Source organism: Triticum aestivum, chromosome 6B (genome assembly GCF_018294505.1).
Source record: "Triticum aestivum cultivar Chinese Spring chromosome 6B, IWGSC CS RefSeq v2.1, whole genome shotgun sequence".
Taxonomy (NCBI): domain Eukaryota; kingdom Viridiplantae; phylum Streptophyta; class Magnoliopsida; order Poales; family Poaceae; genus Triticum; species Triticum aestivum.
In genome coordinates this window covers 511,524,258-511,596,346 of record NC_057810.1, presented here as the reverse complement: position 1 = coordinate 511,596,346, position 72,089 = coordinate 511,524,258, and positions in this window count along the sequence as shown.

Genomic DNA, 72,089 nt, shown 5'->3' with positions numbered 1-72,089 from the left:
AAACTATGTACCTTCGTAATGAACAGCTCATAGTGCCACCAATTGGATATAAAGGTTTGGAAAAATACATGCTCCTAATGTTGAACCAGTTGGACTTTTTGTGCAGCTCCACTAAAATCGAGCATCCTTGTTTGCATAGATATTGAAAGTGTGATTACTATAAAAGTGGCACTAGTTGAAGCATAGACTCACAAATATAAGCATTCCAATTTCTTAATTAGAAAAGGTAGCAAGACTGTTTCTAACCACCTGTTTGAAGGAATAAATAAAGCAACAGCGGCTAATGTCAGGAAGGCATACATAGTTTTTTTCTGAAAAACTGAGCCATTCCTGACCTTTCCTCTTCTTTTAAGAAAATTTTGTGCAGTTCTACTAAAATAAAATGCCATCACCGCCTTGACAATTTAGTGACACTACACAAAAGGAAATGACTTAATATTACATCATGATGTCGGGTATGTAGTCGACAGGCATTAGAGACAAACATACAGACCTCCTCCGATAACATAATGAACATTAATTTTAACAAAGGTGTGACTAGCTTTATTGGGATAATTTGAGTGAACTCTACACCCTCTGTTCCTTAATATAAGACGTTTTCGCGGTTCAATTTAAAGTACCCAAACATCTAGTATTTAGAAAAACAGGTAGTAGTTTTCTTGAGCACATATCTGGGAAAGCTTGCCACACTTTATTTATGTCCATACGCTAATGCAACACCATTCGAATACTACAAATATACACTAATCCAGTGGCTAGTGCAATAGTAGAGTAGTTAGTTTATTACAGGGTACAGTACAATGGTTTTACTGAATAGATTTCAATAAACTCTAGCACTGGAAGGTTTCTATAAGAATTAACAATACAAAATGTAAAGGTAACAAGTTTCAGCATTAGCATACTAGCTGTGCATGAGCATTAAACTAAATACAAAAGTCTGAAGGTAACTAGCATTATTAACTAATGACAATATAAAATTTTTGCAAACCATGTACCTCCAAGGTAAATATCATTTCGAACTCAGGGGGAACTTAAAAATTGCTATCCCAATCTTGATAATCGATCAAACATAAAAACTTGATTGAACGAATCAAGAGAACAGCCGGAGGAGGAGGTGCCCACTCTTGACCTGTCCTCTTGTCTTCATAATTGTCTGTGCAGTTTATCCAAAATAAAATGACATCAGTGCCTTGGCATTTTGGTGACACTGTACAAAATTAACTTATCTCATGAAAGTGAGGTATGTAATCTATAAGCATTAACAGTGCAAAAATTTGAAGGTAGTAACAAGTTTCATCGTTGGTATACTGGCTGTGCAACAGCATTAGAATGACTTAGCTGAAAAATCTTTAATACATCCACAATCAACAGCTAACCCTGAAATGATCCAGTGACATTAAATTGCACTGCTTAAATTTATCTGTGGCATTAGACTGAGAGCGACATTACTTAAATGTGGCCTCACTTTAGCAGTAGCATTGCTTGACTTGACTGCTGGCATTATACTAAAAGAAAAAAAGTGGCAATAAGAGCATGGGAGGCCCATTCGGACAGTGGGCGCACCAGTACGATGTTCCTCCACGGACGCAGAGTGGTGAGGGAGGTATGGTTGCCTAGAGCAACAAATATCCAGGCAGGATATGTTACGTCCCATTTTTGTTCTCCTTAGCCACCTTTTTCCTATGTGAGGACAACAAACCAATCGACCTGGTCATTCTCTATTGCGTTGTCATGCCTTTCTACGCTTCTTCAACCAAGAGACACGAGACTCATTCCTTAGCTACTGATTTTCCCTTTTCAACCTAGATGCGGGTTCGATGCCTACTCTCTTGGACAGTACAGTCTCCCTTCCTTTCCTTATTCAACCCAGACATGCATTAGTCTGCATGAAGTAGGGTTTCCTTTAACAGTGCAAATTATGGTTTTCGTCTGCGTGGCCAGCAGAGCAGAGGATAACAAATTGGGAAGATGGTGGAGTGGAAAAAGATCCACATGCAACGACGTGCCAGATGGGGCAATAGAACAAGGGTATGGTTCGAAAAGAGGTAGCATACCTGAGGGTCGGCGGGAAGTGGCTTCGCACGTGGTCGTCGTGCTCCGCACACACTACGGCAACGAGCTTGGGGACGGAGGCCATCCCGCGTGGGCGCTAGTTCTGAGAGGATGGCCTTGTCGTCAGTGCGTGACCTCGCTCGCCGATGACGAGTGCGTCAACGCTGCACGTCCTTTTCTTCCCCGGCGGATCTATGACCACCGGTGAGGAGGGAGAGAGGGGCTTTCTTTTTTAGATCTAGAGAGAGGGTGGTAGTGTGAGAAGCAAGTGGGCAGCCCTTGTCAAGAAAGCGCTGAAGCTCCAGCCTATATATCTTCTTTATACTACTAGTACTAGAGGTGGAGTAGTGGTAGAGTAGTTTATATTTTCTCTGCGTACAGTACCAGTTAGTCGTGCTTCAAAACTGAATGACACGCCATTAAAAAAATAAAGGTCAATAACTAATGCGACACCTCGGGCCAACTTGGCCAGATCGCATTTTGCACGAGAAATTACACACCATGTTTCGTTGACATATGGTCCCGTTCCACATATCAGTGAGACGACGGCGAGTAGTAGGAGTATTTCCGAACCGACGTGTAGGCCGGGGTGCCCCTTCATGAACCGTGGCAAACTGGCAACCATCCACCGACTCTTCGCCTTTCCCTCTCGATTTGGAACTGCTGTCGCACGCTCTTCTTCTCCCTCCTCCATTTTCCTTCAGCCCTTCACCCTTTCTTCTGCCATTATTCGATCGTCTTCTCCATTGAGGGAACAGGACGGAAACGACTCCGTTATTCTTGCCCCGATCTGAAAGATGACGTGGTGGAGGAAATCATTGATCGGTGCGACGTCATCACCTCAGCTAGCATGGCAGGTTCGTTCAAGCCCATTCTCGACTCAACTAATAACATCATTACAAGGAACCCAAGAGTCAGGGAGCGGTTTGATCTCCCCCATCTTCTTCGCCGTGACCCTGATGACTAGCGCTGTCACGACGGAGGCCTCGCCCTATGCAAGTTGATGCCACTTGATAATGATACGTAGGATGTTAAGATGCCATCGCTTGAGGGCAAGGCTTTGGCAGGCGCAAATGGAGATTGGGTTGTTTACATTGGGTCCAACTATGAGTGGGAACTTGTGAATGTGTACACTCGTGACCGGGTTCCACTTCCAAAAATCTCAGCAGACTGCCCAGAGGTTGAGCACACCGGTATTGTACGCATGTTCAAATACAATCATGGTGACTGTCTTCTACGGAAGATAGCAATTTCTCGAGTCCCCAACCGCTCTTGGAATTACAACAACTATGAAGTTGTTGCTATCTTCGACAAGCTTGATGCCGTCCTCAGTGGTTTGACTGGATGGATATTGCTCAAAAATCAGTTTCTGTACACGGATGAGTACTGTGATGCAATTCAATACAAGGGCCTTGTGTTTTCTGCCACCACTCGTGGGACTGTTTTTGCATGGCATCCTCGTTGTTTCGGTACGTTTGTCTTCCACGGTAATTATAATTGTTTCATCCACATGCATGCGGGTTAGCAAGTTTCCCTTTAGGCTGGTCATAGTGGGAAGTAACTTAGACTAGTAACATGCATATGTTACTAGTTTATGTTACTACCTCTATAGTGCATAGTATCAGATTAGTATCATAGGTGGTCTCATTTATTGCCATGCATGACACATAGTAGCATCACATTTATTATGTTACGGTATCTACCTATGTTACTATAATTAACCATCTCTCTCTTCCTTAATTGCCTGCCACATAAGCTTGTTTGCGAGTCCCAAGTGCATGATACTACTTATGTTACCCCCACTATGGCCAGCCTTACTAATTAACCTTCTTCTTGTGTTTCCAAGGTCCTGTGAACATTCCACCACCTATGCTTGAAGATTTTTATAACCAAGGGGGAGATGATGATGGTGATGATCACGAGCATGAGGACGAGTAGCGCCCATATACTATTTGGCGCTTGGCAACTAATTCCAATGGATCACCTCTTCTCGTGTGTATACAGCCCACTGATGATGTTACTGCTAAGGAAGCAGGTGTAGTCTCCCATGGTCGCACTCTCCGGACCTATTCCAACACCCGTTGCATGGTATTCCGGATGGATACTAGTGTGCTAGCGCCAAGTCCTTCTCCCTGGTACATAATTGATAGTCTTGGAGAAAACTCGCTCTTCCTTGGAGAAAACCATCCAATGATGGTGAAAGGCGATCCAACTGCTGTTGACACAACGTTACTACCATTTATGAGAAGCAACTGTGTCTATACCTCAGACATTTGGGTGGTTCCCTACCCTGGTACTGATATAGTAGGCCGCTTCAGCCTGGATGATCAGTCCTGCGTTCGTCTCCAGATCGACAATGGATGGCCCATCCCAGAGAATCACTTGTGGTTCAAAGCAAGCGTTTCCAACACCGAGGAATGGTTGAGTTGAAGTTCATTTCATTGCTTGTTATTTGTTGTGTGGTGAAAACTTTAGTATTTATAATGTATCCTCGTTGTCGATGTGGGTTGATAACCTGTTGTATGTAATAAAACGATATGCCTGTGATAAACTTACTAAATTTATGAATGGCTTTCGAGTTGCTTCTGTGAGTGAGTGGTGCGACGAGGCAAAAAAAAAATTTCCGCATACATAATTGTACGTGCATTGCAATAGGTTATCGGATGAGGCCAATCAACAATAGTAGTACACTATTTGTACTAGCTTCACATGCTTTGCGCGTCGTGCGGGTGTTTCTAATGTAGCCATACTGTACTACGTAACCGGCACCTCGAATCCTCGATACTAGTAGTACTATATACCAGTAAGTAGTAGGATTAGTAGGGTGGCATGGGCCAGAACAAGCATTCACGTCCAGGAGTACGGCACATGCCACCAACACGACTTCCATCTGACACCATATTTCTTGGAGTCCGTGCTAGAGAAATCTCTTCAACCTCATCGTTTCTCTAACTCAGCCATCACACGACGGGCGAGGTGGGGGTTTGCCGATAGTCGGTTTCCTTAACTGCGGTCCCACTTGTAAGGCCAACTGCAACGCACGACCCCAAACGGACCTCTGTTTTGCACGAACGCCAACGATAATTTTGACTAGAAAAGCAAGACCAAAGAAAACAAGAACCACAAGAATACATTTTACTACTCCTGTAAGTTGGATTAGTGCCTTCTTGATGCATTCATTGTTGATCTGCTGAGGCTCGATCTTGCGTGCTTCTTTCTTCTTCGAGTGTAAAGAAGTAGACGTTGCTTCCTCGCATCTAGTGTCATGTCTAGCCTCTATTCTAGTACTCCCTCCAGTCCATTTTTCTCTGCGTCTAAGCAGCAACACGCATACCAAATAGGAGTATCAACAAGTGCACTAGTCTCATCTATAGCCTCTGTGCTAGCTAAAAGTGATAGAACATCTACTAAATTGCGCTCTATCAATATATGGATGTACTCTTCTTCCCAATACATGCCTTCTATTTGTCAAAATATATATGTATCTAGACATGTTTTAGTATATAGGTACATCCATTTTTGGACAAATGGAAGTCAAGTATTTTGGAACGGAGGGAGTACACAACAAAAATTTTAAGTTAGCACAACTAGTCTAATCCGAGAGCATAACCGAAGATTTGGTCGGGTTCTTCCTCCTTTTGCCGACACATGGGACATTCAACATCCAGGTCGTGTCATGAAAGAATATAGAGTGGTAGTTGAAGCCATGAGATGTGCATCTTGGCTTAAACTGCAAAAAGAATCTTACTACTCTTGAGTAACTCGAAAAGCGGCCACCGAAGATCTTTCTTGGATTTGTTTTTCATCACCAACACGTCGAGGTGAAAGATGTGCAGGTTCAGTGTGTCCGCTTGCATTTTCACTGATATGTGGGACCGCATGTGAGCAAATAGACGATGGGCTACGCACGTCCGCTGGCTGGCTGAGAAGAGAGATAGAGGAGTGCTGAGCACGAACTGCAGGAAATTTGTTCTACGTACCTCGATATAGGATAGATTTAGTGGGGTCGCATGGGCCATAACTAGCATTCACGTCTAGCAGTATGACACACGTCACCCACACAAGTCCCATCCGACACCAATTTTCTTGGAGTCCGTGCTACAGCCATCTCTTCTCCCTCCTGTTTTCTCAGCCATCACGCGATGGGCGGGGTGGGGGTTTGCCGATAGTCAGTTTGCTCAACTGCGGTCCCACTTGTAAGTGAAAATGCAACACCGCATGCATTCCCGCTTGAGCGGCGTGCCGGACCAACCGTGTGGGGGTGCGACGCGAACACGGCAGGCTTTTCCTTTTAAACTCGTAACTTGTAAAATTTGGTTCTGCTCCATGGCGCGATCGATAGATAGAAAATAATGATTTTGCCTAGAGTAATGAGAAGTTTGGTTCTGGCGCCGTTCATGCATGGAGTACATATGAAAATTGTGAAGTTGATGCGAAAGGTAAGATAATTACTGTAGTATCATATACTACTACATGGATTTGACGGAAAGATAAAAATACATACAGATCCATCAACGACATCCTCACGCGCTAGTGCGCCGGGTCACCAACCGACGTGTGAGGAGCAGCGGCGTTGGCGGCGAGCTCAACGTGCTTATGAACAGTGCTGTCCAAGGTTGGCCTGCGGTCCAAGAAGGCCAGCGTACTATCGTCCTCCTCTTGCATGCGTATAGACGTGGGTGATTATGTCGATGGTGTCTTGCTGCGCCAGGCGCTGCGTGGCGAGCGTGACCTCGAGGTGGACATTCTTCGGCGCAACGGCGGGCAGTCGCAGGGCCACCAGTGCATCGAAGAGGTTGTCACCATAGTGGCCATTGAGGGTGGTGGGCATCGCAAAGCCTGGGCGCGTCAGCTGGAGGCTTACGTCAAAGTCGTCCGCGAGCTTCTTGATGACGGTGAACTTGTCGAGGAAACCGACGAGGACCTCATCGAACAAGGAGACGAAGCTGTCGTCCAAGCGGACCCTCGTCCTGCCGGCCTCAAGCAATACTACCTAGAGACGTTCCTCGTTGCCGGGCCGCAGGCCGACGTCGTGGACCATCTGGCACAACCGGCTGATGCTCGCGCTCATCGCCTCTGTGGGTCTAGCTTAGCTTCTACTACCTCCATCCTGGTTTATTGGTCCCCATTGTAATCCGTGTCAAATTTTGACCACAGATTTAACTAACAAAATGTTTACGCATGTTACTAAAAATTATATCACTAAAAACTATGTTCAAATACGAATCCAAAAATATAATTTTTGTTGACATGCATCAATATTTTGTTAGTTAAATCTTTGGTCAAAATTTAGCGCAAATTACAAAGGAGACTAATAAACCAGGACGGAGGTAGCAGTCAACTGATCTTGTGATTCGAGTGATCACTATTGCCCTTGGTTAGCATGCGTAGGTGCATAGGATTTTGTACTACTCCTTGGCCCTCTACTGCACCTGCCTTTGGCTATATGATAGGTGGGCCAGCCACCCCCTGGGCCCACGTGTCATTCACCCAAAGGCAGTTGCCGTAAGTCAATGAAGCTGCGCCCCCCTCCGTGCCGGTGCAGTATAGTCATCTCACCGGACCTCTAGTTGGGGCCAAACGAGAGAAGTTTGATGTTTACTGGTTTATTGGTCCCCTTTGCATTTTGCGCCAAGTTTTGACCTTTGATTTAACTAATAAAATGTTAATGCATGTAAACAAAAATGTTGTGTAAGTCACATTACGAAAACCAAATAATCCCAAAACACTTAGGCATGGTGCATTAACTCCCTCCTTGTTTCTTATTTCGTGACATATCAACCAATGAGAGATGTGGGCCGTGCATGCTTTCAATGACTTGAGACTACCAAACATGACATGCAGTGTTTAGTTCATTGCATGTAATCCTATTAAGACTCTAGTTAGCAAAAACACATTAAGTTCTCTCGCCGATAGGAATAAAACACCATATATTTATATATAGAGGGAGTAGTACATTTTTTGTGACATGCATTACTAGATATTGCTAGTCAAATACTAAAATCCAGATGGACGTGGTAGTACTCCTAAATCCAGACGGTGGTGCTACTAGTACTAGTAGTAGTACTACCAATGTAGTACTCCTAGGAGTACTAGCACTGCGCCAGAGATGACACCTGAGTATAGGCGCCGTGTTCGGCATACCATAGTCAGCCTCACCGTCTGCAGTCACTATCATCATGGCTGTAGAGCTAGCCTGCTTACAACTAGCCCTGTTCGACATAATTTCCCGTGTGTAGATGCCCGTGCATTGCACGGAACACCAAGATTGGGGGTGGATGGCTCCGGCAGCGGCCATCGCGCCAGATTTTTCCACGGCCTTCTAGATGTGGTGGGGAGGAGATAAGGATGATTGTGAGAGATAAGGAGTTGTTTGTAAATAGGGAACAAGTGCGGGCATCTTTTTGCAAAAATGGAGAAGCTTGGTTTGTATGCGTCAGATCTAGATCCGACGACTAGTGGTGAAAGATGGGAGGCACAATGTCATCACCAACTCAGGACCTGTTTGATTCGCAGGATTTTGAAAACGCAGGAATAGGACACGGCAATATTACAAGTTTCAAACTGATATTACAAATGTTAGGAGTAATGCTGCACCTAGGAATAGGGAATTACTAGGAAGTTTACGTAAGAACTTTCGTTACTTTAGGTGGATGCAGCGTTGTCGTACAAACTAAAATCCACCGTCCTGAAAAGTCACTAATGAGCAAATAAGTTTTCGAGTCTCTGGCCACTTGATGTTTCAAAAACAAATTCATCTTCTGCGGAGACTTTGTCATTTAGGCTGAGACGCTTGCGGTGATCAGCACGCCATTCATTGTTGCGCCAGAGAACGCCAAACCTCATTACCTTGAGCACACTTGCCTCCAGAACAAAGAAACTGTCCAATTTAATCTCAGATGTGCTGCCTCGGTAGTCGATCAAATCAATTTCTGTAAGATGGAGATCAAGGCATTCGATGAGATTGTAATAGTGCAACACATTTTCACTTTTGGGTCTTTTTTTATCTGCAAAAGAAGAGAACATATTAGAGCAGCTGGCTGCATAAGATTGTCGTGTCATCAAGAGGTACCAATATCATTTGCTCATACGATAGGGTTGGTTGGCTAGTGATACTTTTTCACTCTCTCTCTCTCTCCCTCCCTCTCTCTCTCTCTCTCTCTCTCTCTCTCTCTTTGTTTCCTCTCATTTAACTAGGAGCACGTGAAGAGCTTGGGCATTTGTTGCCTTCCACTTTGTGGCCGATGCCATATTTCGCAAAAGTATGCCACATAATACGCATCGATGTCAAATCAAAAGATTTTGGCACCGCTCTCGCGATGTGAGAGAGTTGGCACCGCTGTGCACACAGACCCACATGTATAAACAAATCAATCAAACCAACTACACCAGCCTCTCACTCTCCCAAACATGTGTTTTTTTATTGCCTCAGTCCTCTCTCTCTCCCACTCAGTGTTTTTTCATTGCGTGAGTTAATTTGGTACCGGAGCAAAGTAGGTGATCCAGATTGGGGCACCAGGTGAGCAATGGAGGGGCATCGATGCCAAATGCATCACAAGTGAATTTGGCACATGTTTTGGCCTACATAGCCCACTTCTGTACTCCCTCCGTCCCTAAATTCTTGTCTTAAATTTGTCTAAATATGGATGTATCTAGTTACATTTTAGTGTTAGATACATCTGTATCTAAACAAATGTAAGACAAGAATTTTGGGACAGAGGGAATACTACCTCGTATTTAGTATAAATTTTTGACCATAGATTTACCTAAGAAAATGCCAATGCATGTCACTAAAAGTTACACCATTTGTAATTATGTTCAAATACAAATCCAACGATATAGTTCTTAGTGACATGCATTAACATTTTGTCAGTTAAATCTATGGTCAAATTTTGATACTTCAAAATTGGAAGAGTAAACTAGGACGGAGGTAGTACTTGCCCTTAGGGTAACCATAGAGTTACTAGAGTATTCTAAGTTACTTTCCCTTATGACTTGCCTAGGCTACTATAGTAGTACAGCATAAAAATGATGCAGGTGATCACGTGAGAAAAAATACTAAAAACATTTCTTTCGGTGTAGTGCATAGATGTAGTTTTGAACACTACACTTGTCATCGTAATTTGGGAAAATTATGAAAAAATTGAGCTACGTTGTGATTACCGTTTACTAATAGGAAAGAAGTTTCACCTTGATGAGTAGCTTCTCCGTGCATGGAAAGCATGTAAGCAATCTAACAACTTGATCCAGATTGGGGCCAATAGATTTTAGTGCTAAGATCTTCACTGTGCGCATGGACTGGGTCAAGCTTGTGGGAATCATTTTTTGGAAGATGGTCGTAAATACATCAAGAAGAAATTTAAAAATGTGAATTTCAAGAAGACGGAGAAGAAGATGAGTGCTGTACCTGAATGATTACGGATCCAATAAAGAGTTCGGAGAATTTGGCAGACGAGTACACCAACGCTGTCAATTTTGGCGCGTCAATGACCCTGATTTTTGTTGGACCTTCTAGATCCGATACAAGCAATCTCTCAAGGAAAGGCGCATTCTCAGTGACCATAACATGGAACAGCTGGAGTGATCTCTTCCCAATTGATGTCTTGTTGCGGGGCCAACAAGACACATAAATTCATCGGAGATTCGTCGAGGCGATGTGGAGGCTAATGAACCCGTGGATCTGCTCAAGATGAAGTTACTCGAGCGCAGTACAGCTACGGAGCAGGTGCTCCATAGCCTTCTTCGAGATGACAACGTCGAAGAGGTCGAGCTGCTTGAGTTGAGGGAGAAGAAGGGCGGGCACAACATTAATCTGGGGAAGATAGCAGGAGCTGAAGCTGGCGCAGCACAACGTTGGCGTGAGGCGGAGCGGGGATGGCGGCAGAGAGCGACATCGTCTAGCTTCAAACCTGAGCTCCTCGAGCTGATCTAGGGCGGGGGATAAGAACCACTCGTCGAACTTGGGTTGGACCTTGCAGTTGGTACTGAACATGCGGATGTCAAGGCGTCTGGCTGGCCCAGGGTGCGATGAAAGGATCTTGGAGACTGCGGCCATGCGTTTGCAATCCCTGTCGCAGAGGCAGCTGTCAACGGTGAGGTTGAGGGGGACACAGCGCCAGAGGGGGCACCACCTCCGGGAGAGCAGGGCGGTCTGCATGGTAGATTTTGTGGGGAGGAGGCCGATGATGACGAGCAGCATGTCATCGGGGAGGCTGCTGACGAAGTCCAGGCTCGCCAGATGCGGTTTTGGCTCAAGCGGCATCCGCTTGTTGGCTGCCTCATCGTCCATCTCAACCGGCGGTGACGCCGGTGTACACGTGTGCTGGTGTGTGTTGTGTGCTGGGTGTGCACGAGTGCGTCCTTCTGTGCATGCCGTCGCGCAGTGGTGAATTGTGTGCGAGTGCGTCCTTCACGTGCAAGAAGTTTGTCCTCAATGCACCCTAAATTTACTAGCGTGTGGGGTGCTACCCCGAGTGGTTTCAACTTTGTTTCCTTCACCGCGTGTCAGATGGGCCTCTAGTTTACTTATTTTCACCCACTGCCACATGGGCCAGCACACCAAGATACAGAACACGAGCTGACAACGCAGCATGTGGATTGGTTGACCGGTCAACTAAACAATATACGGAGCTATACGCTGACACAATGAGCCTTATAATCCGTCGGTATAGAGAGTTCGAGTGAGAGGGGAGGCCCGTGAGAGATAGCAGAGAGAGAGAGAAAGAGCTACTCCATTCGTTCGATAATGTAGTTACAACATTTTTTTAAGTCAAACTTTTGAAACTTTGATCAAGTTTATAAAGAAATTACTTATATCCGCAATACCAAAGATAAATGATAGTATGAAGTAAGTACATGTTGTGATGAATCTAATGATCGTTCTAGATGTAAATGTTTTTCTCCACATATACCTGGTCAAACTTTTCTGAGGTTTGACTTTTCAAAACATCGATATGCGTATGGACGTGACAGAGTCCCTAACGAGAGAGAGAGAGAGAGAGAGAGAGAGTGAAAAAAGTGTGTGTGTGTGTGTGAAAGAGGCAAGGACAACACACGATAAAAGTGGAGAAAAAGTGTGCATGTCTTATGCAAACATATCACACATGCATCTTCGACAACGGAGGCAAGGTGAGGAGATAGTGTGTGATTGTTTGGATCCAAGAGAGGAAGACCCCTAGCACGTGGCCAAGAGGGGTCTGACAAACAAGGGAGAGAGGTCAAGAGAGACGTACGGAGAAAATGCAGACATGGGGAGGAGAGAGTGTATGTTTGTCATAGAGAGATCCCCTGGAGATCGTGATGGGACTACATGGGTGCGAGATCGAGTGACAAGGTGTGTGCGTGATAGAAGATGCCCCGAGAGATATCGAGATAGACGTATGGATGGAAGGAGACAATACGTGTGTTCCTGATGGCTAGTAAGAGATAATCATACTTAGGAGGGGGGGGGGAGTGCTTGCGCCTATGGCCCTGTTTGGATACTCTAACTCAGTTAGAGGTTAGAGTTAGATTCTAACCCTGAACTAACTCTAAGTAAAGAGGTGTTTGGATGGTAGGGTTAGATGGAGCGAGGATACGGAGAGGCACCTTCACGGGCGGTGCGAGAGGGAGGGAGGGAGAGGACGAGAAGCTTCGAGGAAGTTGGGAGGGATCTGCTGTGGGAGAGCGAGAGAAAAAGTGTTTATTAGTGGTCCCGAGAAGAACTAACCCAAATAAGCACTTCTTGGATGGGTTAGTTTTTTTGGATGGTTTAGATGCATCTAACCTAAACTAACCCTCCTATTTGGATCATTTTGGGTTAGTTGACTCCAAACTAACCCAAACTAACTCTAACCCATGGATCCAAACAGAGCCTATGATGGAGTGAGGGATTGTGGTACTTAGGGGGGTGCGTGTCACATGGAGAGAGAACAAGGGCGGAGAGTGTTGGATGGGTCTATATGTATAGCGCGAGCGAGACATGTGTATGTGTGAACCAGGGAGATATAAGGCCAGTTTGGCTTGCGTTGTGAGCATCTTTTGCATGGCCTGGGGTTGTGGCTGGATTTCATGCACGCTTGTTTGGTTGCTACCCTGTGAAAAAGAAAGCCCGCCTGGGCTGGGTTCCCTTGCACTTTAATTAGCCTGGCTGAACTCTAGACACCGCAAGTAGCCCGGCCCAAGCGACCGATTTCGAACGCCTGGCCGTGCCTGGTTGTGCGGCCACGAGGCTAACAACAACATGGATGGATATTAGCATTAAATAATTGATGCATGGATTGATTGATCGAACGTTGATGCTTTGCCTGGCCCAGGCATGAACCGAACGCTTCAGCACCACACAAGCCTGGCCAGGCAGAAATATTTTACATCTCACATCCACACCAGGTAGTACCGGCCATCAAGGCATGAGGGTCAGGTCACGAACCAAACTGACCAATAAAGTTTGAGAGAGATTGAGGAGCCCCGATAAGGCTGAGTGGTGCGTCAGATAGATGAGAGGGGGAAAGAGATATTCCATCCGCTCGATAATGCAGTGCATGTAAATTTTTTAGAAGTCAAACTTTGTGATGTTTGACTTTTCAATAAATCTATGTGCTATGGACGGAGGTGAGTGCTTCAGTCGAGACAGATCAAGTGTGTGTGAAGGAGAATGAGTAAGTGTGCAAAAAGAGTATGTGTGTGAAAGAGAAAGTGACAACAAACAATAAATTAGAGAGAGTGTGTGTTTTTTCGTTTCTTATGCGAACATATCACGCATGCATCTCTGAGATGGAAAAGCGAGGCGAGGAGATACACGAAGATAGCTAGTGTGTGATTGTTTGCAACGGAGAGATTCACCCCTGAAGCACATGTCCAATAGAGGGACACATGGATGGCATGGACGCATGGGGAGGGAGAGAGGGTGTGTTTGTGATAGAGAGATCCCCTCGAGATCGTGAGGGGACTATATGGGTGGGAGATCAAGGGAGTGTGTGCGCGATAGAAAGATGCCCCGAGAGAAATTGAGATAGACCATGCACATGTTTGTGATGGAGACTAAGATTAGCTAGTCATATACAGATAGGGGGGACTGCGTGTGCCTACAATTGAGTGAGAGACCATCATACTTGGCTAGCTGGGCATGAGATTGTGTGTGTGTGTGCGTGTGAGATGAAGAGAGAACGATGGAGAGAGATAGAGTTTTAGATGGGCCTATCGAGTGCGAGTGAGATATGCATGTGTATGTCTGACCCAGGTGGATGGAGAGTTTGAGAGAGGGGGTAAGAGCTCCGAGACGACATAGTGGTGCGTGAGAGAGTTACGAGCAAAGAGCCAAGGAATTTGTATGCGTACGATGAGTGCACCCAAGATATCTAGCTTGGACTAGCTAGAGTATCATACATAGTGTGCGAGAGAGACCTATAGATGGTGTATATATGAATGCGAACTAGAAAGACCCCCCGACACACACAAAGAGAGAGAGAGAGAGAGAGAGAGAGAGAGAGAGAGAGAGAAAGGGAGAGGGACCAACAAGGTTTTTGTGTTGGATGTGTGCGACAGAATTGAAGATTGTCGGCGAGAGAGTGAGAGAGAGAGAGAGAGAGAGAGAGGGAACAGGAGTTCGGGAGAGGGGGAGGTTGCGTTTTATGCATCAAAGACTAATATAAACCATATTTTGATATAAACTTGCATTCAAATATTTAAATTGGAGAACATGTTGTCTGCAATCCACACATGAACGGATATATGCGTATATCAAACAAGTTCATTAATTTGACTTTCAACATGTTCATGGAGTACTATAATACTGTACAACATACTACTCGTTGAGGTGTTCAATTTTGGATTTAGTTCACTATTTTGACCTACTGAACGAGCTAGTTCAATGCATCGAGATATTTCATTTTGGATTTGATTAGCGTTTTTGAGTGGGTCAACTATTTGTCATATAGTAAATCGCTAGCAACGAGCATGTAAAAACACATTACTCCCGAGCATCGTCTCTCCATCTAAAAAAGAAGTGGCAAGCTAATATTTCAAAATTTGATTCGAATCGACTTGGTAAGGTAGACGTGGATGCTCGTGCTCCCAAAATTTGAACGAACCGTTAAACATCCTCTCTGCTCGGTGGAATTCGCCTGAGCAAATAAATGGGAGACGCGAAATTTCCGTCCTATGTGGGACACGCATCAATTGGCCCGTTGTACATCGAGGGTAGGTTCGTAACTTCATCCAAGCGCGCCTTCTCCTCGGCCGAAATGACATGTGCCGAATAATTCATAAACCATGGTCGGCAAAACACGCTCTCCTCGCCTGAAATTGCTCGCGCCCACTATAGTTCAAAACACGCCCTCCTCGCCCGAAATCGCTCCCGCCCACTATTTGGGGAGAAGCAAAGTTACTCTACTATCCCCGACCCTCAGTAGATAGACCCAAGCCGAGAAGCCTATAGGCAAGGGTAGAACTGTAACTCCCCCTCACATTTCAGACAAATGCGTCCGTAAGACATGGTTCCACTCCCCTCCCAATTCCCCCCCCCCGCCCGCCCCCATTCATACCTTGTGGGGGCCAAATCACCTTTTCCCCGGGAAGCTCCCTTCTTTGGAGCCGCGAAACCTCAGCCCCACCTCCATGGCGCCCCCCACTGCACCAATTTCACATCCGCCCTCCTCCCTAATGCCGGAGACGTTATCCAATTGTCATCGTGCACTGGGCCGTGTGCCTCTTACTCCGTGCTGCTGGTGCTGCCTCGACGACGGCTGCGTGAACTGTACTAGAGCTGATTCACCCCCGCCGTTGTTCACGGCGCCGGAGCGGCTCCAACTTCGGATCCGTCCAGAGTCCTGGCGCTGCTTCCGCGTAGCCGTTGACCGTGGCGACATCCCTTTTCCCTGCCGCCGGTCGCCACCGCAACCGCGCCGGCCTCACCGACTCGGCAGCTGGACCTGCCTACTTCACCATGCCGCCAGATAGGTCACACCCTCATCTGAAATCACTTTATTTAGGCGTCAGTTGTCTGAATTTTTATTCTGGGCCAATCGATTCCCAATGGGAAGCAGCACCCCTCGAGGCGGCGGAGCTCCTAGGCTGTCAGTTGGCTGGTGTCTAACGTAAGGGTGTGGGGCTGCAAGTTCTCTACGGAAGCAGCGCTTAGATGGCTATCTTTTAGAGTTGCGTGGGTTGAAGGTACTGCCGCCGCCGGATCTGGATGATGGGCGTATTTGTGGATTGACCCAGGGGCGGCGCAACCACGGCAGTGCGGTAGGGCGGGGAGCCGGGTTTTGGCCGGGGCCACGGACGGCGGAGGCAGGCTGTTGTGTCGTTGGTCGCTGGCTCTTCGGGGAAGATTCTGAACAGTGTCAGCCGGGAGGCACAAGATGGCCATCAAGCCATCCGTCGTAGATCGGACAGTACCAAAATAAAATAAAATCCTGTGACCCCAATTTAGTCTTCAGTCAACAGACGTGTGACCACTCTCGTACCTTACTGTTGATCTCTTAGTGTATTTCTTCGCATCAAAGAGATATGTCGTTCTTAACATTATGCGTTATCTGCATCTTCAGACACACCATCTTCCGACTCACCGCAGCTGCTCCAACAAGGGAAGCATACACTAGAAGGGATCTATAGTCCCCACTCAACAGTTCCCTGCATCGAATGCGCGTGCCCGACATGGACAGCCACAACAACTGCAGGGCCATCGACAAGTCAGCACATGATGCTCACTCCTATGGATGGCAGCCAGATAGGTTGTACCCTCATCTTACTTGTGTGCAACATTTATGGCTTTGTTATTCATCTAAGCACGGAAAATAGATCATCACATTTCACTGTATATTCATGCTGATCTCTTACGGGTCTTGATCAGGAGTTCATGTTGTTCCATAGTTCAGCTAAGATACTTGTTCTTTAGGTAACATTGTTCCATAGTTATCATCCATCAGCCAATGCTATCCCACAGGCTGGTGATTATAGTATTATACCACTTCTAGTATTACCTATGTTATTCTTTAATACTTTTGTGTGCCATCTAGTCAATCTCGAGTACAAACGATACATATTCTGTAGCTTTCATCTGTGTTCTCCCTTTAGTTTATGAGACCTGTTGCTGCTAGTTAACCCCAGTCCTACTATTTATGTCGTCTCCTACAGGCACTCATTTACACAAATCTAACTACTAGTTGTCTTTCATGCATGTCAGATATAATTGCACACACTGATATATCCACAAGAACCTCACGGAGTAATGTAAAGTCCAATAAACTTGATGTGAATGATACCCAATATGATGGAACATGTAAAGGCAGTTCTTCAGAAGACTTGCAGAAAGATGATGAATCCTCTTCACCCCACTAGGTCCTTGCTCTAACTTGGCCTGTGATATGGGTACAACATGCATATAATGTCCTGGAGTGTATCTACTCTGTTGCAATGCCATGTGCTTGGCATGCTGATCATGCATGTAAATATGTCATGCCTTCCTGTTTTTCAGTACCTACTCCATTCATGATAACATGTTTTCAAATTCAAGTACTGTCATTCTACTCTATCGCAATGCCATCTGCTTAATTTGGACATCATGCTTCTGAATATCTTATGCATTGTTATTCATCAGCATGTACTTCATCTGTCTGCCATACCATGTTTTTTTTACATTGAAGTGTTGTTCTAGTGCTCTGTTGCAATGCCATCTTATTTTCCCAATCATACACGTGTATGTTGCCTTAGTTATTTCTGTACGTATTCCGCTAGCATATAGTTTTACATTCAACTAGTTTTTTTGCTATGTTGTCATGTCGTATCCCTAGCTCTCACACCATACTCCCTCCGTCCAGATTACATGTTGCCAAAATGGATAAAAAATGATGTATCTAGAACTGAAATACGCCTAGACCCATCCATTTTTTTCCGGATGGAGGGAATACATGTCAATATGTCATGCCTTTCTATTCTTCAGTACCTATTCCATCCCTCTGCTGTCGCATGTTTTATAATTAAAGCACCATTCTTCTATACAAGGCATGCAAGGGGAAGACGACTATGTTAGAATCTGAAGGGTTACAAACAAGGCCTTTACAAAAGATCCAAACGCCAGGAGATAATAAACCAACTCCAGTTTTTATAGATACTGCTCCAGCACAGAGAAACTCAACTCCTGCTGATAATAAGCAGATTCCAGTGGCCAAAGAACTAGTCCGCTCTAGTCCACCAAAAATATGTCAACTCAATTCTAAGAAGCGTGTGCGTATCCTTGCATCATGAAATTTTATAGCATGCTTGTCATATTTTCTACATGTTTCTTACCCATCTCTCTTTTAGAAAATAAGCTTAACAGATAGAAGAATTTCTGCAATGGTATCATTTATGAGGAAAGATTCTTGCAGGAATTCTCTGTGCTCCAATGTAGATGTAAGTACCTGTTGTATATCACTATATTTTTAGATCAGCATGTATTTTGTTAATCGGCGTGAATCCAACCTTTATCAGATCTAAATTTACTTGTAGAAAAATGTATGATTAAAGGCCACAATGTTGATTTTTGTAAGGAAAATTGCCTGGTAGTTTTGCATCCTGAGCTACATGAGTGTACTATCTCATATCAATGGGTTTGAATACTTTGGTTCTGCAGTGGGGTTTTCAGTGTTTTTTTTACTGTGTTGTCCTGTCGTATCCCTAGCTCTTACATCATACTCCCTTCGTCCGGATTAAATGTCGCAGAAATGGATAAAACTGGATGTATCTAGAACTGAAATACGCCTAGACCCGTCCATTTATTTCCGGATGGTGGGAATACATGTCAATATGTCATGCCTTTCTATTCTTCAATACATATTCCATCTTTGCTGTAGCATGTTTTATAACTGAATGACCATTCTTCTATATAAGGCATGCAAGGGGAAGACAACTATCTTAGAATATGAAGGGTTACAAACCAGGTCTTTGCAAAAGATCCAAACGCCAAGAGATAATAAACCAACTCCATTTTTCATAGATACTGCTCCAGCACAGAGAAACCCAACTCCCACTGATAATAAGTAGATTCCAGTGGCCAAAGAACTAGTCCGCTCCAGTCCAGCAAAAGAATGTCAACTCCATTCTAAGAAGCGTGTGCATATCCTCGCATCATGAAATTTTATAGCATTCTGATCATATTTTCTACATGTTTCTTACCCATCTCTCTTTTAGAAAATAAGGTTAAACGATAGAACACTTCCTCCATTGGGATCGTATTCGAGGAAAATATCTTGTGGGAATTCCCTGTGCTCCAATGCTGATGTAAGTACCTGTTGTATATCACTATATTTTTACATCAACATGTATTTTGTTAATCGGCGTGAATCTAACCTTTATCTGACCTAAAATTAGTTGTAGAAAAATGTTAAAGGCGCCAATGTTGATTTTTGTAAGGAAAACTGCCTGGTAGTTTTGCATACTTTGGTGCATGAATGTACTATCTCATATCACGCACATTACTGAATTGTAGTGCTTCTCTGGTTGCCCATTCATTCATTGTGTCAATGTTGCTTTCATACTACCTTACCTGACTGATGATAGTTGTGCCATATTCTGTTAATTTGGTGTAGGCTAGTTGCCCAAATGTTCGTTGTGTCAATGTTGCTTTCCTATTATCTAACTTGGCCAATGATAGCAATGCTAGTGTGTTAATTTTGTGCAGGCTGCTAAAGATAAGAAGACAAACTCTGAAAACAGCAAGGCAACCCCATTGTTTCTTTCCAGTAAATCTAGGCCAGGTAATATTGCAATAACTCATGATTAATCTGTTTGGTTCCCGTCCTAATTTATGTTATGATGCAGTGGTCGAGACACTCTCCACTATCAATAATACAAGCCTGCCAAAATCGCCATCTGAATCTGTTCAGTATCCTCTGTCTCGAATTCAATGGAATAAATGTATGTTTGTGAACCAATTAATGGCTGAAGCAATGATGGAAATGGTGGATGAATCAGAGGTGCAGAGTCGTGCGACACAACAACTGATCAATGTTTTCAGAGACAGTGTAGCAAAGCAGAAAGAACTTGCCCACATGCTTATGGGCGTCATCTGTGCTGAGGTTGCAGATTGTGACATTGTAGATGGTTAGGTTCTGCTCATTTATTTGCACTGGCATCAATCTTTGATTGCCCAGTGGATGTAATTTCCTGTAATATATGTTGGATGTGCAACGTTATTCCCTGTATGCCGTACCTTTGTGTGATCCGGTTTGGTCCTGTGCATAATTGCTCGTCATAATGGGCTCAAATTATCTAATTTGGCCTAAAGAAATGTACGAACTTTAGTGGGCCCATTAAGTTAATGGGCTGTTAGTAGGCCGAAAGTTAATGGTCGGCCCTCTTACCTGCCGGGTCGTTAACAGGCCGACATCAAAGGGGGCAACAAGTGGCCCCAGTTTATTTCACGGGCCGTTAACAGGCCATTACTAAGTTTGGGCTACATATGGCCCAACTATACTGTAGGCCTTTAGCAGGCCGAAAGAGACAGCGGGCTTGTACTGGACCATGAAGACCATGGGCCGCTAAGAGGCCAAAAGTCACGTCATATTGTAAATGGCCCAACTGTGTTGTGGGCCTTTAGCAGGCCGAAAGAGAAACCGGGCTGGTATTGGACCATGAAGGGCATGGGCCGTTAAAAGGCCAAAACTAAGGTCCGACTACAAATGGCCCAACTCATTTATGGCCCGTTAACAGGCCGAAAGGCACACAGGGTCGGGAATTGGCCCAACACTTAAATGGGTCACTAAAAGGCCAAAACTCAGGTCCGACTACAAATGGCCCAACTGATTTATGGGCCGTCAACAGGATGAAAGTGACACCGGGCCAGAAAATTGGCCCAACACTTAAATGGGCCGCTAAAAGGCCGAAACTCAGGTCCGACAACAAATGGCCCATCAGATTTATGGGCCGTCAACAGGCTGAAAGACACACCAGGCCGGAAACTAGCCCAACATTTAAATGGGTCGCTAAAAGGCCGAAAGATGTACATCCTGAAAATTGGTCCATCCATTAAATGGGCCGTTAACAGGCCGGAATCTCATCGGGCCGATATTGAGCCCAAATATATAGCGGGCTGTTAACGGGCTCGAACTGACGATGGGTTGCAATGGTGTCAAATCTTTAACGGGCTTTGCAGGCAGAATTGGCACATCTCGTATGGGCCGTGGGCTTAAATGGACCTGACACAAGTAGGCCTTATATGGGCTGGCCTGCTAATTTTTACTGGGCCGGCCTTTTCACAAGAATGGGCCTCTGTTGGGCCGTGCCACGTGTCGACGTATCATAGGCACCTTCCGTCCAATGAGTGGATGACATATGTCCCAACGATGAGTCGACGCATGCTTCCTCCAGCCAATGATGATTTTACATGTGGAAAATCCCCATTGGTCGGGGCTGTTAACGGGTTATCGGATCCAAAACCCGACCCGATAGCTTAACGGCGTTCCGTTACGGTGGATGCCACGTGTCGGTCACCCTTGACGAAAGCACTTCTGTGACGTGCGATTTATCGTCATGGAAGTAGACACTTCTGTGATGATAATTTTGGTAATGTCATGGAACACTTCTACGACAACTCAGGTATGACTATCTTGATTCTGTCATAAATTTGTCATGGATGTACATGCATGACAAAAAACGCGACCTACTGTGACAAACACGTCTCATTACGGAAGTGTATTTTTTTGTAGTGCAAGACTGCGCGCCGGACTCATCGTCATTGAAGCCTGGTTCAGGGGCTACTGAGGGAGTCCTGGATTAGGGGGTATCCAGACAGCCGGACTATATACATCATCTGGACTATTGAAGCGTGAACATACAAGACTCAAGACTTCGGCCCGTGTCCGGACGGGACTCTCCTTTGCGTGGAAGACAAGCTTGGCGATCCGGATATTGTGTTTCCTTCCTTGTAACCGACTCCGTGTAAACCCTAGCCCTCTCCGGTGTCTATATAAACCGGAGAGGTTGGTCCTTAGAAGGCCGATCACAATTACAATCATACCATCATAGGCTAGCTCTTAGGGTTTAGCCTCTACGATCTCGTGGTAGATCTACTCTTGTACTACTCATATCTTCAATATTAATCAAGCAGGAAGTAGGGTTTTACCTCCATCGAGAGGGCCCGAACCTGAGTTAACATTGTGTCCCTTGCTTCCTGTTACCATCATCCTAAGACGCACATATCGGGACCCCCTACCCGAGATCCGCCAGTTTTGACACCGACACCTACCCCTATCGAAACCTATAGAAATCGAGCCGATAGGCTTTGCGTGGCAGGGATAGGCAGTAATTTCCATCTCGCAGATTTTGGTTTCGAGCGGTTACTGCGACTTTCCCCGCTTCGTTCAAATTTTTGCAGAGCAAGAGTGCACATTTACCATGCCAACTCAATTCGAATCCAGTTTGTATTCTATTTTTGTTTGGGTAGGATCCATTTCCGATTGCAATAAAATTCTATATACATCATCTTTTATATATATACTTTCAAAAGCACAACAAAGAATTCTGCTCCTTTATATGTATAATATGATTTACAAATACAATGATCTCAAAATCATAAGGTTGAATTCAAAAAATTTAAACCAAATTATGTTCTACTAAAATGTAGGGATCAGTAATATCTACATATTAAATAACATAGATGCGCATGAATTCATATGAGTATGCATGTTTGATAGATCAATTTTGGTTCGAATATGAATTACATGTATCATCATCTCAAATTCAAATATTTGAATCCCTTTTATGTTGACTCCTTTCACGCCCATCTTTCTCGCATGCATGCTCCTTCATGTAGCTATCACTCTCTTTTCTCTAGCTCACCCGCACGCTCACTTCATGTTTCTCCTATCTTCGCAAACATGGTCTCTCGACGTCTCCCTTGAGAAGTGTCACACTCTCCCTATCATTATACATTACACGGTTTTCATTATCTCTCAGTCTCTACCGTTCTCTAGTATCACTAGGTACCTAAGCTTTCTTTTTCACCGCCACACACACAGTCTCACTCGTCTTTCACTTTGTCTTTCTCTCTATGGGGTTCTCTCACACACCCTATATTTCTCTAGATATGAGTCATACCACTAAAATTACTCTCTCTTGTAGACACAACATTTGTTGCGGTCTCCTTTCCGTCTCCATCCCAGTTATAAAACTGATATTATTCATTTGTTTACCGATCAGACAAACTCCCCTCTCTCTCTCTCTCACACACACACACACACATAACTCCTGCTTCCACTCCCCTTCCTGACTACCGTCTCTCTCTCACACACACACACACAAAACTCTCGCTTTCGCACCCCGACTCGTATTTCTCTCACAAACATTTGTCGACTAGCCTCTAGATAGGTTTATACACCCGCACACTCGTGCTTCCACTATCACTACATGTCTCTCTCGCGCTCGTTGTATCTATGTAGATTTTTCTTCCCTTCTTGAGACACACCCTCTTGATCGTGCATACACACACACACTATCGCCTCATTTTAAGCTGATACCTCTCGCACACACACACTCTTTGTGTCTTTGTCACACATGCACTCCGTCCTCCTCCTCTCTCCCTCTCTCTCACACACACATGGGCCTTTTGCAACAACTAGAAAGATGCCCATGCGTTGCATGGAACATCAAGATGCATTTGTATGAGTAGTTTATCTTGTGGGAGAAAAGGATGAACGAGGGAAGGCCTTATTTGGAAATGTGGAGAGGGTTGTGGGTATCTTTTTGCAAAATTGCCATAGTTTCCTTCCTATCCGCCAGATATAAATCGGACGGCCTATGTTGAAGGCTGGTAGGCACACTATCATCACCAAATCTGTTTTTTTATCTCTACTCTTATAAAAAGCATAGTCGGTGATGATGGTGTGCCTGCCATCCTGCAAGATAGGTCGTCCATTCTATATCTAACGAATAGGAAGGAAACTATGGCAATTTACCCGCACTCCTCTCCACATTTGCAGATAAGGCCTTCCCTCGTTCATCCTTTTCTCCCACAAGATCTTGATGTTCCATGCAACGCATGTGCGTCTTGCTAGTAAGAGTAGAAATTAGACATATACCACTTCTCGAATCTTGAAACCAACAACATTCCTCCCTTATCTCATCGAAACCACCAAAGGAATATATTTTGAGTGAAAAATAGCATATTTTTAGTGATATACGTATTTCAAAACTAGACTCTTTTTTCTATCAAATCGGTGAATATGTATTAATCAACTTTGATCGTGTGGCAATGCATCGTTCCACAATGTAGTGCCTATAGATTTTTTAAGAAGTCAAACTTTGCAAACTTTGACCAAGTTTGTAGAGAAAAATATTTATATCTACAATAGCAAAAATATGTAATGCGAAACTACATCATATGATGAATCTAGTGATATATGTTTCACACTCTAGATGTAAATATTTTTCTCCACAAACTTGGTCAAAGTTTGTGAGGTTTAACTCTTCAAAAAAATCTATAGGCACTACATTCTGGAACGGAGGGAGTAGTTATTACCACTGTATAATTTTTTGGACCAGACAAACGGTGGAGTACATATACAAAGAGAAGAGGCGCACACACACAGTCGGTCTCTCGCTGTCTCGCACACATGAGAGTTACATACAGGCACCATTAACAAATAAACCCTAAAACCCTAGGTGCACGATTGCTGCATGCATGGGTACCGGCTACGTGGTGGAGCGCACCTTTGTAGGAATAGTCAGCTCGCGTGATAATTTCATCCGTAGGAATTGATGGTTGGGGCCACAGGTGAACGACCTGGAGGCGGTGGCTCGCCATTTGCCACAAATCGAGTAGCCATGTTTAAAATAACATTCTTTTAGTGAGGTAAGAGTTCCAATATTCAATGGCGCGTTATAAGTACTAAGTAGTTTTTAGAACGACTGGTATGGAGCGAAAATGGAACTCATAACTACTACCTCCTTGGCATATGGTTGTATGGGTTTATGTTGCGGGATGTTGAACCTGGTAGTTCTAGGGCAAATACTATGGGTTAGATGTTGGTTTTCAGTAATTAAAATCAGAAGGGGGAAACCCTTCTTTGATAAAAAAAACTACTACCTCTGTTCCAGTTTAATAGTCCCCATCGTAGTTTGGGTCAAAGTTTATCCATGAATTTTACTTGTAAAATGTGAATGGAAAACGAAATTTTGTTATACCCAAACAAAAAAGGACTGGAGGGAGTGATTTCTCTGACACGGACGCGACCTCTCATAGCGCAGGCATTGAACCGGCCGCAGGCCAAGAGGGCCCCAGTCGCTGCAGGCCCGGCTGAACACGCCTCACCGCATGCAACTGGCTTCAGACTGCCCCGCCTGCCTCCATTGAATCCATGCGTGTGCCGGCAACACATCCTTCCATGAGCTGGCCGGCATTTTAGAACACAAAAAATGACCAAAATATAATTAATTATGCATGGTCTTGACTTATTGTGCTTGCAGTGGTAGCAAGAACTAGAGGTTTTTCTTTATTTATAACTCCCCTTGCATTTTTTGGCTTTGAAGTGAATCATGGTTGTGGACATTATCTATGAATGTGCAGATATCTGTGAACATGACTTTGATGTGGAAGTTGAACTTGGAATGTCGTGCTTGCGCGTGAATTATACCATGTCCAATGATTCATCTGTTATTGTTTGGAAAGTAATTGCTGTTATTACATGACCCAAAAAAAAATTATTTTGTGCCACATCAGTAGATGCACGTACATCACAATAGGCATGCTGACTGGATAAAGATTTGAACCTAACTATTATGAAGGAAATTTTGTATTGACAACAGTTTTAGATAGCAGGAGACGCCTAGCCTGCTCTGCCTCTGCTAGCTTGTTTCTGGCTTCTTCCATCTCTTCTTTGGCTTGGGTGAAGAAAGCATCCGATTGCTCTTTTCGCTTCTTCAGGAACTCAGCTACATTCTCAAGGGCTGCTGCACGCTTTCTTTCAGCCTTTACTAGAGCCACGAGGACACAAACAGCTAACGGGTCCACCTGGCTTGTGTGTAATCCAGCATCATCTGGGATTTTGCACCTTGTGTCTAATCCAGCATCTTTAGGGAACTGGCACCTTGTGTGTAATCCAGACTCATTTTGGAAACATGATCTCGAGGTTGACCATACTTCCCTCCTTGCAGGAACTGCATCCTGACATGAAGTTACTTCTTTTTTAGATCAATACTCAGAGCAACCCATATCCATTTAGTAGAAGCCAGATAAACAGGACTCACATAAGTGAATTCAAAAGGAAAAATATAAAAACAGACTACAAGGTGAGAACACCCACTTCCTACATCAAGCTAAAAACAAAAGTATTAGGATGATTAAGACTCTTCTTATTACACATCAAAGAACACGAGGCTAAGAGAAATAGAAACTACAACATATACACATCGAAGAACACGAGGCTAAATGAAAGTGATTGAAAGGGTGTTACTTACCAAAACTCGTTTTACAGGTTCAGTGCAGCTCCTCTTTAACTTGCCACACTCCTTGAAGATATCCCCAATATCCCGTGTTTGGTCTTCATTGCTCCTCTGCATGTTCGCACTCGTGGTTTTAAAATCTCAACATGGCAAGGAAAATATACTACTAGTAATACTCAAGCATCTTGTGGGCAACATTAAAGCACTCGTCTGCCATGTTAGAGCATCTCCAACAGAAGTTGCGCGGCGCTTTAAAAAAGCGTTTACAGTGCTGAGATCGAGAAGTAGAGATAGAGAGTAGAGACTAGAGAGTAGAGGATAGTTCTCAGCATAGGTATAACATAGATAGATAAAAAAATAGATAGTTCAACTACTCCTCGTCGTTCGACTCCTCCTCGGTGATGTCCTCCTCCGACGTCTCAATGTAGGCGTGAAGATACTGATCATCGTCGAATTCAGGGCGACGCTGCTCCTTGTTCTCGCGATAGGTGGCTCGCTCCGCCCTCCTCTTCTCCCTCTCCGCCCTCCTTTGCGCGTAGAACTCGCGCTCGTTGATGATGTCCTGCGAGAAGCGTTGGCGCCACAACGCCATGGCTTCCTCCTCCATCTCGGCGATGCCGAGACGGTGCTCCCGCCTCTGGCTATCATGACGATCCTCGTCGGTGATAAGCCGCGGTAGAGGCAAGAGCTCCTGCACCCGCTCCCGTGTCGGGACATTGGGGAAGTTCAATGTTCTACGAGTCCACCGAAGGTGCCACGCCGCCGTATTGTACGCGCGGGTCACCTCATTGGCAGTGTCGAAATTGCCGAGGCCAAGGCGCATCCCGTGGAACTGGAACTCGGCGGAGAAGCCGCCGGAGGGGCGCACACGGACGCCGCGCTATCCCCAAGTTTCCCGGCGACACGGTGACATGGTGGCGCAGCGGCGGCCAGGCGAGAAAGAGCGGGGAGAGAGCGGTGGCAAGGCACAGCGTAGGGAGAGAGCGGTGGAAAGGCACAAAGTGCTGGGAGGGCGTTGGATTTTATAAAGCATGCCGGACGCCGCGCGCCAAAACTAGCGCGCGCCCGACAGATTTTCTCGCGCGAGCGATCCTTTCCTGGCGTCCCTGCTATCTCTACTCTCTTCTCTACTATTATATTTATTTTATATTTTATATTTATCTCTACTTCTCTACTCTCTACTCTTTATTTTATTTTAAAAAACAAAGTTGGTGATGATGGTGTGCCTGCCATACTGCAATATAGGCCGTCCGATTTATATCCGACGGATAGGAAGGAAACAATGGCAATGTTGCAGAAAGATACCCACACCCCTCACTACAAAAAAATACACTTCCGCGATGATACGTGTTTGTCACTGTAGGTCACGTTTTTTGTCATGCATGTACATCCATGACGATTTTATGACAGAACCAAGATAGTCATACATGTGCTGTCGTAGAAGTGGTCCATGACATTATCAAAATTATCAGCACGGAAGTGTCCACTTCCATGACGATAAATCGCGCGTCACAGAAGTGCTTTCGTCAAGGGTGACCGACACGTGGCATTCACCGTAACGGAACGGCATTCAGCTATCAGGTCGGGTTTTGGATCCGATAACCCATTAACAGCCCCGACCAATGGGGATTTTCCATGTGTAAAATCATCATTGGCTGGAGGAAACACGTGTCGGCTCATCATTGGGACAGATGTCATCCACTCATTGGACAGAAGGCGCCTATGATACGTCGACACATAGCATGGCCCAACAGAGGCCCATTCCTGTGAAAAGACCGGCCCGTTCGACTTGGTCAAAAGGTGGCGGGCCACCCATGGAAAGCCTGTTAACGGCTTGTTCGCATATAGCCCATTTATAGCCTGCTAACCCAAGGCCCGTTATGCCCTATTCGGATTAGGCCCAGTAGCGTCATCTGGGCCATCCAATATGATTCCAGCCCGTTTTCACTTCTGGCTCATGTATGGCCCATGAGGTCTTTCGGCCCATATGAGGCCCTTTGTAACTCTTGGCCTATTAACGACCAGTGGTGAAACTGGCCCGTAATGAACAGTGTATCACTTTACACCCATTAATGGCCCGTGGTGAAACTGGCCCATAATGAACAGTGTATCAGTTTATACCCATTAACGACCTGTTATTCTGTTGGGTCGTTTCCATCCCATGTTATCTTTCGGCCTTCTCAGAGCCCATTTATTATTGGGCTCATTTCCAGCATTGGTTTACTTACGCCCCATTACTGTCATTTTTTGCTTGTGGGCCAAATTCAGCCCGTGGTTACAGTCGGCCCGTTTGTGGTCTGTTAATACGTTGGGCTGTTTCCATAGCATCATCAAATACGGCCTATTAACGATGGACCGTTATGGTCGGCCCATGAATGGACGATTCCAACTCTAGCCCGTTTATGTCCATAATGCGGTCTGTTTGGCCCATGTTTGGCCAATCGATGATACGGACCGTATAAGGCCCATTGATGATACGACCCGTAGAAGGCCCATTGTTTCGACGGCCCATAGAAGGCCCATTGTTTCTATGGCCCGTAGAAGGCCCACTGTTTCTACGGCCCGTAGGAGGCCTAGTGTCACTACAGTAAATATTAGCCCATGGTTATTGTGGCCTAGTTTTAAAAAACAGGTTATTGCAACCACTAGCAAACCGCGCAAAAAGAACTGCAATGACTAGAAGCAAACAAATAAACAAGACAACAAGGAAATAAATAAGCAAGCAACTAACGCTAGGCTATCCGGCTATTAGACATATTACATCCACTGGGCATCAAAGTTCGCCACCAGTGCAAATATAGGGAACAAAGCAGCATATCATATACACTGGTTGTCAAAGTTGGTGACAAGCACAAATAAACGCCGCAACAAAACAAATCCAGAACCGAAACCACTTCAGAAGATCTCAAGAAACAATATCCTGGGTACCCATAATGCTGGCAAGATGCTTAGCAAGCTTATTAACTTTCTCTTATTTGGCGCTTAAATCCTCCAGCGCTTGCTGGTGCACCAGGAAATATGCATCTAAATTCTGCAGGGACTTCCTCAGTCCTTCAGCTTCCTGTCGCAGCACATCTGATCGATGTCTTTCAACTTGAAGTTGAGTGATGACCCACAAGTGTAGGGGATCTATCGTAGTCCCTTCGATAAGTAAGAGTGTCGAAACCAACGAGGAGCAGAAGGAAATGATAAGAGGTTTTCAGTAAGGTTTTCTCTGCAAGCACTGAAATTGTAGGTGATAGATAGTTTCGTGATAAGATAAATTGTAACGAGTAACATGCAAATAAAGTAAATAAAGTCCAGCAAGGTGGCCCAATCCTTTATGTAGCAAAGGATAAGCCTGGAAAATTTCTTATAATGAGAAAAGAGCTCCCGAGGACACATGGGAATTATCGTTAAGCTAGTTTTCATCACGCTCATATGATTCGCGTTCGGTACTTTGATAATTTGATATGTGGGTGGACCGGTGCTTGGGTACTGCCCTTACTTGGAAAAGCATCCCACTTATGATTAACCCCTATTGCAAGCGTCTGCAACTACAAAAGAAGTATTAAGGTAAACCTAACCACAACATTAAACATATGGATCCAAATCAGCCCCTAACGAAGCAACGCATAAACTAGGGTTTAAGCTTCTGTCACTCTAGCAACTCATCATCTACTTATTACTTCCCGATTCCTTCCTCTAGGCCCAAATAATGGTGAAGTGTCATGTAGTCGACGTTCACATAACACCACTAGAGGAAAAGACAACATACATCTCATCAAAATATCGAACGAATACCAAATTCACATGACTACTAATAGCAAGACTTCACCCATGTCCTCAGGAACAAACGTAACTACTCACAAAGCATATTCATGTTCATAATCAGAGGAGTAATAATATGCATTAAGGATCTTAACATATGATCTTCCACCAAGTAAATCAATTAGCATCAACTAAAAGGAGTAATCAACACTACTAGCAACCCACAGGTACCAATTTGTGGTTTTGATACAAGATTGGATACAAGAGATGAACTAGGGTTTTGAGAGGAGATGGTGCTGGTGAAGATGTTGATGGAGATTGACCCCCTCCCGATGAGATGATCGTTGGTGAAGATGATGGTGATGATTTCCCCCTCTCGGAGGGAAGTGTCCCCGGCAGAACAGCTCTGCCGGAGCCCTAGATTGGTTCCGCCAAGGTTCTGCCTTGTGGTGGCGGAGTTTCATCCCGTAAGCTTGCCCACGATTTTTTCCAGGGTAAAAGCCTTCATATAGCAGAAGATGGACACCGGGGGGCCACCAGGGGGCCCAGGAGATAGGGGAGCGCCCAGTAGGGGTGGGCGCGCCCCCCCACCCTCCTGGCCAGGGTGTGGGCCCCTTGATGTATTTCTTCCACTTAATAATTCTTATTAATTCCAAAAACATGTTTTGTGGAGTTTAAGGATTTTTGGACCAGTACAGAATAGGTTTCCAATGTTTGCTCCTTTTCCAGACAGAATTCCAGCTGCCGGTATTCCCCCTCTTCATGGTAAACCTTGTAAAATAAGAGAGAATAGCCATAAGTATTGAGATATAATGTGTAATAACAGCCCATAATGCAATAAATATTGATATAAAAGCATGATGCAAAATGGACGTATCAACTCCCCCAAGCTTAGACCTTGCTTGTCCTCAAGCGGAAGCCAATATCGAAAACTATGTCCACATGTTTAGAGATAGAGGTGTCGATAAAAATAAAATACGGACATGAGGGCATCATGATCATTCTTGTAACAACAACATATATAGATTTTATCATATGATTTCTTATACTCAAGTAACAATCAATTCACAATGTCAAGTATGGTTCAAAAACTTCATTGAGAACTAACAAACTATAATCTCAGTCACTGAAGCAACTGCAATTTATCATAATATCAGAAAGAGTCAATAATAGAGCTTTTCAGCAAATCGACATACGCAACTATCAAGTAGTCTTCTACAATTGCTAACACTTACACAATACTTGTGGTTATGGAGTTTCAGCCGAACACTGAGAAAGATAGGGGCTTATTGTGTTGCCTCCCAACGTATTCACGTTTAGGTGATGTCAACAATAATAGCCCATGCTAACTTACATCCAGTTGGATATATATATCATGATCTTTCAAACACGAGGAGCTTGCCAAAGGATAAAATGAAAAAGGGAAAGGTGAAGACCACCTTGACTCAAGCATAAAGTAAAAACATAAAGTAAAAGATAGGCCCTTTGCAAAGGGAAGAAGAGGTTGTCATGTGCGTTTAGGGTTGGATGCACAAAATCTTAATGCAAAAGAACGTCACTTTATATTGCCCCTTGTATGTGGACCTTTATTATGCAGTCTGTCGCTTTTATTGCTTCCACAACAAGATCGTACAAAGCTTATTTTCTCTGCACTAATAAGTCATACATATTTAGATAGCAATTTTTATTGCGTGCAAGATGACAACTTACTTGAAGGATCTTACTCAATCCATAGTTAGGTATGGTGGACTCTCATGGCAAAACTGGGTTTAAGGATATTTGGAAGCACAAGTAGTATCTCTACTTGGTGCAAGGAATTTGGCTAGCATGAGGGGGAAAGGCAAGCTCAACATGTTTGGAAGGTCAATGACAATATACTTTAACTGAGATGTGCGAAAACATAAACCATTATGTTGTCTTCCTTGTCCAACGTCAACTCCTTTAGCATGTCATACTTAATGAGTGCTCCCAATCATAAAAGATGTCCAAGATAATATATTTGTATGTGAGCCTCTCTTTCCTTATCACTTCCTATTAATTGCAACGATGACTAAAACTACGTTTATCAACTCTCAACAACTTTTATGCCTCATACTTTCTATGTGTGAAGTCATCACTAACCATAAGATCAAAATGAACTTTTTTATTCTTTCTACTTCCTCAAGATTATAGCAACATAGCAAATCCCTTGAACCAACACTAATCTTTATTATGGATAGCTCACGGACTCGATTACAAAAAGAGATCACAAAGCAAAACTCAAAACTACTTGATATCAAAACTTCAATCTACTAGATCAAGACACTACTAAAGGGATCGAACTAAATAAAATGGTAAAGATAGGAGTGTGATGGTGATACGATATTGGGTCACCTCCTCCAAGCTTGGCAGTTGCCAAGGGGAGTGCCCATACCCATGTGATTATGTCTCCTTCTTCACGGTTGGTGTTATGATCTTCTTGGAGATGATGCCCCTCAGGATACGGTTCTCCTCCTCGAGCTTATTGACTTGTTGTTTGAGGTCCATAATTTCTTTACAGATCTTGCCCGTAATGGCCAAAGCTCCCTTTACCCAAGGATGTTGCATAGCTTCTGGAGAACAAGTGAAGCTCTTTTTCATATTTTCATAAGAAAGAAATCTAAAGTTGGAAGGGATGACCGAAGTTGGAATAGCCGAGCTAGGTAGTTCCCCCATCATGAATTCTGCTTGGAGACGAGAGGTAACTTCTTGATCTTCCTCCATGGCATCTATCCTTTTCAAATCAGCCTCCATCTCATCCTCCGTTGATGGTCCAAAGTGATAATCATCGCTATTTGCTCCTGGACCTGGTGTTGGGTGAGACACCCAACCCTCCCCGACTGACTCTTGAGAAGACATCTTGCTTTTAATCTGCAACAGGAACAGCTCGAAACGAAAACAGAGGAAATTTGCGTGATACGGTGGTCAAAACCTGCGGGAGTTTATATAATAAATTTTTACCAACCAAAATACGTAACGTGCAAGAAAACGGAGTCTGGGAGGCACACGGGGTGTCCATGAGACAGGGGGGCGTGCCAAGTAAGGGTGGGCGCGCCCTCCACTCTCGTGGGGGCCTTGTGTCCCCCTCGGACTACTTCTTTCTTCCGAAAATTCTTAAATATTCCAAAACTGATAAAAATTGCCATTGGGGTTGTTTTGGAGTCGGTTTACTTACCGTACCACATACCTATTCCTTTTCGGAGTCTGGAACATTCTCGAAAGTGTCCCTTATGTATTCCTCCCGGGTTACGCTTTCAATAATATTAGTTTCAACATTGATAGGATTACCTAAAATATAATGTTTAATTCTTTGACCGTTCACCACCCTCGGACTTGTGCCTTCGAAGTTGTTGATTTTTATGGCACCAGAACGATAGACTTGCTCGATAACATAAGGACCTTCCCATTTAGAGAGAAGTTTTCCTGCAAAAAATCTTAAACGAGAGTTGAATAATTACACATAATCTCCTACATTAAACTCACGCTTTTGAATCCTTTTGTCATGCCAGCGTTTGACTTTTTGTTTAAATAGCTTGGCATTCTCATAGGCTTGGTGAGGGAGTCCTGGATTAGGGGGTATCCGGGCAGCCGGACTATATACATCATCCGGATTATTGAAGCGTGAAGATACAAGACTCAAGACTTTGGCCCGTGTCCGGATGGGACTCTCCTTGGCATGGAGGGAAAGCTTGGCGATCCGGATATTGTGTTTCCTTCCTTGTAACTGACTCCATGTAAACCCTAGCCCTCTCCGGTGTCTATATAAACCGGAGAGGTTGGTCCTTAGAAGGCCGATCACAATTACAATCATACCATCATAGGCTAGCTCTTAGGGTTTAGCCTCTACGATCTCGTGGTAGATCTACTCATGTACTACCCATATCTTCAATATTAATCAAGAAGGAAGTAGGGTTTTACCTCCATCGAGAGGGCCCGAACCTGAGTAAACATTATGTCCCTTGCTTCCTGTTACCATCAGCCTAAGACGCACAGATCGGGACCCCCTACCCGAGATCCGCCAGTTTTGACACCGACACCTACCCCTATCGAAACCTATAGAAATCGAGCCGATAGGCTTTGCGTGGCAGGGATAGGCAGTAATTTCCATCTCGCAGATTTTGGTTTCTGGCGGTTACTGCGACTTTCCCCGCTTCGTTCAAATTTTTGCAGAGCAAGAGTGCATGTTTATCGTGCCAACTCAATTTGAATCCAGTTTGTATTCTATATTTGTTCGGGTAGGATCCATTTTCGATTGCAATAAAATTCTATATACATCATCTTTTATATATATGTACTTTCAAAAGCACAACAAAGAATTCTGCTCCTTTATATGTATAATATGATTTACAAATACAATGATCTCAAAATCATAAGGTTGAATTCAAAAAATTTAACAGGAATGGGCCTCTGTTGGGCCATGCCACGTGTCGACGTATCGTAGGCACCTTCCATCCAATGAGTGGATGACATCTATCCCAATGATGAGTCGACACATGTTTCCTCCAGCCAATGATGATTTTACACGTGGAAAATCCCCATTGGTCGGGGCTGTTAACGGGTTATCGGATCCAAAACCCGACCCGATAGCTTAACGGTGTTCCGTTATGGTGGATGCCACGTGTCGGTCACCCTTGACAAAAGCACTTCTGTGACGCGCGATTTATCGTCATGGAAGTAGACACTTCCGTGATGATAATTTTGGTAATGTCATGGAACACTTCTACGACAGCACATGTATGACTATCTTGATTCTGTCATAAATTTGTCATGGATGTACATGCATGACAAAAAACGCGACCTACTGTGACAAACACGTATCATCACGGAAGTGTATTTTTTTTGTAGTGCAAGACTGCGCGCCGGACTCATCGTCATTGAAGCCTGGTTCAGGGGCTACTGAGGGAGTCCTGGATTAGGGGGTATCCGGACAGCCGGACTATATACATCATCCGGACTATTGAAGCATGAAGATACAAGACTCAAGACTTCGGCCCGTGTCCGGACGGGACTCTCCTTTGCGTGGAAGACAAGCTTGGCGATCCGGATATTGTGTTTCCTTCCTTGTAACCGACTCCATGTAAACCCTAGCCCTCTTCGGTGTATATATAAACCGGAGAGGTTGGTCCTTAGAAGGCCGATCACAATTATAATCATACCATCATAGGCTAGCTCTTAGGGTTTAGCCTCTACGATCTCGTGGTAGATCTACTCTTGTACTACTCATATCTTCAATATTAATCAAGCAGGAAGTAGGGTTTTACCTCCATCGAGAGGGCCCGAACCTGGGTAAACATCTGTGTCCCTTGATTCCTGTTACCATCAGCCTAGACGCACAGATCGGGACCCCCTACCAGTTTTGACACCAACATTGGTGCTTTCATTGAGAGTTCCTCTGTGTCGTCGCTGCGGGGCTCGATGGCTCCTTCAATCATCGTCAACGACGCGGTTCAGGGTGAGACTTTTCTCCCCGGACAGATTTTTATGTTCAGCGGCGACGCACTGCGGGCCAATTCGTTTGGCCATCTGGAGCAGATCGACAGCTACGGCCCTGGCCACCAGATCAGGTTCGGAAACCTGAACTACACGGCTGACCTTCACGGAGACTCGATCTTCGATAGATTCGGGCCTGCGCCAAGAGCACCGGACAGCCACGACGGGCATGGCTTTGACCTGCTGTCGGGCAATACTCGGGATATTACCCCTGAAGTAGCCCCAGACTCAAATCTGGAGCGGGATGCATCGCCTAAAGACGGAGGGTTAGACTCCATCCCGCAGGCTGCACACTCATCGGTGGTGGAGCCGAACACGGGTCTCACCTCTGTAGAGGCCTGTGACTTTGGTCCCCCGGATTCGTATCCGGTTGTTGGTTCCAGTCCGCGCACTCTCGGGCCAACCGAGCCAGGTTGGGCTCCAATAATGGAGTTCACTGCTGCGGATATCTTCCAGTACTCGCCTTTTGGCGACATGCTGAACTCGTTAAAAATTCTCTCTTTGACAGAAAATATCGGGCCGAACTATGTCCGGCTGGAGTGGGAAGCAGGCGACAAGGAAATTCGTTACCCACCCACCACCCACTTAATAACCACGGTTGATGATTTAACCGACGTGCTTGACCTCGACTCCGAAGGCATCGACGGTATGGACGACGATGCAGGAGAAGATTTAGAATCTATGGAGTGCCAGACTTCTGCCTTGTCACACGATATATACATGGTGGACACTCCCAAGGAGGATGATGGCGACAATCCGGAAGATAAAACCCCCAGGCAAAAACCAAATCGACGGCGCAGACGCCGCTCCAAGTCCAGCAACAGTAAAAATAGCAGCAAGAGCGCCAGAAGGATCGATACTCCGGTCAACCCCAAAGGCAACAATGACCATACGGAACCAGCGATGGAGCAGGACGAGCCAGGTCACACCGAACACAGTTCGGAGCAGACACCCGATGACAATGATCCAGAGGGACGAGTTCATCAAACCAGCCTAGGACAAGAAGACAGTCCGGACGATGATGCATTCATCATTCCGGAAGAACGCGTGGAATGAGATAACCTCCACAGAAAGCTTATGGCCATAGCGATAAGTCTGAAGAAGCAGAAGCAACAGCTCAAGGCCGTGCAGGAAACGCTCAGTCGCAGATGGAACAAAGTGCTAGACACTGAAGAAAGATATGGCGACGATCGCCATACAAAGAGCTATCCAAAATGCAAGCTACTGCCAGAATTCGATGACGAGGCCATTCCACCAAAGAGTAACACGACCAGGAGGCCATACATACCGCTTCATAACCGCAACAAAGCGGCTACCGACGTTGCACACGATCTACGTGAGCACCTAGGTAAGAAAACTGGTGCAGCTAGGTCCATCTATGGATCTAAAGGACACACCCCGGCGAAGGACTTTGGTCATCAAAACTATTATACCAATCAAGTACCAGTTCGGAATAAACGCCAGACACAACAACAGCCGATGGCATGCCACAGCACGTCCAGATACAGAGGGTCTGCTCACCCCCTGTGCTTTACCGAAGAAGTACTGGACCATGAATTTCCACAGGGCTTTAAACCTGTGAACATAGAGGCATACGAAGGAACGACAAACCCAGGGGTATGGATCGAGGACTTTATCCTGCATATACATATGGCTCGTGGGGATGACCTCCACACCATCAAATACCTTCCCCTCAAACTAAAGGGACCAGCTCGACACTGGTTGAAAAGCCTCCCTGAAAATTCAATTGGGAGTTGGGAGGAACTCAAGGATGCTTTTAGAGCCAACTTTCAAGGGACTTATGTCCGGCCTCCGGATGCTGACGACTTAAGTCATGTAATCCAACAGCCAGGAGAGTCCGCCCGCAAGCTTTGGAACAGATTCCTCACTAAAAAGAATCAAATTGTTGATTGTCCGGATGCCGAAGCCTTAGCGGCATTCAAACACAGCATCCGCGACGAGTGGCTCGCCAGACACCTCGGCCACGAAAAGCCAAGGACAATGGCAGCCCTAACATGTCTTATGACCTGCTTTTGCACGGGTGAAGATAGATGGCTAGCCCGTAAAGGCACCAGTGACCCCAGCACATCCGAAATAAGGGATGGCAATGGAAAGCCATGGCATAATAAAAACAAACGCCAAAACAAGGAAGAGAGCCCGGATAACACAACGGTTAATGTTGAATTCAGGGGCTCTTGACCTAATCAGCAAAATAAGCCATCTAAAGGCAGTAAAGAGGGACCGTCCGGTCTGAACAGAGTCCTGGACAAACTATGCCAAATTCATGGCACCCCTGACAAACCAGCGAACCATATGCACAGATACTGCTGGGTCTTCAAGCAGGCCGGCAAACTAAATGCCGAACACAAGGGAAGGGAAACACCAAGTGAAGACGAGGATGAACCTCGCCAGCCGAACACTGGGGGACAGAAAAAATTCCCGCCAGAGGTTAAAACAGTAAACATGATCCACGCGACTCACACATCCATGAGAAGGCACAAACACGCGCATAGAGACACGCGCGATATAGAGCCCATCGTACCCACACCTAACTACTGGATGTCCTATCCGATCACCTTTGATCAGTTGGATGGCCGAACTAGTATTCGCTGCGAAGGATCAGAAGCCTTGGTGCTTGACCCAATAATCAACGGATACCATCTCACCCACATCCTCATGGACGGCGGCAGTAGTCTCAATCTAATATATGAGGACACTGTCCGCAGGATGGGGATAGACCCATCCAGAATTAGCCAAATTAACACCACCTTTGAAGGGGTGATACCAGGCGTTGAAGCCTACAGCAGGGGCTCCGTCATACTGGAGGTAACATTCGGCTCTCCAGGCAACTCCAGAAGCGAAGAACTACTCTTCATCATCGCACCCTTCCAAAGCAACTATCATGCATTGCTCGGAAGAACGGCCTTCGCCCGCTTCAACACATTGCCGCACTATGGACACCTTACACTCAAGATGCCCGGTCCACGTGGCATCATCACCGTTAGTGGAACCATAAGGCGCTCCTCACGCGTAGAGGAACACGCGACAGCCCTGGCGGCCGGACTATAAGCGGCCTTCAATATCAGAAAACATGACTGGTCATTAAGACCACATACACGGTTAGACGAGTCTGGTAGCCCGGACAAAATTGAACCTGGGCACCATATATGTAATCCCATAGAGGACACCAGGGGCTATATATTTAATAAAGACCCACACTTGGCTCAACTCTATTAGCATGCCAACATCTTACACTTTTATTATACATCGCATACTTACGTTGTACTCTCCTACAAGTTCTCTTTTTTACGGACAACGTTCGCGCGATACCCTTCCAGGATACGGCACAACAGAGATAAAGGCGCAGACGTGCAGCATGGCCCCGCTCCATAGGTTTATTTTTAGATTAAGCCCCTGTGTAAACCTTTTCTATTGCCTCTTGTTGTGTAACCATCCCATGGGTTCCATACCCACAGAGGATACTGTCGTTATTGGCATTTCTCCACGACAGACTTACGCACGTACTTGGAAACACAAGGTTTATAATGAATGGGCATTCTTGAGTCCATCATCTGTTATAAAGTCCGAATACCTTCGAGAGTGTTCGGCGTCATGAGTTTGGCCTTATATGCATCAGCTCCGAATGATGTCTTTGGTCAAATGTTGGGTTTGCCTGACTCCTGGGTTTGCTGCCTTACGTTCCGTTATTATTAGCTAAGGTGGCCAAAGGAGAACTACTGCGATTGTGCCCTAGTTATTACGGATGAGTACCTCAGTAGAGAAAGCCGAAAACTGACTGTCATGATACATCGAGAGACTGATCAACCACTCGAAGACTCATCGGAATCTTTAGGATTCCTCCGCATTAACGAAGGACCGTTTCCCGGTCATGTACATACGCGCCCGTATTCGAATGCACGTGAAGGTACCAAGGGCTACATAGTAGCCCCAACTTTAGACTCCCATGGCTAAGCGAAAGTGTTACAGCTATATAGTCCAGTTGCCTAGTTCGACGTGCGATCACCTCCTTAATGGACCAAGACGTTGGATCAAGTGTGATTAAGCATATTTTTCGCAAACACCCCCGCATTGTATGCGTGGGGGCTGAAGCCAACGACTGCTAACTTTCGGATTACATATATATAAACGGCCACACAGGGGACACAATCATATTTTCAGGCAAACAGTATAAATATAGCCTCATAATCAAAATAAACATTGTTTTTACAATGATTCGATTCATCACTCGAACAAAACATTCTTCGAGCACTGCGCCTCTATTAGGCGGGCACCTTCTGTGACCTGCGCCAACTAGTGCTCGACCGGATATTGGCCCCCTGCCGGATCCTGGGTCGCTATAATGGTGGCCTCCATATCCGTCCAATAGGCTTTAACGCGGGCAAGGGCCATCCGTGCACCCTCTATGCACGCCGACCTCCTCATGGCATCGATCTGAGGCACGACCCCAAGGAATTGCTGCACCAAACCAAAGTAACTGTCCGACTTAGGCCCCTTCGGCCAAATATGGTCTATTACAGACTGCATTGCAAGTCCGGACAGCCTATGAAGCTCCGCTATAGCAGCCATCTTGTCACTTAACGGCAGCGGGCGAGTGGGAGCATTGAATTGCGACCATAAAAGCTTCTCCACTTCCTTACCACCCTGATCATCGAAGAACTTGGCAGCGTCAGCTGTACTCTTCACCAAATTCGCATACGCGTCCGCAGGACTCCATCGTCCATCCAGGGGAGCGTACTTCGGATTGACAAACTTCGTCCGCAGCAAGTAGGAGCCCCCAGCCGCGATTTTACCGGCCTGTTGAAGCTTCTCCCACGCACCCCTGAGCTCGGTCCGTATTTCCTTGGTGGCATTAAGTGCCTTGTCCAGATTGGCCAAACTATCCTTATGCTCCTTCTTAAGGATCTCATACCGGTCAGTGGCCTTTTTTAACTCAACAGCCATTTCGGCTATCTTTTCCTTGCTTCGGCGATGAGCAGCTTGTTCGGCTCTCAATTCCTTGGCCGCCTTTAGGGCAGCCGCATTTCTCACCCGAGCTTGTTCCTTGGCTTGAGCAAGTTCCACCCTCAGGGCCTCCACGGCAGCAGCACCATCTGCAGTCCAAACATATTGCATTAATATCATGCCGCCTTCATATTTCCCTATACAAAGGAAGGCAGAACACATACCTTGTGATTTATCTAGCCGCTCGTTCACCAGCGTGATATCGGCATCAATTGATCCAATCTGCCTCATTAGTTCGGCAACTTCAACAGACTGGTCGGCGGCCGGACCCACAGGTACCTGCACATATTTAAAGCGCAATCATTGATTTATGATCCCCCGTTTGCCTCCTAGGGCGGGCAACCAAAGTCTCAGGGGCTACTATCTATATGGAGCACACCTAGCGCGTGCCTCACAACTAAAGAAATATTTTATTCTTCACTACATACCTCAAAGCCTCTAAGCAGGCTTGTAAATGCTTCATTCAAACCACTCATAGCGGATGAAATCTTCTTGAGCACCTCGGCCATTAATGAGCGGTGCTCCTCCGAGAGCGCAGCTCGCTCCAATAGGCCAGTCAGTACGTCTGACCGGACATTGAACTGTGTCGGACCCTTCCCATCGCCCCTCGTGTGAGCCGAACGCTCTGGACTCAGGGCGGCTTACGTATTGGCTTTCGGCTTCGGCAGATCTGGACTCCTCCGTGACGGCACCTCGGTGTCGCCCGCTTCATGAGTCGGAGAGGCGGGTGGGGTCTCGCTCTCCATCATCTTCGGAGGAAGGTCCCCCAAAGACGAACCCTGTTGAGAAGAGCTGCTAGCCGGACTGCAAAAGGTCAAATCCTGGTTATTGATCTAGGAGAAACACAATACCTTCAAATTGTAGATTGACTTACAGCTCGGTGGAGGGCTGGCCCGTTGGTGGGCATGACGCGGTGAGGGTGCCCGTCGGGGCAGGGGCCCCTGGGGATTCCTTTTTCCCTGGTTTGGGCATCTCCGCCTCCAAGTCTTCTGAGGCAGCCCTCTTCTTCCCGTGTGGGGAGGAGGCCTTAGCCTCCCTTTCCCGACTATCCTCCTTAGGGGAGGTAACAATTCCCCCGGTTCAAATGCGTAGCATGTGGAGTTCGGTTTCTTCGTTCTTCCCCTTGTCCTTCCCTGAGGGCATTCTGATGAGTACCCGGTCAAGCATCTTGGCCATGGTGGGACCAGGCGAGCCTTCGGGAAGTGGCGCCGGACACCTGGTTCTCTCCGCATTGCTAAGCCATTCCTGGCCATGGATGATTTTCAGAATAAACAAATACAAAGCAAGGTGTTCGGCATCAAGGTTACTTACTTGGGTATCTCGGCGATTGCAGCTTAGGCCCGCATCCTCGGTGGTGTCTGGACACTCTATTTTTGGTCCGAAGAACAATTTGCACATCCCTTCGAGTTTCAAACCGAAGAAGTGCTTAACAGTCCGCGGACCCTCCGGATTAAACTCCCACATCCAGAGAGGCCGGCGTTGACACGGCAACATCCGTCGGATTAACATCACTTGCATTATGCTAACAAGATTTATGTCCCTCTCAAGAAGCTCCTGGATACGGCTCTTCAGTACTGGTACATCGCCAGTGGGCCCCCAATTCCGTCCTACATCAGTCCAAGACGCTAGTTGTGATGGAGGGCCCGAGCGGAACTCGGGGGCGGCCACCCACTTTGTGCCTCTGGGAGCCGTGACATAAAACCACCTTCGTTGCCATACATCGGACACTTCTGGGAAAGAACCCTCTGGCCATGGAGCATCGGCGTTCTTGCTTATTACGGCACCTCCGCACTCCGCATGTTGCCCCTCGATCATCTTCGGCTTCACATTGAAGGTCTTAAGCCATAAGCCGAAGTGTGAGGTGACATGGAGGAAGGCCTCACACACTATAATGAACGACGAGATATGGAGGATGTCGTCCGGAGCCAGATCATGAAAATCCAACCCATAATAAAACATGAGCCCCCCTCACAAAAAGGATCGAGGGTGAGGCCCAAACCACGGAGGAAGTGAGGAATGACCACAACGCACTCATTGGGCTCCGGTGTAGGGATGACCCGCCCTGGAGCGAGAAGCCTGTGCCGGATGTCGGCAGTCAGATATCCGACCTCCCTAAGCTTCGCAATGTCTTCCTCTTGGATCGAGGAGGCCACCCACCGGCCTTGAAGGTTCGATCCGGACATATTGGAGGATTTGGGGTGTTTGGGCTTAGGTCTTGGGCGTTGGAGCTCGAGGTGCGAAAAGGTGCGAGGGAGGTGGAAAAGAGGCATAGGCCTCAACCCCTTTATAAAGGGGATGAATATCAAGAGTCCTCAGCTTGACCACTTGAGGCTTATCTAAAAACACATGGAGTTATACCAACGGTCGTCGTGGGGTCACGCACGCCCATATTAATGGAAAATCCCGTAATAAGAGGAACATGATCTCTACCTCGATGGGACGTGCCAATAAAACCGCCTCGCAACACGAGTCGAGGTGGGGCAAGGAACGCCGGTTCGCATTGGACCAGGCCATGATGCAAGGGCACGACGTACGAAGATGGCCAACTGATCAGATTTATGCTATGGTATGTGAAGATCATCTTGTGATACGTCTCCAATGTATCTATAATTTTTGATTGTTCCATGCTATTATATTACCCCTTTTAGATGTTTATGGGCTTTATTTTACACATTTATATCATTTTTGGGACTAACCTACTAACCGGAGGCCCAGCCCATATTGCTGTTTTTTGCCTATTTCAGTATTTCGAAGAAAAGGAATATCAAACGGAGTCCAAACGGAATGAAACCTTCGGGAGCGTGATTTTTGGAACAAATCTGATCGAGAGAGCTTGGAGTGCAAGTCAAGAAGCTCCCAAGGGCCCCACGAGATAGGGGGCCGCACCCCCTGTTGGGCGCGCCCCCCTGTCTTGTGGGCCCCTCGAGCGGCCACCGATGTACTTCTTCTTCCTATATATACCTACATACCCCGAAAACATCCAGGGGCACCACGAAACACAATTTCCACCGTTGTAACCTTCTATATCCACGAGATCTCATCTTGGAGCCTTCGCCGGCACTCTGCCAGAGGGGGAATCATCCACGGAGGGCTTCTACATCAACATCCTTGCCCCTCCGATGAGTTGTGAGTAGTTTACCACAGACCTACGGGTCCATAGTTATTAGCTAGATGGCTTCTTCTCTCTTTTTGGATCTCAATACAATGTTCTCCCCCTATCTTGTGGAGATCTATTTGATGTAAACTCTTTTTGCGGTGTGTTTGTCGAGATCCGATGAATTGTGGGTTTATGATCAAGTTTATCTATGAATAATATTTGAATCTTCTCTGAATTCTTTTATGTATGATTGAGTTATCTTTGCAAGTCTCTTCGAATTATCAGTTTGGTTTGGCCTACTAGATTGGTCTTTCTTGCCATGGGAGATGTGCTTAGCTTTGGGTTCAATCTTGCGGTGTTCTTACCCAGTGACAGAAAGGGTTGCAAGACACGTATTGTATTGTTGCCATCAAGGATAACAAGATGGGGTTTATATCATATTGCATGTGTTTATCCCTCTACATCATGTCGTATTGCTTAATGCGTTACTCTGTTCTTATGAACTTAATACTCTAGATGCAGGCAGGAGTCGGTCGATGTGTGGAGTAATAGTAGTAGATGCAGGCAGGAGTCGGTCTACTTGTTATGGACGTGATGCCTATATACATGATCGTGCCTAGATAATCTCATAACTATGCGCTTTTCTATCAATTGCTCAACAATAATTTGTTCACCCACCGTAATACTCATGCTATCTTGAGAGAAGCCTCTAGTGAAACCTATGGCCCCCGGGTCTATCTCTTATCATATTTTCTTTCAATCTATCTTTATTTGCATCTTTACTTTTTGCATCTATCTTATAAAATACCAAAAATATATTTATCTTATCATACTATATTTATTAGATCTCACTTTCACAAGTGGCTGTGAAGGGATTGACAACCCCTTTATTGCGTTGGTTGCGAGTTCTCAGTTTGTTTGTGTAGGTGCGTGGGACTTTTGAGGAGCCTCCTACTGGATTGATACCTTGGTTCTCAAAACTGAGGGAAATACTTACGCTACACTTTCTGCATCACCCTCTCCTCTTCGAGCAAAACCAACGCAAGCTCAAGACGTAGCATCTTGCAGATCCGGACATGGTTCGAGTGTTCAATAATTACTTTGGAGTATTCGGAGAAGGAACCCGCCCTGCAATGCCGAAGACAAGACTGCACGCCAGACTCATCGTCATTGAAGCTTGGTTCAGGGGCTACTGAGGGAGTCCTGGATTAGGGGGTATCCGGGCAGCCGGACTATATACATCATCCGAATTATTGAAGCGTGAAGATACAAGACTCAAGACTTCGGCCCGTGTCCGGATGGGACTCTCCTTGGCTTGGAGGGCAAGCTTGGCGATCCGGATATTGTGTTTCCTTCCTTGTAACCGACTCCAGGTAAACCCTAGCCCTCTCCAGTGTCTATATAAACCAAAGAGGTTGGTCCTTAGAAGGCCGATCACAATTACAATCATACCATCATAGGCTAGCTCTTAGGGTTTAGCCTCTATGACCTCGTGGTAGATCTATTCTTGTACTACCCATATCTTCAATATTAATCAAGCAGGAAGTAGGGTTTTACCTCCATCGAGAGGGCCCGAACCTGGGTAAACATTTGTGTCCCTTGCTTCATGTTACCATCAGCCTAGACGCACAGATCGGGACCCCCTACCCGAGATCTGCCGGTTTTGACACCGACACTTGGGTTCTCCATTCATCAAGTGGGCTAATATCAAACAACCTCTTCTCACCGGCAAGTTTGAAGTCATAGTTGAGCTCTTTAATAGCCCAATATGCTTTATGTTCAAGTTCAAGAGGTAAATGACAAGCTTTTCCATAAACCATCTTATAAGGAGACATACCCATAGGATTTTTGTATGCAGTTCTATAGGCCCATAATGCATCATCAAGTTTTTTGGACCAATTCTTTCTAGATCTATTGACAGTCTTTTGCAAAATTAATTTGAGCTCTCTATTGCTCAACTCTACTTGACCACTAGACTGCGGATGGTAAGGAGATGTGATTCTATGTTTGACATCGTACTTAGCAAGCATCTTACAGAAAGCACCATGAATAAAATGTGAACCACCATCAGTCATAAGATATTTAGGGACTCCAAACCTCGGAAAAATAACTTCCTTAAGCATTTTAATAGAAGTGTTATGATCAGCACTACTAGTTGGAATAGCTTCTACCCACTTAGTAATGTAATCAGCAGCAACTAAAATATGTGTATAACCATTAGAAGCAGGAACAGGTCCCATATAATCAAAGCCCCAAACATTAAACGGTTCAATAACAAGAGAGTAATTCATAGGCATTTCTTGATGTCTACTAATATTACCTATTCTTTGACATTCATCACAAGATAAGACAAACTTACGAGCATCTTTGAAGAGAGTAGGCCAGTAAAAACCAGATTGTAGTACCTTGTGTGCAGTTCTATCTCCAGCGTGGTGTCCTCCATATGATTCAGAGTGACACTTGCGTAGGATCTGTTCCTGTTCATGCTCGGGCACACAACGTCTAATAACACCATCTACTCCTTCTTTATAAAGGTGTGGGTCATCCCAGAAGTAATGTCTTAAATCATAAAAGAAAATTTTCTTTTGCTGGTATGTGAAACTAGGAGGTATAAATTTAGCAACAATGTAATTATCATAATTATCATACCAGGGAGAAGTACGAGAAGTATTAATACCAGGGAGCAGTACAAGAAGTATTAATGACCGCTAATTGTTCATCAGGAAAACTATCATCAATAGGCAATGGGTCATCAAGAACATTCTCTAACCTAGACAAGTTGTCTGCAACGGGGTTCTCAGCCCCCTTTCTATCAATAATATGCAAATCAAATTCTTGGAGCAAGAGAACCCATCTAATGAGTCTAGGCTTAGCATCTTTCTTTTCCATAAGATATTTAATAGCAGCATGATCAGTGTGAATAGTAACTTTGGAATCAACAATATAAGGTCTAAACTTATCACATGCAAACACAACTACTAAGAACTCTTTTTCAGTAGTAGCATAATTTCTCTGGGCAGTATCAAGGGTCTTACTAGCATACTAGATAACATTCAATTTCTTATCAACTCTTTGCCCTAGAACATCACCTACAACATAATCACTAGCATCACACATAATTTCAAAGGGTAAATTCCAATTAGGTGGCTGAACAATAGGTGCAGTGATCAAAGCTTTCTTAAGTATTTCAAATGCTTCTACACAATCATCATCAAAGACAAAAGGAATATCTTTTTGCAATAAATTAGTCAGAGGCCTAGAGATTTGAGAAAAGTCCTTAATGAACCTCCTATAAAAACCGGCATGACCAAGGAAACTTCTTATACCTTTTATGTCCTTGGGACATGGCATATTTTCAATAGCATCAACTTTGGCTTTGTCAACTTCAATACCTCTCTCGGAAATCTTATGTCCCAAGACAATGCCTTCATTAACCATAAAGTGACACGTTTCCCAATTCAGGACGAGACTAGTGTCTTTGCATCTCTACAAAACTCGGTCAAGGTTGCTTAAGCAATCATCAAAAGAGGATCCATAAACGGGGAAATCATCCATGAATACCTCACAAATCTTTTCACAAAAATCAGAGAATATAGCCATCATACATCGTTGAAAGGTAGCAGGTGCATTACATAAACCAAAAGGCATACATCTATAAGCAAAAGTATAGAAAGGGCAAGTAAAAGTATTTTTAGATTGATCCCCCGCTGACACGGGTATTTGAGAGAAGCCAGAATAACCATCTAGAAAGCAAAAATGTGTGTGTTTGGATAGTCTTTCTAGCATTTGATCAATAAAAGGTAAAGGGTAATGATCTTTCTTAGTAGCTTTATTTAATTTACGGAAATCAATTACCATCCTATAACCTATAATAATTCTTTGCGGGATCAATTCATCTTTATCATTAGGAACAACAGTAATACCTCCCTTCTTAGGAACACAATGGACAGGGCTTACCCAATCACTATCAGCAACGGGATAAACTATACCTGCCTCAAGGAGCTTTAGTATCTCCTTTCTTACCACTTCTTTCATCTTGGGATTCAGTCATTGTTGAGGATCTCTAACTGGTTTGGCATCTTTCTCCACTGTAATTTTGTGTTGGCATAATGTGGGACTAATGCCCTTAAGGTCATCCAGAGTATATCCAATAGCAGCTCAGTGCTTCTTCAGAGTTTTTAATAATCTTTCTTCTTCTTGCTCTGAAAGGTTAGCACTAATAATAACAGGATATATTTTCTTTTCATCAAGATAAGCATACTTAAGATTATCAGGTAATGGTTTGAGTTCAAACACGGGATCACCCTTGGGTGTAGGGGGATCCCCAAGAATTTCAACGGGAAGGTTGTGTTTCAGCATACGTTCCTGTTTAAGGAACACTTCATCTATTTCCCTTCTTTCTGTCATAAACATATCATTTTCATGGTCTAGCAAATATTGTTCTAATGGATCAGTAGGAGGTACAGCAATTGAAGCAAGACCAATAATCTCATCCTTACTAGGTGATTCTCTATCACGGGGTTGTCTATGAAACTTAGCAAAATTAAACTCATGAGACATACCGTCTAAGCCAATTGTGACAGTATCCTTTTCACAATCAATTTTAGCATTAACAGTATTTAAGAAGGGTCTACCAAAAATAATGGGACAAAAGTCATCTTGTGGGGAACTAAGAACAAGAAAATCAGCAGGGTATTTAACCTTCCCACACAAGACTTCAACATCTCTAACAATCCCAACTGGTGAAATAGTATCCCTATTGGCAAGCTTGATAGTAACATCAATACCTTCCAGCTCAACGGGTGCAATATCATGCATAATTTCTTTATATAAGTCATAGGGTATTGCACTAGCACTAGCACCCATATCACATAAGCCATGATAACAATGATCTCCTATTTTAACAGAAATAACAGGCATGCCTACCAAAGGTCTATGTATCTTAGTATCTGGCTTAACAATATTAGCAGTCTCACCACAGAAATAAATAACATGCCCATCTAAATCATCATCCAAGAGATCTTTAACCATAGCAATACGAGGTTCAACATTGATTTGCTCAGGAGGTGTATAGGTCCTAGTATTACTCTTACGAACAACAGTCGAAGTTTTAGCATGATCCTTTATCCTAACAGGAAAAGGAGGTTTCTCAACATAAGTAGTAGGAACAATAGGATCACTATAGGTGACAGTGTTTTCTTCAACTGTAATAGGTGCAACTACTTTCACTTCAACGGGAGGAGTATATTTAAACCACTTCTCTTTAGGAGATCAACGTGAGTAGCAAAATATTCACAGAAAGAAGCTACTATCTCAGAGTCAAGTCCATATTTAGCGCTAAACCCATGAAAAGCATCGGTATCCATAAAAGATTTAACACAATCGAACATAGGTGTCATACCTGACTCCTTACCATCGTCGGAACCCCAGCCTTCAGAGTTGCATTTAATTCTTTCCAATAAGTCCCATTTGAAATCAATAGTCTTCAGCATATAAGAACCAGCACAGGAAGTATCGAGCAGGTTGTGATCAATGAGAGAAAGCCGAGCATAAAATGTTTGAATAATCATTTCCTGGGAGAGCTCATGATTGGGGCATGAATATAACATTGATTTAAGCCTCCCCCAAGCTTGAGCAATGCTTTCTCCTTCACGAGGCCAGAAATTATATATGTAATTACGATCATGATGAACAAGATGCATAGGATAGAACTTATGGTGAAATTCCAACTTCAATCGTTTATAATTCCAAGATCTCGTATCATCACATAGCCTATACCATGTCAATGCATATCCCTTCAAATATAAAGGGAAGACCTTCCTTTTGACAACATAATCAGGAATACCTGCAAGATTAAATAATCCACAAACTTCATCCACAAAGATAAGGTGTAAATCGGGATGCAATGTTCCATCTCCTGCAAATAGATTAGCTAGCAGTTTCTCTATCATACCCGAAGGAATCTCAAAGTAAATATTTTCAAAAAGTTCAGTAGGTTGAGAAGAAACTCTTTTCTCTTCTGGTCGGGGTGAAGATACCCCGAACAAGCCCCTCAAAGGATTAGTTTCCATAGTGACAAGTAACAGAAAATTTCAGCACACTATATAAATGTTTCCTTACGAAGTTCCACTCACCAAAAGTGCTACACTCCCCGGCAACGGCACCAGAAAAGAGTCTTGATGATCCACAAGTGTAGGGGATCTATCGTAGTCCTTTCAATAAGTAAGAGTGTCGAACCCAACGAGGAGAAGAAGGAAATGATAAGCGGTTTTCAGTAAGGTTTTCTCTGCAAGCACTGAAATTGTAGGTGATAGATAGTTTTGTGATCAGATAAATTGTAACGAGTAACAAGCAAATAAATTAAATAAAGTGCAGCAAGGTGGCCCAATCCTTTATGTAGCAAAGGATAAGCCTAGACAATTTCTTATAATGAGAAAAGAGCTCCCGAGGACACATGGGAATTATCGTCAAGCTAGTTTTCATCACACTCATATGATTCGCGTTCGGTACTTTGATAATTTGATATGTGGGTGGACCGGTGCTTGGGTACTGCCCTTACTTGGACAAGCATCCCACTTATGATTAACCCCTATTGCAAGCGTCCGCAACTACAAAAGAAGTATTAAGGTAAACCTAACCACAACATTAAACATATGGATCCAAATCAGCCCCTAACAAAGCAACGCATAAACTAGGGTTTAAGCTTCTATCACTCTAGCAACCCATCATCTACTTATTACTTCCCAATGCCTTCCTCTAGGCCCAAATAATGGTGAAGTGTCAAGTAGTCGACGTTCACATAACACCACTAGAGGAAAAGACAACATACATCTCATCAAAATATCGAACGAATACCAAATTCACATGACTACTAATAGCAAGACTTCACCCATGTCCTCAGGAACAAACGTAACTACTCACAAAGCATATTCATGTTCATAATTGTGACACCCAATATGCGACCCTATCCAAAAGGAACTCGAAGGTCCCACCAAGGATAGACCCGCATATTGAAACGCTTTTGCAAGGTGGATATCATTACATCAACATTACATAATAGATGGGGATACATACATAAGGCATACAATGCCACATGAATACAACATCACAATACATAAGAGCATCATCCGACTACGGATGAATCACAAACAGAAACTCAAACGACATCCACCCTGCTAGCCCAGGCTGCCGACCTGGAACCTATCCCCTGATCGAAGAAGAAGCAGAAAAAGAACTCAACGCAAGCAAGCATCGCTCTCGCGTCATGATCATCGCATGAACCTGTACCTGCAACTGTTGTTGTAGTAATCTGTGAGCCACGAGGACTCAGCAATCCCATTACCATGGGTATCAAGACTAGCAAAGCTTAAAGGGAAAGGAAAGGGTAAAGTGGTGAGGCTGCAGCAGCGACTAAGCATATATGGTGGCTAACATACGCAAATAAGAGCGAGAAGAGAGCAAGCGGAACGGTCGTCAGCTAGTAATGATCAAGAAGTGATCTTGAACTCCTACTTATGTCAAACATAAGCCAGAAACCGTGCTCACTTTCCGGACTCCGCCGAAAAGAGACCATCACGGCTACACACGCGGTTGATGCATTTTAATTCGGATCTGGTGTCAAGTTATCTACAACCGGACATTAACAAATTCCCATCTGCCAATAACCGCAGGCACGGCTTTCGAAAGATTATCCCCTGCAGGGGTGTCCCAACTTAGCCCATGACAAGCTCTCGCGATCAACGAAGGAATAGACCTTCTCCCAGGTAGACCGGATCAGACTCGGAATCCCGGTTTACAAGACATTTCGACAATGGTAAAACAAGACCAGCAAAAATCCCGATAGGAGCTGCACATATCTCGTTCTCAGGGCACACCGGATGAGCCAGACGTCGGGTTGGCATAGACCCTGGTTGCCCAGGGGCGCAGGACATTGCTCGGTTTGGACCAACACTTAGACAAGCACTGGCCCCAGGGGGGGGGGTAAAATAAAGATGACCCTCGAGATGCGCGACTCCCAAGGGAAAAAGGTCTAGGTGAGGCAAATGGTAAAACCAATGTTGGGCCTTGCTGGAGGAGTTTTATTCAAAGCAAACTGTCAAGGGGGTCCCATAAATCACCCGACCGCGTAAGGAACGCAAAATCTGGGAACATAACACCGGTATGACGGAAACTAGGGAGGCAAGAGTGGAACAAAACACTAGGCAAAAGGCCAAGTCTTCCACCCTTTACCAAGTATATAGATGCATTAATAATATAAGAGATATTGTGATATCCCAACCAAAATCCTGTCCACCATGGAGAAATCTTCAACTTCACCTGCAACTAGCAACGCTATAAGAGGGGCTGAGCAAAAGCGGTAACATAGCCAAGCAATGGTTTGCATAGGAAAGGTGTCAAAGGTTAGAGGTTCATGGCAATTTGGGATGGCTAGATAAACAGGTGATAGGTAGCGCAGCAAAGCGATAGAACGAAGCAACTAGCATAGCAAAGATAGTAGTGAGATCCAGGGTAGCGGTCATCTTGCCTGAAATCCCGCACGGAAGAAGAACGAGTCCATGAAGAAGATGAACGGGCGTAGTCGAACGAATCCTCACAATCACAACATTACCGGAACTAAGAAGTAACACCGGAAAGAAAAAAACAACATGGTAAACAACCATCACATAAATATGGCATGATGCACAATCAAGTATGATGCATGTCCGGTTTAATAAGGCATGGTATGGCAAGGCAAAGCAACAAACAATACTACAAGTTAAGTGGAGCTCAAAATGCAAAACACCACATCAATTATTTAGTTCACTCCCGGTTAGGTACTCAACAATATTAAATGTTGGTTAACATGGCAAGAGGTGAAGCATGATAAAACTATACCATCTAAACAATTTAAATGGGGCCGGATATAACAAACAACAAATCCGGTAAATCCCCATATGCATATTTAGTTTTGGTAATGTTCTGCCTATTACATAATTTTAGAGTTGTTAAACAGGAAAATAAAGTGGGCCATGTTAAACTAGGCATTTTTCCACCCCATTTACATATAAAGTTTATTAAATTCGGAGCTACGGTTATTTAGTTATGAAATAAATCATTTTAGCATGGCATTATGCAAAATAAACACAAACAACATGTTAAACATTTTAAACATGGATGAAAATGGCATATTATTAATCTACACAATTTTCTGAGCATTTTACATATATAAATTATTTTAATCCGATGCACAGTTTGTGAGTAATTAAATGCATGAAGTGCAAGGGGTTTTCTGCAAATCTGTAAATCCTGGGATAAATGATAAAATCGCAGAGATGAAAAAAAACACGTGGGCTGAATCTGGCGGAACTGGGCTGGGGGAAATTGCTCACTTTGCAGGCTGGGCCCGGGTCGGTGAGGAAGCGCGCTGGGCTGGAGGCAGCTCACCATGGGCCTTGGCCCGGTCGGTGGAGACAGCTGATGGCAGGCCGCGGAGGAGGCTGGGCCCTCCTGGCGCTGGCTGGGCCTAGCGCTCGTCCACGCTGGCTCAGAGCGGGTCAATGCAGGCAGGACGAGCGAGCTGCCGCTGCCCGTTTCTGAAGAACAGAAACATCAGCAGGTTCAAACGCCAGTGGTTGGGCGTGATGGACTTCGGCGACGAGTGGCTGACGGCGACGCGAGTGCCGGGAACGGGCAGGTCCAGGCGAGGGGTTTCGGATCCGGCGGAGATCGGGGCGAGGAGGTCGGTGACGAACTCGGCTACGGCGACGGTTAACTCCGGCGATGGGGCCGGCTACCCTGTGCGAGAGAGAGAGAGAGAGAGAGAGAGAGGGACGGGGTCAGAGAGAGAGAGAGAGAGAGAGGAGGAAGCCGGACGGGGGCGGCGCGACCTGGTAGGGCAGCGGCGAGGCTTACCGGCGGCGGGGAGGCGCTGGAACTCCTGGGGGCGGAGCACGGGAGCGAGGGCGCGGGCTGACGGCGGCTTCGCGTAGCTCGTCCGGGCCCAGATCTGACCCGGGGCGGGCCTGCGATGGGCTCCGATGGGCCCTGCGGGGAGGAGGAGGGAGGCAGGGGCGACGTGGCGCCTTGCCACTGGCTGGAGGGCGGCTGGCTGGCGGCGCGGCCAATCTGGTGGCGACAAGTGGCGGCCGGCGGCTGGGGAAGGTGCGGAAATGGAGGTGGGCGGCGGTGCTGATGATTGGGGGGGCGCAGAAAACAAGGAGGAGGATGGGAGAAGACCGAAATTGGCAAGGGGGGTTGTTTAAATAAGGCAGGGAGGCTAGGGTTAGGTGTTTTGCTCTGTTTTGGAGCCGTTCAATCTCGATCGGATGGTCCGGAGCGGAGGGGGGTTAGGTAGGTGGGCTAGTGGGCTGTGAAGAGGAGTTGGGCTGAGAGGAGAGAAGAGAAGGCAGCCCGGCAACGGTTTCCGGAGACCAAAAACGTCCGACGAAGGTACCGGCAATGGTACCGCTATGTTTAACGGTTGGGCAGTCAAACGGACTCCGAATGCGACGAAACTTGACAGGCGGCCTGTCTACACTATAATAAGACCGCATGACAAGTTGCAACCCATTCCGAGAACATTTTTATGCCACTTATAAAATAATATTTTAGAGGTGCCGCGGGCGCGTGCGAGTGTGTCTAGACACCGAACGGACAACGGAGAGAACCGGCGGAACCCGAACGGATGCAAGTTTTATGAAAATGATGCCGATGCAATGCGAATGATGACATGAGACGAGATGCATAACAAGAACAAAATGCAAAACAACAGACAAAAACCCAACCACAGAGGAAATATCATATCGCATCTCCGGAAAAGGCAAGAGTTGGAGCTACGAATATGGAAAGTTGCATCCGGGGCATTACAATAATCAGAGGAGTAATAATATGCATTAAGGATCTGAACATATGATCTTCCACCAAGTAAACCAATTAGTATCAACTACAAGGAGTAATCAACACTACTAGCAACCAATAGGTACCAATTTTTCATTTTGATACAAGATTGGATACACGAGATGAACTAGGGTTTTGAGAGGAGATGGTGCTGGTGAATATGTTGATGGCGATTGACCCCCTCCCAATGAGAGGATAGTTGGTGATGACGATGGTGATGATTTCCCCCTCCCGGAGGGAAGTGTCCCCGGCAGAACAGCTCTGCCAGGGCCCTAGATTGGTTCCGCCAAGGTTCCGCCTCGTGGCGGCGGAGTTTCATCCCGTAAGCTTGCCCATGATTTTTTCCAGGGTAAAAGCCTTCATATAGCAGAAGATGGACACCGGGGGGGCACCAGGGGGCCCAGGAGATAGGGGTGCGCCCCCACCCTCCTGGCCAGGGTGTGGGCCCCCTGATGTATTTCTTCCGCTCAATAATTCTTATTAATTCCAAAAACATGTTTCGTGGAGTTTCAGGATTTTTGGAGCAGTGCAGAATAGGTTTCCAATGTTTGCTCCTTTCCCAGCCAGAATTCCAGCTGCCAGCATTCCCCCTCTTCATGGTAAACCTTGTAAAATAAGAGAGAATAGCCATATGTATTGATATATAATGTGTAATAACAGCCCATAATGCAATAAATATTGATATAAAAGCATGATGCAAAATGGACGTATCATTGAGACTGAAGAAGACGAACTGATCCAGGCAGCGAGTTCGTAGAGCTTGTGCCAGCAGTAGTGGCCAGTAACGCAAACACTATATCAAGACAGGACTTTTGGGCTCTCTCACTGTCGTCAAGATAGTTTTTATTAGCTTTCTTGGAAGACCAACAAGGATGTCTCACTATCTTGAACCTTATCTGCATAACTTCCTTTACCATAGCATAACGCGGTACTGTTCTCCGATATTTTGTCCGCATTCTAAAAGAGAAACAAGCAGACACATCACAGGTTTACCATGTTGTATATGAAACTCATTTTGGTAAATGAGTTCAGTAGTAAAGTGGACAGGATAACAGCATGAAACAAACATATATCTATGTACCATGGTCACTTTATGGTCTATATCATTCTAGTTTTTGTTGCCAAATCAAGATAGAGACATAGTTCAAATAATATTTTTCAAGACAGAGCAGAATAGACAGAATATAAGTGTGGGAAACTATAGAGCAATAACAACACTTGTAATGTGCATGACATGAGAACATAACTGTTTATTCAATTGAAACTGAAATCAACATACCTGTGCAGGTTACAACATACCTGTTGCGCCATTGGAGTTTCAATTCCATCCTTCAAATTTGAAAATAGTTGGTATGAGTAAATACAGTAATGCAAGAGCAAAGGAGTATGAACCATAGCTACATAACCTGACCTGAGAACAAATCTTCTTCTCCTTTAAGCGTTGAGTTGGGATTCGGAGTGGTGGTCCTCGTGCTTTGGGCACTGCAGTTCCCTTACTAACTGCTCATGTTTGGGTGCTCTGTGATGGAGACGGTGCTGTGTCAACTGGAACTGGGTTACTATCTGTCGGGGTTGGGGTTAGAAGGGGTGTAGCTGGTTCTTTGTCCAATTGGGTAGGGGTACAATCTGCGAGAGTCTGGGTTATGTGTGGTGGATCTGGTCCTTGGGCAAGTACAACCGTGGTTCTATCTGCATCAACTGGTAGCACTATCTTTTCTGAAGACCGTGTTGTTACTCCCTTAGATACTGCCATCACCCTCTCTAATTCAAATGGCTGATAAACAAGAAAAGTAATTGAAAGTATAGACATTGTATTATAGACAGGTGCAATTGATAGTGGGGAATAAAAGAGCGCATGAAATAATTCATATTTATGTTGTCTAACCAAACAGGATAGCATGACACAATTTCACATATATGATGGCTAACTAAACAGGATAGCATGACACAATTTCACATTATGATGGCTAACTAAAAAAGATGGAAAGACATAGTTCAAAATATGATGACTATGTAAACAGGATGACAGGATATAACTATATAATGTGTTTATTAAATAGGTTGGCATGCCATAATTCACATACATTCACGGATAGAACGCCATACTTCAAAATATGATGACTGTAAACACTAAACAAGATGAGATGATATAACTATATGATGTCTTTATTAAATGGGTTGCTATGCCATAATTCAGATAGATGATGTGTATGTACTATGTAAACATGGTGGCATGATATAATTCAAATATATGATGTAAAAACTAAGCAATGCAAGACAACATGCATGAAATGGGTAATATAAGCTTGCACTACAAAAAAAGACACATCCGTGACATTTTGGGCCGAACGAATTTTTTTCTGTCATACATATGACACTTCTATGACGATAATTGTGACAAAACCCGGTATCATCATAGATGTGGTGGGCTCCTACTTATATGACAAAAAATCATGACAGAAAATGGGCTTTTCGTCCTGGGCAGGCCAGAGACGCGGCTGCATGACATTCTTTGGGCCGTCCATGACGGAAAAAACCGTGGTAGAAGCGAGGGAGAGGAAAATTTTGGGGAGTTTCCGGTTACAGTGGGAGGTCAGGGGCCGAGCGATGCGTGTTTCTCTTGTACACATACGCGTGTGTGTGCGAGGTGTTGGCTCTAACTGAACCCGAGCGAGGCATTGGGCTCTAACTGAACCCGAGCGATTGCACTACAGGCTACGCATTACTGAACACGAGCGATCGATCGATGGCTATTAACTGAACCCGATCGAGCGATTCCTTCGCTACTGCTGCTAACTGAAGCCAATCGATTGGATGAACAGTGAGTGTTGCAGGGGGTTTGGATGAACAGTGAGCGGTGGCGTTGCCTCTGGATGAATAGGACCCTGTGGTGTGGTGGAGGGTTGGATGAATAGTAGACGGTGGAGGGTTGCCCGTGGAGGGGTGGCTGAACAGGACCCCGTGGTGTGGAGGGCTGGATGAACAGTAGATGGTGGAGGGGTGGTTGAACAGTAGCCGGTGGAGTAGCGCGCTGTGGAGGCTGGATGAACAGGAGCCCGTGAAGGATGGAGGAGGTCGACGGTAGCCTGTGGAGGCTGGAGGAGGTCGACGGTGGAGATGAACAATATCCCATGGAGTCCCGTTTTGTGGTACGCCACACCCCTCCCGATCAACAGGACCGTAGGAGGTCTGTTTTGTCCGTTTTGCGGTATGCCACACCCCTCCCGATCAACAGGACCCCCGTTTCGACCATAGGAGGTCCGTTTCCTCCATTTTGCGGTATGCCACACCCCTCCCGATCAACAGGACCCTGTTCCAAACGTAGGAGGTCCGTTTCCTTTGTTGTGCGGTACGCCAGGCCTCGTTTCCATCGCTTGTTCCGTCCAAGCCCTCCCGATGAACACGACCACGCATTCTGTTCCAACCCAGCCGGTTGGCTCCCACGCGTTCTGTTGCCTCCCGATGAACCCGACGCATTCTGTTGCCTCCCCATGAACACGACGCATTCCGTTGCCTCCCCATGAACACGATGCATTCCGTTCCTCCCCATGAACATGACGACGACACTGTTTCTCCGTTCCGACCCAGCCATGTTCACGAGCCCAGGTGGGTCCCGACTGTCAGGCACTTCCTTGCCTGCAAAGATGTAGCTGGTGGTTCCCAGCAGTCAGGGGGGTGAATCATTTTGCTTTTTCCCCGGACGCACTTCCTTGCGTGTGAATGTGTAGCTGCTGGGTCCTAGCAGTCAGGGGGGCGAATCGTTTTTTTTGCCCGGACGCACTTCCTTGCGTGCGAATGTGTAGCTAGTGGGTCCCAGCAGTCGGGGGGCAAATCGTTTTTTACGCACTTCCTTGCGTGCGAAGATGTAGCTGGTGGGTCCCTGCAGTCAGGGGGGCGGATTGTTTTTTCCTGGACGCACTTCCTTGCGTGCGAATATGTAGCTCGTGGGTCCCAGCAGTCAGGCGGTGAATCATTTTTTTCGTGAAATACGGTGGCCCGTCCGGTGGGTCCCCGCTGTCAGGTGGAGAAATAATTATTTTGCACGTAATAAGGAGGCACTTCCTTACGGCTGCCATGGACCCAGCTATCAGCCTCTCCACGTACAGTCCACGTCTGATGGAAGTCGTTCCTTGACCACGTTGACCACGCCGTGCCGAGAGCACCACGGCGATGGACGACAGCGAGGCCTAGGAAGGGGACGACACGGAGCCGAGGAAGACGCGGCAGTGGATGCACACGCGGAGAGGAGTACGAGGGTTCACTGGTTCGGCTGCGCTGCCGTCGCCGCAGAATAACAGGGGGTGTGGGTGAGTGGAGGGATGGCCTGGCCAACAGTGGGAGTAGTAGGGGGCGGTGAGGCCTCTGCGCCAGCACAGTCAGCCATGGGAGGCAGGAGCAGGTGGCACGACCGGCGCTGCTTTGGTCGGCTGGAGCAAGAAGACCAGAGGTTGAAGAAGCACGACGGCCGTTGGATGGGCGTCGTACGGTCACTGCAGCTAGAATCATTTATATTGACTAAGTTGACAAAGCCCTTGGTACGTCAACTTAGTAGGCCCACAGGTCAGCTTCCGAAACGGTGCACCCTAGATGTCAGGGGGAGGAATCATTTTTTGGGAGGGTGAAGCTAGAATATCCGAGATTGAAGAAGAAGCACGGCATCCGTTGGATGGACATCCAACGGCCACTGCTGCTAGAACCTTGTGTTGACTATAAGTTGACAAAGCCTTGCATACGTGTCAACTCTGTTTTTAGGGGCCGCGTCAGCTTAGTAAGGCCAGAAGTGTGTGGCAGAGAACTTATAATTTGAGATTTGTAAGAATGTGCAGCCCATTTTTGAATTCTAATGGAATTTACTACAGCCCATTTACAGTTTGTTAAAAGTACAGCCCATTTCAACCAACCGTTCAAAACAGAATTCGATAAAATTTCCCACATTTTGATGGGATCCGAATGTTTTTATCCCGAAATTTCTAGTCAGATTAAATACAATCTCAATATAAATTTATATTACATAAAAATCCAACGAAACATTGCACTCGCAACAATTAATGAAATTAAAATTTTCAATATCCAAAAATAATATTTTATAAAGTAATCATGTGTTTGGTGCATTTTTTATAGTTACTACCCAGTTTTTATAATTACATCTCATTTATTATTTCTTAAAGCCCATTTTCTTGTTAAGCCTAATGCATCCCTCCTAGGAAAGATTTGCAGCCCGGCGGGGCGGAGAATAACAACTTGACCTTCCCTGGGTATTCCTTAAAAAAAGTATAGCTGAGCTAGCCATTTTTAGCTTGAAAAAAATTTAATATCTGGGCTAGATATCTGGCCTGGGCTAGACAGGCCACAGCCCGCCCAGTTAATACCTACAGCGATATTTTCGTTGTTGTTCAGAGGAGAAAAATTAATATCTGGGCTAAACATCAAAAAACTCTACAGTGCTCACACCTCAAAAACATAAATTTTGCTCGAGCTGCTTGGTCCCAGCTGTCGGCCGCTTCTTGTGCAATTCTCTCGTTTATTGACTACTCCCTCCTTTCTAGTTTATAATGCTCAATTCAAAAATCTCACCAATCAAGGTAGATGGCGAGTGGTGGAATACTTTTTGTAGTTTTGCAAAAGCACCTAATTAATGCTCTTGTTATCCTCAAAAAATTATGTTTATCAATGCATTAATTGCAATGCATGCATGCATAAAGTACATGCATTGGTCAATTTTCTCTTAATACTTGCATGCAATAATTTAATGCACCTTGGAATCTGAACGTGTGATGGAAAACAACCAAATTGAGCCTTATAAAATGGAAAAACTAAAATTTTATGATAAGCCCTATAAACCGGAAGGAGGGAGTACATAGGTTGACAATGGTGTGGGACCGTGATGTCAGGAAACCAGGAGGAAGCAAAATAAATTATAGTTATATATATATATATATATATATATATATATATATATATATATATAATAAGGAGGCACTTGCGTACGTGAGGCTATGGACCTGGTGGGTCCCCATTGTCATCCTCTCCAAGTAAAGTCATCTCCTCGCCCGCGCGCACTTTCCGCCCGAAACAGTCAGTGCCGCCCGCCCCGCTTCTCGGTACAGGTGATTGCTCCGCCTTCAAACAACACAAGTGTGGTCCGTTCGTCCATCTATCGCACACATTAATGATACGCGGTTGCCGAGGCAGCTACTCCGGCGCCACACGTCTGTCCCTTTCTCCTGTCCACACCACTAGTACCCACCATGGCTTCCTTGTGCTCCAGCACTCTTCGGGACAGGCGGACAATGGACCACAAGGAGATGGCAGCCATTGCTGCCGACCGGCTGGCCGGTAGGCAGCCGGAGGACGACGATGTCCCAATGGAGAACATGGTAATCGATGAACCAGCACCAACCCCCTCCTCCGCGCCATCCTCTCCGGTGCATTGCACCATGACCATCGGCGAGGCCCTTGCCCAATATATGGATAGGGTGAGGCAGATGCGTGAGGAGCAGTTTCGGGAGGCGCAGGCCGCCGCCGCCTACAACCACCATCTCTTCCAGGAGCACCTGCAGGCGGAGGAGCAGATCGCCGCGGAGCGGGCGGAGCAGGTGGCGCTGCTCGACTCGTAACACTCCACCCGCAAGGGACGCCTTGAGCGCTGGCGGTACTGCATGCGGGTGGCGGAGGCTGCGGCCGCCTACAAAGAGGCTAGCAAAGAGGGCGATGAAGCGAGCGAGCCGCTGTTTGGCGAGACTGAGGAAGAGGCAGAGGACAATGTCAACTCCGACGAGTTCTCGCTCCGCTGGCGTCGACGAGGCCCTGCTCCGCTAAGGCCCCGCGGCGCCAACAACGAGGCAGAGGACACCGCCGGCTCCGCTGAGGTCCCGCGGCACCAACAACGAGGCAGAGGACACCGCCGGCTCCGCCGAGGCCCCGCCCCGCCAACAATGAGGCAGAGGACATCGCCGGCTCAGCCGAGGCCCAACCCTGCCGGCAACGTGGGGGAGGATTTCCACCGCTCTGCTGAGGCGCCGCCCGCCGGCAACGAGACAGAGGACATCGCTGGCTCTGCCGAGGCCCCGCCCCGCTGCCAACGAGGCTGCGCCACACAGAAAACAAGGAAGAGTAGAACACGGTAGGTCGCCGCTGCTCGGGTCCAAGTAAGGCCACCGCTGCTACCCTCCGATTGAAGCCAAGCTAGGCGGGTTGACCATTGATGTCCGGTTAGCTTCTTGGCGGCGACATGGAGTCAGAGAGCTGCATTGGAGAAGAACGCTGCTTCTACTTAACTGCTGGTGCAGTTGGCTGACTGACACATGAGCCCAACAGGCCACATGTCAGTTATGCAACTGCACCTGCAGTTAAGTCAATGAAGCTTCTGTTCGGCTCAGCGGGACACAGGTGGGTAGTTTAAATTAATTATACCTCCAGCGCACCCCTTTTTAGTTGAAGAATGTATGAAATGTAATGAAATCTGGCATGTTTATATGAAATCCAACCGTGTATGAATGAATTTATTACGATTAGTTCGAATTCCTGTATCACTGGCATTGGATGAACATGCAAAACAATACGTACTAGCATTATTCCCAGGGTGTTCACCTCGTTTGCAGCAGTTTCACATGTACTCCCTTCGGTCCTTTGTAGTCTGCATACAAGTTTTGTCTGCAGTCAAAGTATCTCTACTTTGACCAATCTTATACAAAAAAGTATGCACTTTCACAATGTGCGAAGTAAAAAGGAACATAAGGAGTACAAAGAGTTTGAGCAGCTTTTTAGCGTTTTTGTACATTGCAATCAAACACACAGGCCTGGCAATTCATAGAGAACATTCAAAACAATCGATGATTATGCATCTCAGCGACTCACATGTCAGAGGCAATATTTACTTCACAACTAAAGAATAAAGAAAAAATTGATCAACGCTGCTGACAGCAAAGGGTGTCCCATTCGAAAATATCAAACGCATGTTTTGCTAAAATCAATGAGCAAATTTGACAAGGTTGTCCCATTCCAAAATATGGAATGCCTATGATTGTGGAATGGACAGGGTTTGCCATCAGTTCGGACATTGACATGGCACCTCGTGCTAAATAAACCACCTGTTCTTTTTGTGTAGTTCCACCAAAATCAACCAAATTCACATGTAGCTTGTATGATTTCGCCCTTATATGTTGCAACGCCTTGAACTTATCGGCACCTCCTTTCTTGTGGTGGAAATGAATGATTCGATGTATTCATGAACATTTTGTGCAGTTCCCATTGAAATCAAGCTAAGCACCCCTGTTTGCACAAATACAAAAAAGTGATTAGTATAAAGCAAACTGTACTATGAATTGACAGTTTCAACAGGCACATACATGGTCGATGTAGAGCACACTTTTAGAAAAATGGAACTCACCAAAAAGAATCCTAGAACAACATTGTACTCGCGCATCACATCAAAAAAATGGAGATTTGTCAGTCCTTCTGAGCTGAAGTTAGTTTGGTCTTGTGGGGAGTAATGTAACCATCCTTCAGCTGCTCCTTCTGATGAGAAGATAGACAGGGCTTCTTCATCCTGGCATAATCGGAAACTAGTCACTTCACGTACTCCATATTCTTCTTCAGAGGAAGATGATCCTGTTGTGCAAAGACAAGAGGACTACTAAATGCTAGCATCCCTGTTTGCTCGAAAAAAAGGAAAGGAAATATTTAAAACAACACAGATGAAGCACTTCTCAAGGACAATACCACTTTTTCATGACCGTATCTAAACAGTAGCACAACACCAATAGAGATGACAAAGCTCAATCATATGGATGAAATCAGTGGGCGAGTACGAACCTTTGTCAGGAGGCTTATTGTGTAGAGCATACAGATGAAGCACTTCTCCGGAACCATCTGTTGCTATCTACGGTGGTGGCCATGCTTACTATATACTCCTCAATTAGTTTAATGTTTCCAACATCTTCTTGTGCAGTTCCACTAAAATATATGGTATCTTCAAAGAAGAACCCTATTTGCACAAGTAGAGATAATTACTTATTACATTAAGAGTGGCATCAAATCAGTGGCAAAACAATTGCTCATTCCAGCCATAGCAATAAATTAAGATGCAAAACTATATCATTACTTGTGTCATCACAGTTCCAGTCCTTCATTACAGCATCGGGTGTTGATTTTTGTTTTTCTTTCGCTTGTTGTTCCCCTTCATCACTTGGTTCAATAACAGACAAGCTTCGCCTTCAATGTAAGATTTGGCATGTCAATTAGGGAGCACAAGTATAGTGCTAAACTTAATTTTCTGATGAAAGTGGCAAAATACAGGCCAGCAGTTGTGAAATATCCTTATCTTACCTCAATGGGATATTATGGTGCACATACAGATTGGAAGTCTTGTCTCCATTTGTGCAGTTCACTAAAATCAAGCAAAATTATCGTACAAGTAGCACAACATATGAAAGCACACTGCAGAATCATGTGAAAGAAGGCTAGTACTGACCTCTCATGATGCGGAATTCAAACAACTCACAAGAAGAAGATCTAAACCAAATTCGCCTTAATGGATAGGATGTAAGATCTCCTCTGGTGTAGTTCCACTAAGATGAAGCAATCAAGCAACGTTGTCGATGTGACATTTTGGTTGAACTGCACAAAACACCCTTAAAACAAAAGTGTTTTGTGCAGTGCAACAAAAGGTCACAATGGCAATGAGGTGAAGTAGATAACCCTGTTTACACAGAGGTGCAAAGGAAACAATTAGTGGTCAATAATGGTGGATGATACAGAAGCCAACAAAAAGAAGCGTCTACCTTATCTAAATGGGAAAGAAAGCAAGACAGTAGCATTTCTCAAACGGTGGCATTGATTAATGTTAACATAGAGATTATATTAACAATAAAATTTGTTAAACATGTAATTTGCTTTTAACTATGGCATTGAATCAATTTTCAAGCGGCATTATTAGAGGGTGTTTGTTTACAGGGACATTTTGGTGTAGGGACTAAAAAAACTCCGTGTCAGTCCCATCTAAACCAAACAGGAGGGACTTTTAGGGACTAAAAGTGGGCATTTGGGACTAAAGAAAGAAGACCCCGAGGGTGTCTTTTTGGGACTTTTTCCAACAGTTGCCCCTGCCATGCATCGCACCTTGTTTCTATTAGTTCATTACTAGGGGTAACATGGTCTTTTAGCATGTCATTTAATAACCTCTAGTACATGTTTAGTCCCTCGAACCAAGCAGGTAGGGACTAGGGAGTTTTTAACCAAACAGGGCCTTAGATTTACAACAGCTAATGAGTTCACAGGACAGTGGACGCACCAGCACCATGTGCATCTACCGATGTACTGTGGTCATGCACAGTGTTGCAACAAAGAACAAACAACCAAGGAGCATATTTGTGTTGGTCCCAGTTTTGTTATCTTTAGACACCTTTCCTTATGTGAGCGTAGCAAATCTAGTCCTGCTCAAACTCTACAGCCTTGTCCCTTCCTTTCCTTTTTGAACTAGTACTTTCGCCCCTTCCTTTCCTCGTTGAACCACGTCCTATATTTATGCGATACAACTTTCCCCACTACTTTCCCCCATTCCTTTCCTCTTTGAAGCACGTCCTAGATTCATGCTATACAACTTTCCCCCTTCATTTCCTCTTTGAACCACGTCCTAGATTCAAGCTATATACAACTTTTCCCACTACTTTCCTCTTTGAACCATGACCTAGATTCATGGTATACATACAGCTAGAGCAATGCATGTGGAGTAAGTAAATTATACCTTAAGGTTCTTGGGTCGTGGTTCGGTGGGCGTCGGGACAGCGGCGAAGAAGAAGGGACCGGAGGCCCTCCCACGCTGCCATTGGGTGGAAAGTGAACAGCTGCGCCGGTAGTGGATTCCCTCCCTCGCCAACGGCGACAACGTTAAGCCTCCTTCCCTTCCCAGCGGATGGATCCTGCCGGCTCTTTGAGCAGCAGTGAGGGGAGAGTCCGGGAGAGAAAGGCCAACGAAGTCTTGTTTAGATCTGGAGAGGGCGAGAGAGTGTGAAGAGAGCAACTACAAGCGCTGAGGCTCCAGCGTGTATATATATACTGGAGAGAGAGTGTGAAGCGTGTTAACCCTAGAAAACATTTTGACCAGTCAAAGAATCCTCCTGGCACAAATTATGCTCAAGTGTAGTTATCAAACCCGAGACCTCAAGTTTAATGAGCAAACAGGCTAACCAGCTACACAACCCTCCCGTTATTTTCAACGAGAGGAAAATAACCTTTTATACATTTCTGCATTCGTGTGACAAGAATGCCGTGTTTTTTTGTGTTTGTAGGAGTCATTGGGATTTCAATCATAATCGTGTCATGTGGCTTTGGTGGTAATACTATCCACAGTGGTGCAAAAATAATGCAGCCTTAGTCACCTTACCTTTCTCCATGTAGTACGTTAGGTTCCACCAGTCAGAGAGTGAAACAAACAAATTAGTAAGACAAATTAAAAGCGCCAGCGGTGTATCTTACCTCACACATCTCGCTACTGCTCAAGAACACTGTCCAATTGATCCCTCTGTTTGCTCACGTACTATTTTAAGTGAATCCTTATTATAACATGCACACAAATTTTGGGCACTTGTATTCGACTTAAGTCAGTGTGCCACCGTATCTTGTATACTTACTATTCCCTCCGTCTAGGTGTAATAAGTCACGTTATAAGGTGCAACGGGACCAACGTGCGTGCGTGTGCGTGTGTGTGTGTTTAACAGCATGTGTGTGTTAGAGAGTGCGGACAGCTGCCACGCCCGCTCCTGACCAGCCTGGCCCACCCAAAGCCCCTCCATCGCCCGCGGGTGCTTCACGCCCAAAACGGTCAGCACCGCTCCAAAAAATCGGTGCCGCATTCATGGCCGGGCAAAAGCGGACGCGACCTCTCACTGGTGCAAGAGTGATGGTTGCTTCGTCCGTCCAACTTACTGCTGGGTCTATGTGATTTGACGGCTCATTGGTCTTTATTACTGAGGTGGTAGGACTGCTGGATGTCCCACTCTTTCGGCGAAATGAGGTACTACTACTACTAGATTACAATTTTATTGATTCTTACAGCGTAGGAGTGCAAGAGCAGTGAAAACACGTAGGCTCAGTGATTACATGGCCCACCTCACACTATCACCGTGCCACACCTAACTCTTTACATAGTATTCCCTCCATTTCTAAATATTACTAGATGAGTCCCCGCGCATTTCTGCGAAACAACGGTATATCTCTCTAATCAAAATTATCGATTTCATAGAACTAAAAAAACTCTATAACCGCATGACAAATGTGGTAGCCAAACTAAATAAACTCCCATCATCATTTAGATCATCACACAGCACCACGACAGCAGTCTCACAACCGCTCGAATGCATATGGAACTTTTGTTTTTCACAACGGCTCTTAGCAAATCTCGAGGACGAGATTTTTCTTAAGGGGGATAGTATTGTGACACCCCAAAAATTTGGCCTTGTTTTATTAAATTAAAATTTTGCTAGGAATTAAAACTTTGGATTTCTGAGCTCCATTTTGATTTTTTTAAATCATTTCCTTCCCTGTTATGATGAGTTTTTCCCAAAGAGAAAACTTTTCAAATATGTTTTTGGACTTGTTTAACCTCTCAAGAAAAACTTTCCTTTTATCAGTATAACTAATTAACTAAGTTAATTGCTTGATCTTTACCTTCTTGAAAATAGTTTTTCAAGGTTATATGGCCATATTTGAACTACAACCATTTGATAGATTCAATTAAAATTTCCACAAAAATTTGGAGATGTCATGTGATGTTTTTAAATCACTTTTATGCAAAAATATATTTCATTCATGAAATATTTTGAGCCCTACACTCAGTTTTTCTTCTCTGGTCCAGAGTGCATTTTGCACTACAACCCTTTTATATATTTCTTTAAAACTTCTACCAAAATTAGGGGAGGTCAGTAGGAGCATATTATTCCATTTTGTGCAAAAATCCAGGGTTGTTCTTTGAAAATATTGAGTGAATCAACCTCATTTCCATTCTGGACCAACTTGATGATTTGTACAGCAACCACCATTTTAATTGCTCCTATATCCATGATTACTTTTTCTACTGGTAGTCCCCCTTGCCAAACCCTTAAGTCCAGGAGCATGCACCCATTGGGTTAATTTTGGTTCATGAAATAATGCCATTTATTTCCTGTCCAGAATTGAAATTCTGCAAGACTTGCACTAACAAGTTTGTGCATTTAACCAACTAACATCACCACCCTCTCTTTCATCCACAGAGACACTGATTTGGAGATTTTGGCCACTCCAAGAAATGCCTAAGTGCCCTTAGCATTTTGTCAAACACCATATGGGCATGATCTGTTTTGGCATGAATTTTTGGTTTGCACTGTGAACCTGATCTCCTGACCAAACCAGCTTGTCTACTGATCCCCTTGCAAGCCATAGCCTAGAACTGCTAATCCTCAGCTCCAACCAAGCCATCTAGCAGGCCAGGGCATTTCGACGAACAGATGGTCGGCGTGCTCTGGGCACGCCCAGAGTGCGCATATTGCAGCCGCGCACACGAGCCGACACGTTGGCCCCCACGGTTTTGGCTCGCTCTGCAGCACCTCGCCACGCGCTACCCTTCTTACCGCAACGCGCCAAGCAGCCCCCGCCACGCCCGGCAGGCCAAGAGCTAGACGCCGCCGCCGCCGACAGCCCCTGCTCCATTCAGCGCCGCCCAAGCCACCCCGGCTCGCCACCTGGCCCCAGCACAGCCCGAGCTCATCCACACGGGTGTCCGCTAGCGTTCGTCGCCGCCACGTCGCCCTAGCTACAGAGAGACGGTTCGCCGGAGAGCTTATCCCCACCGCCGCGGAACCGACCTTGGCTCGCTATAAATGGACCCCCCCCGAGCTTCCCCGAGCACGCAGGCGACCTTATGCTACCCCCATGGCGCTCCCCTGCCTCACATTCGACCCGGGGAGGCCTCCTTCCTCATCTCCGGCAACTCCGGCCGCCGCCACCGCCCCGGCCAATCCGGCACCTCCAGTACCTCCCCCTCTCCGTTCTCTTCGCAAGGAACTTCCTCATCCTCCCATGAACCTTTCCCACTACTTGATTTTGATCGGGAACCATCGCCGCCACAATGTCACTTCGCCACCGAAGCTTTCCTCCACCGCAGAGCTCGCCGCCGGCAGCTCCGTCCACCTCCAGCTACCCTGCGACCACCGGGAGGACCGCACTGGAGTGGCGGATCCATCCCCGCCCTCAGGGCCCCGCGAGGAGCCGCCAGTCGCCGGCGACAATCGCCGGAGCTCCGCCTCCGCTCGGGACAGAGGAAGGAGAGGGAAAGAGACTAGTCAAACCTGACTAGTGGGCCCCCTGGACCCACTGTCAGCGACCCCGTGCCTGTCCACGTGGGATTAAGTGAAGACGTAATCCGCCTAGTACGTTTCCCCGCTCCGAAAGCGTATTCCCCTCCGAAACGTTTTCTTTTCTGTTTTAATTTAAATAACAGATTTGACCAGAACTTTGACTCGCTATAACTTTTTAAATATAACTCCAAATGAATTAATTCTTTTTCCTACATCTCTCAAATATTGTCTAGTTTATTTTAAGATTTATTTGAATATTTTCCAAACAACTTTTTTGTGCTGTTTTTGAAATAGGTGTTATTTGCATATTCTTGAAAATAGGATTTTTGGGAGAGAAAGAAGCTTTCAAAAATTTTGGAAAGCACCCCCACCTCTCCACACCATGAAGGCAAGCATTCTGAACCCTGGCATAATGTTTTTGGTGTGTTATTTGACACGTTTATAACACCACCTTACTTCGGAGGACTTGTTATTTCATGTGACATGATCATTTGCATGGAAGCATATCAGTGATTTCCTTGCTGTTGGAAATGAATATTATTGTGATGGTAATCCTCCTCATGTGCCTTGCATGCATGCCGGAAAGGAATCCGGGAAAGCCTCGGCCTTGGGTAGGCGTGAGCTTGTCACCGGTCCCCGTCAGGACGGTTATGTCCAGCATGGCATGGTAAGGTACATTGAGTGGTGATTTCTTCGGTTGGAATATATTTGTTATACATGTCATGCAGGGAACTCATAAGCCTCCTGAGTCGGCCATAGATCGAGTCTTGTTCCGGTAACCCCCATACTTGTTTTCGTACTGCCACTGGTCCCTACCGTAGGTGGGGTATGGTTCAGTAAGTTGTTAACCCTTGTCTTGGCACACACCGTACAGAGAGGCCATGGTGGAAGATACCGGTTGTAGCCGGTAGGCATGCCACCTGGTCTGGGGGCATGGGTGTATCCGGTTGGGACCGAGAGGGGGGCACCCCTTAGAGCGCGCGATAGAAATTTGATCCCATGCTACGCGAGGTTGTAGCCTCCCCACTTAGAGTTTTGCTTAACAGGTGTCATGGGTGATTCCAGACACGAGTGAAAGCTGGTGTGTGCAAGTCAGGTGTGTTTCTATTAAAAGACCGTAGACGGAATTAGTCCGATGGACTAAAGGAATCCGTTACTCGTGGGTAAAGAGTACACTCTCTGCAGAGATATTTAACCTATTCGAATAGCCGTGTCCATGGTTAAGAATTACTACTCGTGACTTGTGATATCTATGATTATTATTATTGTTGACTAACCCGTGATATTATTGTTATTACCGAGTATCTCTGGGATGGTTCTACCTCCGGGATATTCATTATGATTATTTCTTTTAAAGCCCTTTATGTGGTGTCGCTCAGACGCCCGACTGTGGCATTTCTTTTAAAGCCCTTTATGTGGTGTCGCTCAGACGCCCGACTGTGGCATTTCTTTTAAAGCCCTTTATGTGGTGTCGCTCAGACGCCCAACTGTGGCATTTCTTTTAAAGCCCTTTATGTGGTGTCGCTAAGACGCCCGACTGTGGCATTGCTTGCTATTTGTTTCATAAATTTTTATACTACCATGTTATTGCATTTTTATAAATAGCTTGCTTGCACGCATCTGAGTTTCATTGTGACCGACGTCATGAGCTTATAATATTTTTAGCACATCATGGTTATATTATACCTGTGTTCAAAATGTTTGCGAGTACATTCAAAGTACTCACTGGCTTGTCCCTGGCTATTGTCTTGGCCAGATTTTCTTGCACAGAGAGGAGCGACGCGATGCCAGCCCCGTAACCCACTCAATGGAGATAGCAGCCTCGCGAAGATAGGAATTAACCTGGTCAGCTGTTCCCGTGGGAAATGGATTCCCATAGAAACTGATGTTTCACAACCCGCTTCCGCCATCAACCACTAGAAACCATTTGTTGTACTCACTGGCCAGAATGGTCTTGTACTACATATTTTGTATTTTGCTTGGAATTTCTGTATCAAGTTGGAGCCTCATCAGCTAACAGTAATCCTGGGGCTGATGAGCACGACGGTCTTTTCTGGAAATTTATTACCCGGAAAAACCGGTCGTGACAGACTTGGTAACAGAGCCAGGCTGACCATTGGCTAATCCTATCTTAGCCAGGTCAATAAACTTAGGCAAACCAACCCACTAGACCTTAGCCAAACCCCAGCCAAGCTTCTCGTGCAAGATAGCCACACAGTGACCCAACACCTTTTTGGCAGTCGGTGCCCAACCTATCAACCTAACCTGTCACTCATGCGCCAGTGACTGGCCCCTAAATAGTCCTTTCTCGCAAGCGTGCAAAGGGAGACTCCGTCCCCTTTTTCTTATAAAAAGGGCATGCTAGCCTCAACCCAGCACAGCACAGCCGCTACCCCAAACCGAGCCACAATGCCTGGACCTATAGTGCACAACGAAACTACAGCAACCAACCTTGGAGGTTTTGTGACCATCCTCGCAAACCTCACCCGTCGTGCCTACGCGTTAGAGGAGCCACCAGAATATGTTGTGTATCAAGGACCCATGAGCGGTGAAGACCGTCAATTCTGGGCCACTGTGCACATCTACGGTAGGGGTCTAGCACCCGAGCGCCCCTACAGGTTCACTGGAAGGACAACTTCCTTTGAGCCACAAGCCATCCAGCTAGCCGCTCGAGAGGCTATAGTTCATCTCAGGCACTTGTCGCCCAGAGTTAACTGTCGCTCGTTCCACTACTACCCCAGACGTGAAGGGTATGGTAGACCACCCCAAGTTGCCAACGGAGATCACGAGACGGACCCCGCATTGTTGCACCTAGTGCGCTATGTAAGTGCACTAGAGGCACTGTTCGACCAGATCACCATTGATCTAATCGCAGCTCGTGGAGAGCTGGTTCGTCGAGCCCCGGCGAGAGGAGAAAACGAGCCCAACGCCGACAACCCAGTCGTGCTGTTTGGACAACCGATCGAGACCTCAAGATCTGCCCCAGCCATCGGCCAAGGTGCTGCGATAACCCCAGAGGTGCTTCGTCGCATTTTGGGAGCACACTCCAACGGAGTTGT